Source organism: Urocitellus parryii, chromosome 15 (genome assembly GCF_045843805.1).
Source record: "Urocitellus parryii isolate mUroPar1 chromosome 15, mUroPar1.hap1, whole genome shotgun sequence".
Taxonomy (NCBI): Eukaryota; Metazoa; Chordata; class Mammalia; order Rodentia; family Sciuridae; genus Urocitellus; species Urocitellus parryii.
Genome location: NC_135545.1, coordinates 2,084,661 through 2,149,828, shown reverse-complemented (window position 1 = coordinate 2,149,828; position 65,168 = coordinate 2,084,661). Strand labels below are relative to the sequence as shown.

General features: G+C 53.4%; 5 protein-coding genes across 11 annotated transcripts; all 5 read left to right on the top strand.

Moving 5' to 3' along the window:
• Window positions 1–16,555: 16,555 nt before the first annotated feature.
• On the top strand, window positions 16,556–25,744 carry Ccdc106 (coiled-coil domain containing 106). Of its 4 annotated transcripts, none has more exons than XM_026381224.2 (6): window positions 16,556–16,707; window positions 22,771–22,845; window positions 22,972–23,079; window positions 23,171–23,347; window positions 24,679–24,885; window positions 25,396–25,744. In XM_026381224.2, the coding sequence occupies exons 2-6, from the start codon at window positions 22,815–22,817 to the stop codon at window positions 25,710–25,712; spliced, it is 840 nt and encodes a 279-aa protein (XP_026237009.1). In that variant the 5' UTR covers window positions 16,556–16,707; window positions 22,771–22,814; the 3' UTR covers window positions 25,713–25,744. The 4 variants fall into 4 exon arrangements, with proteins under 4 accessions (XP_026237009.1, XP_077649092.1, XP_026237008.1 ...); XM_077792966.1 differs by lacking the exon at window positions 16,556–16,707 and adding an exon at window positions 18,920–18,923; XM_026381223.1 differs by lacking the exon at window positions 16,556–16,707 and adding an exon at window positions 22,109–22,187.
• On the top strand, window positions 16,623–18,619 carry Znf580 (zinc finger protein 580). 2 transcript variants are annotated; one of them, XM_077792969.1, is made up of 2 exons: window positions 16,623–16,707; window positions 17,650–18,619. In XM_077792969.1, exon 2 carries the CDS (start codon window positions 17,662–17,664, stop codon window positions 18,178–18,180), a length of 519 nt encoding a protein of 172 aa, XP_077649095.1. In that variant the 5' UTR covers window positions 16,623–16,707; window positions 17,650–17,661; the 3' UTR covers window positions 18,181–18,619. The 2 variants fall into 2 exon arrangements, with proteins under 2 accessions (XP_077649095.1, XP_026237011.1); XM_026381226.2 differs by having other exon boundaries at window positions 16,642–16,707; window positions 17,592–18,619.
• On the top strand, window positions 16,635–21,079 carry Znf581 (zinc finger protein 581). 2 transcript variants are annotated; one of them, XM_026381225.2, is made up of 2 exons: window positions 16,635–16,707; window positions 19,502–21,079. In XM_026381225.2, the coding sequence occupies exon 2, from the start codon at window positions 19,521–19,523 to the stop codon at window positions 20,112–20,114; it is 594 nt and encodes a 197-aa protein (XP_026237010.1). In that variant the 5' UTR covers window positions 16,635–16,707; window positions 19,502–19,520; the 3' UTR covers window positions 20,115–21,079. The 2 variants fall into 2 exon arrangements, with proteins under 2 accessions (XP_026237010.1, XP_077649094.1); XM_077792968.1 differs by lacking the exon at window positions 16,635–16,707 and adding an exon at window positions 18,879–18,923.
• Window positions 25,745–27,256: 1,512 nt separating the features above from the next.
• Window positions 27,257–44,176, top strand: U2af2 (U2 small nuclear RNA auxiliary factor 2). Of its 2 annotated transcripts, none has more exons than XM_026381202.2 (12): window positions 27,257–27,450; window positions 31,177–31,312; window positions 32,076–32,120; window positions 32,431–32,534; window positions 32,901–33,052; window positions 34,299–34,415; window positions 35,266–35,404; window positions 38,944–39,023; window positions 39,105–39,227; window positions 39,498–39,584; window positions 39,852–40,100; window positions 43,417–44,176. In XM_026381202.2, exons 1-12 carry the CDS (start codon window positions 27,402–27,404, stop codon window positions 43,549–43,551), a joined length of 1,416 nt encoding a protein of 471 aa, XP_026236987.1. In that variant the 5' UTR covers window positions 27,257–27,401; the 3' UTR covers window positions 43,552–44,176. The 2 variants fall into 2 exon arrangements, with proteins under 2 accessions (XP_026236987.1, XP_026236986.1); XM_026381201.2 differs by having other exon boundaries at window positions 39,498–39,596.
• A 390-nt stretch (window positions 44,177–44,566) lies between these two features.
• Epn1 (epsin 1) lies at window positions 44,567–63,195 on the top strand. The gene is made up of 11 exons (XM_026381203.2): window positions 44,567–44,773; window positions 47,619–47,941; window positions 54,727–54,976; window positions 57,712–57,836; window positions 58,193–58,267; window positions 58,780–58,863; window positions 60,105–60,408; window positions 60,939–61,049; window positions 61,176–61,262; window positions 62,183–62,440; window positions 62,591–63,195. The coding sequence occupies exons 2-11, from the start codon at window positions 47,714–47,716 to the stop codon at window positions 62,797–62,799; spliced, it is 1,731 nt and encodes a 576-aa protein (XP_026236988.1). The 5' UTR covers window positions 44,567–44,773; window positions 47,619–47,713; the 3' UTR covers window positions 62,800–63,195.
• The last annotated feature ends 1,973 nt before the right edge of the window (window positions 63,196–65,168 follow it).

The following is a 65,168-nucleotide window of genomic DNA, read 5'->3' as shown; positions in this document are numbered from 1 at the left end:
TTAAAATAAACTTTTATTAATTTCTTTGATCTTTGGGCTTATTTATTGCTGCAGCATAATCTATCTCAACTGATATATAAAGTCTTTTACTTATATTTATTTTGTTATGAACTACTTCTGCATAGGAAAGAATACAGAGTAACATAATTCTTCATACTCGACAAAACAACATTTAAAATATACAAAACACATACAGCCTGAGGCCTCTGTGTACCTCAACATTCATTCTCCTCTTTCTCTTGCCTTGCCTGGAATTGTTAGATTTTGCATCTACTGTTCATCATTCTCATGCATGATTGGGTTTTTTTGTTGTTGTTGTAATTTTGAGACATAGTCTCACTAAATTTCTTAGGGCCTCACTAAATTGCTGAGGCTGGTCTTGAACTTGTGATCCTCCTGTCTCAGCCTCCCATGCTGCTGAGATGACAGGTGGGTGCCACCACACCAGGTTCATGCATGTATTTTTAAAATTTTTGCTACAGGTATGCAAAGATATGAAATTGTTCTGCATGTTTTAAAATTTTATAATAGATTGTGTAACTTCAGTGCAAACTCTAACTCCTGTTAAGGTCTATAAAAAAGTAAAAAATAACACCTGGTATTTTGCCAGGGGCATGTTAGAGTTCGTAAACAAGTTTGGATGTTGCCTGGCAAAATGCCAGAGGGAGTGGTTTGAAAAGTAACAAAAGTGAGCCATTAAGTGTGGAGATTCCTTATTGGTTGACTGATGTATCTAGTTTATGCTAATCAGGATAAGCTGTGCAAAATGTATAAATACCTCTGTTGTCCTACCATAAACGGCTCCCATTCCTGCTGTATCAAGGTACACAAGTTATTCTCACCCCCCCCCCCTATTTTGCTGCAGGCGGACTGCGGCAAACTCCCCCAGCCTTGGCATTGTTTTCATGTCTACATTAATACTTGCAGTTTAATTGCTCATTGGAAACACCCACTGACAATTATATTATCTTCATCTAGTTTACCTACATCATTTACATTACCTTCATCTACTCTCTGTTGGTGGACATTGGGTTGGTCCAAATTTTTATTATTACAAACAACACTGCCACACTGTTATTGCTCATGTCTTCTTGAACCCAAAGGGAATTTTCTCTAATAATACTCCTGGGGGTTGCAGTTGTAGCTCAGTGGTAAAGTGCATGCCTAGCATGCACAGACCCTGTGTTCTATCACCAGTGCCACAAACAACAACAACCAAATTTGCAAGATACATATTATACACCTGGGAGTTGAATTGCTGGATCGAGAAATTTGAGTCACTGGTGGAAATACAATGAGTCCGTGACTCAGTGTCTGGGAAATCTTAGGTAAGACACTTAATAATGCCATGGTTGCATTATGATTTTCATGGGCCCTGGAAACTGTCTTTTTGGTCCTTTTGATCCTAAAATACATTACAAAGTATATTTTATGACTACATTGGTATGCAGATGAACATAACTGAGAAAGGATTATGTTTTTCTTTTGAGTGCTTTTGAAATGGGGTATCAATATATTGCCTGGTCGTGTCTCAAACTTCTGGGTTCAAGAGATCCCTGACCTCAGTCTCCCAAGTAGCAGGAACTACAGATGTGCACCATCATGCCTGACTTTCTTGTAACATAAAAATAAATTAAACCATGTTTGTGAGCCTGGTGCAGTGTTGCATACTTGCAATCCTAGTGGCTTGGGAGGCTAGGCAGGAGGACCTCGAGTTCAAAGCCAGCCTCAGCAGAAGGGAGGCACTAAGCAATTCAGTGAGACCTTGTCTCGAAATAAAATACCAAATAGGGCTGGGGATGTGGCTCAGTGGTCAGGTGCCCCTGAGTTCAATTTCTGGTACCAAAAACAAACAAACAAAAAAACATGTTTTGAGTCCCTAAGAGAGTATGATAGACTCTAGGCACTGTGTGTACCTGTTGAGTCTAATAGATAAGTAGCCCTTTCTCTCAGTTTCCTAATTTACAAAAGTAAGGTTACACATTACATGGTTGCTACAATGATGAATAAATCTTTAACATGTTTGGAATAGTGTATAATACAAAGTAGGTGTCATGTGTTAGCTAGGATTAAGCTAGAATTATTTCTACCAATTTACATTCTCACTGGCAATGCCTGGAGCCCCCCCCTCCCGCCCCGCCCCTTTGTGGACATCCATACCAACAACTAGTTGAACAAACTTTTAAATGTTTGCCATTCTGTGGTGTTAAGTGGTTCCTCATTGAGAAGCTCTTTGTCAAATGAGATTTGTTCTCTGCTCTCCTGTTTTAAGAGAGTGAGAGAGGAGAGAGAGAGAATCTTTTTTTTTTAATATTTATTTTTTAGTTCTCGGCGAACACAACATCTTTGTTGGTATGCGGTGCCGAGGATCGAACCCGGGCCGCACGCATGCCAGGCGAGCGCGCTACCACTTGAGCCACACCCCCAGCCCCTGCTCTCCTGTTCTTGAGAGCCAGAATGATTTCATTTCTGCATCCACAGAGAAGGCATATAGATGCCCCAGTGTGTGTTACTGAGTGGATTTTTGCAATAAAGATTTGTTTACTGGACCTTGAGGTCACTAAATATGAGAAGAGGAAAGCATGGTTCAATGGAATGACTGGGTTTTCAAAGATGGCAAACCCAGGTCCAGATCTGTGGATTCATTTGCTATGCGACTTTGGGCACATGGGTTTCCTCCCAGTGTCCGACTGACTTTGCAGAGTGAGCACTGAACACCCTTTTGGCTGGGTTGTGGTAAGAGCACCACAGACCGGGAACACCCAGGGTCCAGCCTGAATCCTGGAGGCAGCTGGTGCTGAATAATTCTGGGTTTCTTCCTTCCTTCCTGTTGCCTATCTGTGAGGCTGTTGGGGCTGGCATGGCACTGACAGCCTGTTGCACAACCTGACGATACATGGAATCACTAGAACATGGAATAAAGAGTCCTGTTTTGGGATCAGAGGTGTGGGGTCCTGTCTTGCTTCTTTCTCTCACTTTCTGACTGTGAAATGTGGTGCCTGACACCTCTCCTCACTGGTCCTGGACTCCTTGCCTCAAAACTTTTTTTTTTTTTTTTTTTTTTTTTTGGTACTGGGGATTGAACCCAGGGATGCTCCACAATTGGGCTATATCCACAACCCTTTGTATTTTATTTAATTTTGAGTCAGAGTTTCCCTGAGTTGCTAAGGCTGATTCAGACTCACCATCCTCTTGCCTCAGCCTCCTCAGCCACTGGGATTATAGGCATGCACTACTGTGCCTGGCTTGTCTTTTACAACTGCTTGGTTAAAAGACTCACCATATGGCCCACAGATTCCACTCCCAGTTATGTAACCAAGAAATAAATACACAGGTTTCCACAACAGTTTCATAATCAGAAGCTTATAACTGCATTTTTCATAATAGTCAAAGTGCAGGAACAACTCAAATGTCCATCGCACTGACAAATGAATGAACAAAATGTAGTATATCCATACATAAAATACTATTTGACCATGAAAAGAAATGAAGTACTGGGGCTGAAGTACTGGGGCTCAGCCATAGAGTGCTCGCTTAGCATGGCCCTGGGTTTGATCCTCAGAACCACATAAAAATAAGTAAATAAAACAAAGGTATTGTGTCCAACTACAACTAAAAAAAAATAAGAAAACTTAAAAAATAAATGAAGTACTGATACCTGCTATATTATGGATGAGATTGAAGACCTTAAGTGAGCTGGGCAAGGTGGACCACACCTGTGATCCTAACAGGTGGGAAGGCTGAGGCAGGAGGATCATGAGTTCAAAGCCAGCCTCAGCAACTTACAAGCTCCTAAGCAACTCAGTGAGACCCTGTTTCTAAATAAAAATAAAAAGGGCAGAGGATGTGGCTTAGTGGCTAAGGCCCCTTGGTTTAGTTTATTCCCTGGTACCAGAAACAAAACAAACAAACAAAAAACACATTAAATGAAATAAGCCAGACAGAAAAGGTCATATAGTATATGATTCCATTCACACCACACATCTTCTAGACATGGAAATCTACAGGAACAAAACAGATTAGTTTCCTTAGGACCAGGTTGTGAGTGACTGGAGGGAGGGAGGGAGGGAGGGTGTGCAGGGGATGAACATGTTCTAGACTGAACATGGTGATACATGCACATATCTGCAACTTTGGGAAAGTGGTGTCTCCTCTAGGGTCCACCTGACATCTTCAAATTGGGCACCACAATACCATTGTGGCAGGGTTGTGGTGAGAATGGTTATGGTGATGTGTGGGAAGCCATTTCTGACACGTGATTGGGCGGCTCCTGTTAAGGGTCTGAGGCGCTCTGGCTGTGTGCTTTCCGGGCCCTTTCCTGATGAGAGAGCCCATCCGTGTGGGGGTGTGCCTGACCACTGACCCCGGGGGCCCAATCACTAACCCTGACCTTGGGGTGCAGCCCCCCTCAGCCTTCATTGGATGGAATTCTCCCCTGAATCTCTTGTTCCCCAATAAAAGGCTACTCCCAGGCTGTTCACTCTCTCTCTCCTGCTAGCCCTGAGTAATCCTTGCTGCCCTGCTGGGCGGTTAGAGGAGCGAACCAGAGAGGGGAGCCGTCTCGGACCTAGCAATAGAAATAAGGTAACTGAGTCTGTGTGTTTTATTTCGATCTCTTCTAACTAACTTTATGCCTGGAACCTCATTAATGAAACCATTGTGCAGGCCGCATGGTAGACCAGACCCTGTCTCCACATAACATAAAAAGACCTGGACTGTACTTCTGTGGTGGAGTGCTGCCTAGCTTGTGCAAGGCCCTGGGATGGAACCAAAACCCAGAGCACAACAAACAGCCTCCATGGTATGCATATGGGTATTCACTGTGCAAGTCTTTCATCTGTTCTCTGAACGTTCTCATAATAAAATGTTGGTATTGTGAGACTGTAGTCAATATTTAAAATCTGATTTTTTAAAACCCCCAATTCATGGCTCATTCATGTCAGAGTGCAAATTCTTTGAAGTCAGAGACCACATCTTTATCATTCCTTCTGTAGCTACAGCACACACACCAGTGTCTGGGTATTTCAGATATTCAATAAACATTTTTTTATTGAATTTTTAAATTTTTTTTAAGAGAGAGAGGGGGAGGGGGAGGGGGAGAGAGAGAGAGAGAGAGAGAGAGAGAGAATTTTAATATTTATTTATTTTTAGTTCTCGGTGGACACAGCATCTTTGTTTGTATGTGGTGCTGAGGATCCAACCCGGGCCGCACGCATGCCAGGCAAGCGCGCTACCGCTTGAGCCATATCCCCAGCCCCGAATTTTTTAATTTTTTATTTTTAGTAATACATGGCAGTAGAATGTTCAGTAAACATATAATTAATCAATACATAAATGTAAATGTCTAACTGTGAGAAAGACATAAGTGTACCGACTGTGAAGAGAACAGATGCGGGAATCAGTAGCCCGTGATGATGGCAGCCTCAAGTCCTGTGTCAGTCGTGAACCTCCAGGAGGTCACCCTCAGGCCTTCCAGTTTGGGTGTCTGAGTGGCCTGTCAATGAGGCTAACTGAGGTTTATTGTGGGCTCAGTGGGCACCAGAGGCAGATCAGGGTTTGCTTACCACAAAGGAATATCTTGTCTGTCAACTTTCATTCTGACATTTCTAGGGACAGACAGGAGAGCAAGAAAACCCAGTTACACAGATGGGGGAAAATGAGGCCCAGCACAGGGAAGGAGCTCACTGAAAACCAGTCGGCCAGCAAAACCTGACTGCCCCTGAAAGACAGGAATGAAGAGACAGGTTAAGAAAAAGTACAAAACAACACATACCCATGAGCGTTCAGTATGAGAAAAGAAATCCCAACTGATTAAAGGACAATAATTATCCTATGCAAACCCCAATTTTTTTTAGTTGTAGATGGACACAATGTCTTTATTTTTATTTGTTTATTTTTTTGTGGTGCTGGGGATCAAACCCAGGGTCTCACACATCAAGGCAAGCGCTCTACCACTGGGGTACAACCCCAGCCCACAAAACTCAAACATTTTTTTTAATATTTACTTTTTGTAGTTGTACATAATAACTTTTATTTTTATGTGGTGCTGAGGATCGAACCCAGAGCCTGGCACATGCAAGGCGAGCGCTCTTCCTCTGAGCCACAACCCCAGCCCCCCCATGCATGAAATTCTGGGTTCTATCCCTATCACTGTCGACGGGTACGTTTTATTTATTTATTTATTTTTTTTTTAATGTTTTAAAATGTTGTATTTTCGATCTATTTTACACACACACACACATTTTGGATAATGTGGTGAAATTCTTATCTCAGGCTCATACCCTGTAGTTCCGGCCCTGTGGTCAAGCTGGGGGACACCCTCATCAAGCTTCTCTCCTGTAGGAATTAGCCGGGCTGCAGGTGGTGGTGTGGGGTGCCGGGATGGAACTCGGGCCTCGGCCTCTGAGCCCAGCCCACTTGCTCTTTTACTTAGAGGCAGGGCCTCACTGGTGGCCTAGCGCCTGCCATGGCACGGGGTGGCCCTGCAGGCGACCCTCCTGCCTCAGCGTCCTGGGCCGCTGGGACCACAGGCTGCGCCAGGGGCAGGCCGAGCCGGGGCTGCACCCAGCGCCGGGCCCAGTGGGCGGCGCTGCCCTGGTCCTAACTCTGCGCCTGAGGACAGGAGGGCGCTGAGGCCGAGAACCGAGCGCCCAGGACCGGACGCTCAGGGCCTCACTGCCCCAGTCTGTGGGAGGGAGGCAGGCTCTCCAAGGGACAGGCGGAGACGCCCCTGGCCGCCATCTCTGAGACCCCACTGGGGAGCGGAGGTGCAGCGCCAGGCACAGCGGCCCGGCCTCGGCGCCGCCGGTTTCCCGCCCGAGCCCTCGGCGAAGGGCCCACACGCTGGCCGGGTCCTCCCGGTCCTCCGCGGAAGGCTCGGCCCCGCCCTCGTTTCTGTCCCGCGGACCAGAGGGGCGCAGGGGGCCGACCGCTCCCAAACCCAAGAGCTCCGAGGGGAGGTCGGGCTGGGCCGGAGGGTGAGTCGCAGAGGTCGGCGGCAGGTAGAAGGGCGGGGCGGGAGGAGGAGGACCATGGAGAGGCAGGGCGCGGCTAGAAGGGCCACCCGGCGCCGGGCGAGAGGAGGTGTGGGAGGGCCTGGGCCTCCGAGGGCGGGAACGGAAGACCGGGCCCGTGGGATGGAGGCCTGGCTGTCGGCGGCTTCCGTCTCGGTCCATCGCTACCGGTGTGTCCTGGAGCTGGGAACTCCCTCTTCGCATCCTGTGGTCGCTCGTGGAACAGAAACGATTCAGTTACCGTTCAAGGGAAAGAAACAAAACCATATATGAAAGAAACCAGCACAGTGCCTCCGCACGACGCTGTGGAACGCGCGGGACGAGGGCAGTCACACGTTCGCCTATGGCAATCGTCCCTGCACGTCCGAGCTTATTCTGGGGTCTCCCCTTCTCCCACACCCCTCCCCGACCTCGGAACTTAACTCTGTCTCCTGGGTGGCAGTGAAGCCAGATTTAAAATTAGGTCGTCAGTGTAGTTCGGAAAATCGGGTCTAATATCGAGTGAAATCTAAAATGGAGGCCAAGTTGAGAATGAATTTCCCGAAAAGTTGAGCAACTCTCCAATGTTCATGAAGTCCAGGAAACAGCCCCCAACAGATTTGAAGATAGCCCATCCCCAAGAAATGTTAATGAACAGCAAACTTGACTAGGAAGTGCCCAGATTACTACTTCTTCTTCTTCTTTTTTTTTTTTTTAATATTTTTTAGTTGCTGATGGGCCTTTATTTTATTTATATGCAGTGCTGAGATTCGAATCCAGGGCCTCACACATGCCAGGCAAGCACTCTACCACTGAGCCAGGATCCCAGCCCCCCAGATTACTTCTTTGGCCCACCTGTGTCTCAACCCTTCCGGCCTTCCCACCTACATTCCATCACCAAAAACTATAAAAAGGGGAACACATTCGCCCTTCAATGGATTCCACCTCTTGGGTCCCCTTCTTCCTCCAGGAGAAGTCTTTTCTGCTGTCCTTTAATAAACTTCTAATTTTCCACTCCGACCTTGCCTCCGGGTGCTTCTCTGGTGTTATTCTTAAACACTGGGGAAGCAAGGACTGGACACCAGTCAACAGCAGTAACAGCAGCACCAGCCTCCTGGGGGAGGGGGGCTCACCTCTCAATTCAGCACCACCATCAAAACAAGCAGATGGAGATCTTCCACAAGCTAGAAATCCTTCCACAGCTCCTTCCAGAGGCAATATGAGAAATGCAGCTCTTCATCCTGGGGTGTGTGAGACAGAAAGCTCTTCAGGAGGCAGTGCCTGCCTGCCTGCCTGCCAAACTCTCACCACTTTGTGCTCTGGCCAAATTCAAAACCACACCTTCCTGAGCACTGTTCATACCTACAGGTGTGTCTTGGGTTGTCATGGAATGACTTGTGTTTTATTTGTAATAATGCAAACCAGACTTCCAAAGACTGTGTGTATGTAACCTGTCCATCTGGGGCAACTCATTTCCTCCAGAATGTCATTTTGACTCCTTTCTCACTCCAGCCCCCAGGTGGAGTGAGGAGTCTCTCTGCTTCTCCTACACTGCACAAGACCACTGGTTTCAGAGGAACACTTCTAATAGTGTCTTTGAGTGCCCTCTTTATGCCCTAGTGCCAGCAGCACAAATTCAAGTTCCTCAGCCAGATAATGTGGATGTCTCCAGCCAGTACCGTGCATGGTGAGCTCTGAAAGATGAACAGTGGTCTGTGCTTTTCCAGTTCTGGCTTTTGCATCCTCCACTCACTTTGCCTGAAAGTACACTTGCTGTTCCCCAATCTGGCTAATTCTCCTGTGACTGCAAGACTGAACTTGGACATCTCCTCTGGAAAGCCTTCCCAGTTCTGTGACCCTCACTCAGTCGGAGCACCTGCTTCTCTGGCCTCTTGGAACTAATGTTGCATCACAGTTGCTTCTTGACCTGTCTTCTCCTGTAGACACAGCTGCCCAGTATGGTAGCACCTGGCCACGTGTAGTTTCTAGGCACTTGAATTAGGCCAAGTTGTGTTTCATGTGTAAAAATCCAAACCAGATTTCCAAAGATTGTATGTATGTGTGTGTGTGTGTGTGTGTGTGTGTGTGGTGTCCCATTCTAGTGTATGAGAACCAGCTGCAAGGGGCCCTGAGACTGAAGAAAAGAGGCAGAGTGATCCAGGATTGCACAGAGTCCCATTTATTGGGAGGTTAACTGACAGAAGCATGGTCATGGACAGGGGAAGATCAAGTGGATTCTTGAAATATGTGTTAGGAGGAAGGGTGTATATACTGGTTAGGACAGAAGTGACTTCATTCTGGCTGGAACGTACCTGGTTTATCTTATGCTAATATCAAAAAATCACAACCTTGGTGCCAGGGCCTGGGGACACTGATGGCAGCTGTGTCTTAAGACAGTTGTGACTACATGCAGCTGAATCCATACAGCTAGATAGAATTCATAGAACTAGTTTTATATATGTACGAGGAAAAAGGCTGTATCTTCATGAACTCACAGGTCTCTTGGAAACAAAACTCAAAGGCCCCACTAGGTTTCTCCTTCCTTTTCCTTTCCAGCACCCACATCTACCTGTGGTTAGCCAGCCTCAAGCCACCACCTTGAGGGCTGGCAGATCCACCCCTGCTGAGACCTCTTTCACTCCGGTGACTTTTCCCTAAGGAAGTTGTGCATCATTCCCACCTGAGCTTTCTGCCACACCACACCCCTCTTATGCCTGAGGGGTCATGCGACAACTCCCCATGCAGTGAATGTGTTGGGGTGGGAGAGTGCAAAGACCTTCCCAGCACTGCATGATGCAGCTCTGCTGTCTATGTGCAGTGTGAAGGTCAACTTTTCACTTTTCTGGGCCTCAGTTTCCTCATTTGGAAAATGCTAAGGCTGAATGAGAAATGAAATGACCATCTCCCTTGAAAACCTAGTCTTTGCTTATAAAAGGTCCCTTAGTAACTCTGAAGGCATCCTGAATAGTCTTTGAATTTGAATTTCCTGATCTGTAAACTGGAGGAAACATTTTGATATTTTGGTCTTTGTCGCCCCCATAAGGCCTGAGAGAGTTTCTAGTCACAGCAGGTACCCAATAAAAACTAGTCCATAAATGTAGTCGCAGAGACAGAGACAGGGACTCTCATTCATGCCAACAAGCTGGTGTACCAAGTACACCATTGTACACCATTCTTGTACACCATTCTTTCATTTATTGAAAGAATGCCTAAGATGCATGACAGTGGAACTTGAGGGATTTAAGTAGAAGGGGGATGCAGGATGAAATAGAACAGATCGGGGGATACAGAAAAGTTCTTGTGCCACCTCAGCTCTTAGTTTACCTCTTCCTGAGTTAATGAATTCACCCCCATTCCTTTTGTTGCTCCTTTGAATTCAAAGATGACCTTGACGGTATCTTAATCAACCATAGATTCTCCTGGCCTCCACCATGAACCTCTTCCCTAAATTAGGCTTCACCTTTTGCCCTCCCTAGGCCTCCAGGCTCATGGCCTGCCCTGACTCAAGGGTGACCCTTGGTCACTGGTTGTGCATACGCCTGCATGGACACACTGTGCACAGGGAAGCAGCAGGACAACCTGCCCATCCACTGGGCTTCTTATACCTGTTCTTCTGTCCCAAGTTGCTCAGGAGTACCAGAGACCTGGCTCAGCATGTCCTCGTGCACTAGGCAAGACTGAGTCTCTCACTGACTTGGCCATGGAACTGTTGCCTTTAGCAATCAGTATCCCTCGGATTCCAAACCTCAGCGTGGGAGATGTCAACTGAAGAGCTTGGCTCTGGTGTCATAGGGGACAAAGCAGCACTCTTTCCTTTTTTTTTTTTTTTATTTATTTTTTAGTTTTAGATGGACACAATATCTTTTTATTTTATTTTTTATGTGGTGCTGAGGATCGAACCCAGTGCCTTGAGCTTGCCAGGCGAGTGTGCTACCACTTGAGCCACATCCCTAGCCCATCTTTTCCTAACTTTCATGTTGGAGACTGAATGACCTCCAACTTCAGGGCATGCTGGAATTCTACAAGTGTCGGGAATGAAGAAGAGAGTGAGGGTCTCGAGGTGCATCAGCCAAGGGAAACATGGTTATACAGGGGATGTGCATGTCTTGGGACATGGGTTGGAGTGAGTTGGAACTGTTGAATTTTGGAGAGAACTCGTTTCACCCCCCTCCCTTTCTTTCAGGCTCAGGATCTCAAGTACTATATACCTTGTGCCTGATTCTCTCTGTGGAGGCCATGGACCCATTTTCTCCTGTCTGTAAAATAGGATACGGTTCCCTCTCCAGGATGCATAGGATGAATGGGAGATGGCTGAATATAAGTTGTGGCTAGGTAGTGTACAAATATCACCTACTGTACAAAGGAAGCATTTAATGCTCTATTGCTTATGTATACTAAATAAGTTTTTATTTTTATTACTTTTGATTCTTATTTAATTGTTGGTGTAGAGTGGAACCCCAATACCTTGTGAACCTCTCTTTTGCGGGGAGTTTCTGACCAGAGTGCTGTCCTGACGCTCGCGCATCCCTAAGGTGGTCCCTCCCCTTTTCCCGGGGTCAGAGCATCCCTGGAAGGCATTCCTGCAGCCATCTCAGGGCCTGGAAGTTGGCTGTGCTGCTGGACCAAGGCCTATCGAGTCAGGAGTGTCCTTAGTGTCCTGCTAGGCCGCAATGGAGGTGGCTCCCAGACAGTGGGCTTTGGAGACTGAAGTCCTGCGAGGGAAGACTGGGGCCTGTATAGAGAAGGCAGAAAGCCTGGGAGAGTTTTGTTGGAACCCGAGGCTTAGGATTGGAAATCATTCTCCTCCTCAGAGGCAAGATAACATGGGAGACACAGACATGAGAAAAGGGGATGGTCTGGGAGAGGTTCCTGAAGGAGGCAGGGCCCAGGCTGCAGGCTGGGAGGGGTTGGGCAGCCAGAGCAAGGCGAAGGTGCTGGGCTGGGTGTCACTGGCCTCTGGGGCTGCAGGGCTGAAGGGAGCTTATTCCTTTTGAGGACATGGAGTATCCCTGTCTGCCTGTCTGGAGTGCTGAGGTTTATGCTAGACATGAAGTTTGGGGGAATGGATAATTGGTCATGGGTGAGGCTGGAGAGAGAGTGATTGCTGAGGGAAAAGGAGTTTATGTGATGACATTGGAGCCTGGGAGGGGAATCTCAGACTGAGCATAAGCCCAGATAGACTGGCCCAAAATTGGAGGTGTGGACAGTGAAGTCAAATGATTGACTGGGCTGTCTGGTCAAGGCTGGGCGATGGCAGACGTGGGACAGGAGGCTGATGCTAGGTTGTGAGAGGCCTTGAGTGCCAGGTGCAGGGGTAGGTCCATGGGAGGATTCTGAGCAGAGAGGGTGTGAGAAAGGTCCTTCTGGTCCTGGAAGACTGGTGGTCTGGGCAGGCAGCATATGTCTAGCAGCTCGGGAGGTCAGAATCCTCAGCATTCCTGAAGGCTATGGAGTAAGGGTGCCAGCCGAGGCAGAGGGACGAATTCCCTGGCAGAGGCAAACGAGGCTTTGCACGTGGAGCCTTGTGAATTCACCGTCTGCCCAGGGGGCTGTGAAGTGCCAAGTGTGTCTGGAGCCCCGCTGAGACAAGGCAGAGAAGTGGCCGCATCATTTCATGAAGGGTCTCAGCTTCCAGGCTGAGGAACTTGAACTTGGTCCTGAGGCCACTGGGAGCTTTGAGTGGCGCCTAAGTCACATGCCCCATGGTTATGAGAAGACTACGCTAGGCCAGTGTGGGAAGGGAACTGGCAGCCAAGAAACCAGAAAGAAGTCTGGCTCTGGGGTCCAGATGAGGGAGGGAGGGGCCAGAAATGGGGCTTAGAGAACATACAGAAGAGTATGGCTCAAAGAACCTATTAGGGTGTGGACACACTAGAACTTGGTGGCTGTCTGGCTTTGGGAAGTGAGGGAATGAAGATATTCAAGGGTTTGGACTTATGCAGATGTGAGACTTCATCAAGATCCTGACCCATGAGGGTGACAGTAATGCTTTTTTAAGAGTGAAGAGAAATATAAAAAAAAATTTTAAGGGAGAAGAAAAATATTTAAAAATATTAAAAAATTTGACTTTTGGAGGGGATGCTCAAATTTATTCATTCACTCATTCGTTCATTTATTCAACTACTATTTACTACTATTCCCCTACCTTCTCCAGGTGCCTTTGGTGATGCTATCATGCTAGCATGTCAGGACAGAGCTGGCCTGCCTTCTTGAAGCATGAGAAAGGCAGACAGTGAAACAGCAGATCCATAAGTGTTCAAAGCCATGCTGGATCCTGATGTGGGGGTGAACATGAAATAAAGTGGTGAGATAAGTTATTGCCTATGTGAACTGACATCCCCACCAGAGGTTTCAGTGCAAAATGTTACTTTAGCTGAGTCCTGAATGGCCAGAAAGAATCCACCCTTCTGAGTGGCAGAAAGGAACATTCCAGAGAGAATAGAAACAGAGGCCCTCAAAGTGGGAAAGGCTGTCAGGTTGAGCAATGGCAGAACCGTGGTGATGGAGCCAGGAAAGGAAAGCCAGCCAGTCTGCACAGCCTGCAAGGGCTTTGGGGTTGATTGTAAGCTCAGGTTTCAAGTCAGGTTAAGATAAGATTCCATGGGCTTAAAAGATATCACCTGGGTACTGCCACGGAGAAAAGGGACTAGAGGAAGGGACGGGTGATGGAGACAGTGTTGCTATGAGCTGGGAGTCAATGTTGACGGGGTGGGTTGGGGAGAAGTATGAGGTGCCAGCCAATAGGATGGCCTTTCCTAACCTGGGACCAGGCAGATGCAGGTGCCGTCTCACCTTCAGATGTGTGATCTTTGACCACGGTGTGATATCTTCTGTAAAATAGGGATCCTCGTGGCATGCAGTTGGTGAGCCTGCTTTGAGTGTTCTGCACATTAGCAATGACTGTCCCTGAATAAGGGCTTAATAAATATTGGTCATTGTTGCTATTTTCTGATACTGGGGTGGGGCGAGTATAGCTCTCATGGGTGCAACTAGTTAATGGAAACTTGAGAGCAGGATCAGGGTGGGAGACTCAGATTGGGTAGCTGTTCCTGTTGACCAGTCATTCTCAACCAGGAGTAGTATTGCCCCTAGAGAACACTGGGCAATGTGGAGAGACTTTTGAGTTGTCACCACTAGAGCTTGGGGGATTGTGCTCCACATCCTGTAGTGTACAGGATGGGCCCAGAATGAATGATCCAGCCCAAAATGTCACTGCTGAAGTTGAGAAGCCTGGTTAGACAGAGGGAACAGTTGAAGTTTGTGGGAATGGTGACCCAGAAAGCAGAAAGGGTAACAAACTCAAGTGTCTCCAATGTGCAGGCAAGTGAACATCGGGTGAGGGGGGTCAGGTGATCAGAGCAGGGGTGGAGCCCTTTAGACCAGGCAGGCCCTTAGTTTACCAGTCTCCAATGTCCCTACTACTTCCCTTTCCCCTAGATGTGTCAGGTGTTCAGTGTCAGGGATGGCTGTTCTAGACATAAAATTACCAAAGCAGGAGGTCATCTAAGGCAATGATGTACAGTAGAAGTAGAATGAGCCCCATATGAAATTTTAGATTTTCTAGTAGTTATGCTAAAAAAGGAAAAGGAGCATGCAACATTAATTTTAATACATACCTCATGTAAACCAGTATGTATCCAAAATCGTATTCCAGAATATTCAATATAAAACTTAGGTTGAGTGCAGTGGCACAAGCCTGTAATCCCAGTGGCTCGGGAGGCTGAGATAGGACGATTGAGTTCAAAGACAGTCTCAGCAAAAGTGAGGTGCTAAGCAACTCAGTGAGAAACTGTCTGTAAATAAAATACAAAATAGGGCTGGGGTTGGGGCTCAGTGGTCAAGTGCCCCTGAGTTAAATCCCTGGTATATCAAAAAGAAATAAAAAAAAAAATATATATATATATATAAATTATTCACATGATAGTTTACTCCCCCCCCCAACACTGAATCTTTGGAGTCTGTAGGGAATTCTGCACTTAAGCACATTTTATTGCAGATTAGATGTGTCAGGTGCTTAGTGCCAGGATGGCTGTTCTAGATAGCACAAGGTTAAGGGAGCTTTAATTTTAGCTTAATATAAAATTGTTTGGATCACTTGAGGGTTTCTGGAGAAGACAGGAGACTTTTTCAGTTCCAGCTGATTGTTGCCACATCTGGGGATGTTTATTTCCATGTGTGCCTGGGAATTCGAATCTGTGCACTTTCTGGCATTTGAAATTTGAAATATCTGGCATTTGAAATAGTGGAATAAAAAGCCCCAAACCAAAACTACAACCACCACCACCACTACCACCACCACAATACTCTTTGTAATCAAATCAAACATAATGATCCCATTTTGGCCCTCAGGCTTCAAGTTTGAACTGGTTGAGGGCGGAATATGTAGTGACCCCATAGGATAGGTAGCCAGTACCCACTGTGGCTATATAGATTTAAATTGAGGACTTAGGTCAAATTTGTACTTATCCTTAGAGGCATTAACCTCATTTGAGGTGAGCAAGAGCCCCACGTGGCTAGTGGCTATGACCTCACGGAGTAGACAGAGCATTGCTGCCATTAGAGATGTGCTGGACAGCTCCCTAGAAGGGGAGAGCTGGGGTTCAGGTTCTGGTCCTCGAGTTGGGCACGAGAGAAGGGTTCCCTTCTTTTCCTCTGCCGCGTCCAGCTGCTACTGCCGCTCTGCCTCCACTCCTGTGTCGGTGGTGCGTGGCTCCCTGGCCGCTCTGTGTGTGAAGTGCCTACCTACTCATCACTTCTCCGCGCACCCTGCAATTTCTCAGCGTACGCCTGGGCCAGGGCTCCAGCAGCCCGAGAAGGTCCCCGCATGCACTGCTGACACCGGGGCCTCCCAGAGCTTGTGTGCCAGGGAGGCGCACCGGGCCCCATCCCACGCTCTGCCGACGCCCTTCCAGATCACAGCCGGCTGGCAGTAAGCACCTGGGCGCTAGGCTTGCTGCAGGGCGGCCACTTCCCCACCTGCGGGTGGGGAGGCCTGCCCTTCCCCCCTGCATATCCCGCACTGCCTGGCCTTCTCTGGGCCTCGGTTTTCCCGCGTGTTGGGTGGGAAGCGCACAACTTCACACCTCTGTACACAGCAGTGACCGGCCTACTCTGGGCTTCAGGTCCCCACGCGTCCACAAGAAAGTATCACACCTCCCCACCAATAAATCTAGCAAACTCCAGGCCCAGTTTCCCCATGTGCCCACCCAAAATCTCACACGTTCCCACCCGCACATCTGGCAACTGGCCTCCTGGGCCTCTGTTTCCCCATTTGCGGACGGGAGAATCGTGGCTATTCACACCAGAGCAACGGCTGGCCTCGACCTCTGTCTCCCCATTTGCTCCATCGACAGAAATATCCCTGAGGGCCTTCAGAACGGCGGAACTGCTCAGCCAGGGAGGTGGACCGGAGCAGGGGAGCCGGGCCGGGCCGGGCCTTTGGCAGGTCCTCCAGGCCTCTTGAAGCTCGGCCGCTGTCCCCCGGTGAGGGGCCGACTTCGGCGGCGGAACCTTCGTGCCGGGCGCGCGTGTTCCCCGCCGGCGCCCTTTCCCAGGGACGCCGCCGCCCCTCGCGCCCCCGCGCCCCAGTCCCGCGTACCCGGCGCCGCCGGCCCGGAGTTGCCCGGAAGCTCGGTCCCACCGCGGCGCTCGCCAGGGCAAGCCCGGGCCGCCGGGACCTCGGCCCGCTCCCGGACCCGAGAGGCCGCTGCACCGGGTACGGGGCAGGGATGGGGGAGGAGCCGGCCTTGGGGCCGACGGGCTGGGCGGTGGGGCGGGGACGCCGCCGCGGAGGGGCTCCGGGGCACGGCGCCCCGCGGGGCGAGGAGGCGGGGGGCCGCGGGGGGCGGGGCGGGGCTGCCCGGCGCCGGACCGCCGGGGCGAGGGGCGGGAGGGGAGGCGTGCCAGCTGCACCCCGAAGGAGGGACGCGGGGCTCGGGAGGGGCCTGTGGGAGAGGGCGGCGGCCCGGGGGAGAGGAAATAAAGATGTCGGTGTCATCGGTAGCGGCGGGGGCACCCTCGGGGGGACGGAGCAGGGAGCAAGGTGGGGGGCTCGATGTACAAAAGGAAGCGGGTGAGGCGTCCTAGGGGCTGTCGATGAAGAGAGGCCAAGTGGAGAGAGCAGGGTGAGGCCTTGAGGTGCGACTCGTGGGGACAGCAGAGGAGCCTTGAGTGAAAGTGGGGAATTGGGTTAGTAGGACTCTGGGGAAGTACCCGGGGTGGCCAAGATGGGGAGGCTCCGAGGGCATCTAGTAGGTGGGGACCCTGAGGGAAAGACGCAGCCCGGGCTGCAGCTGAGCGGTGGGTCAGGAATGGACAGGTGGGGACGTCCTGGAGGCCACAGGGCTAGGGGGGTGAGGTAGAGACACCCCTGCTCGGACATTGGTTCCCACGTGGGGAACGGGAGGGCGATGCCTGCAGAGGGAGAGCCAGGAGGAAGGGCAGGGTGGAGCGGGACTTGGTAAGCCGGCTTGGAGTGGCCGGAGCAGATGGAGGGAGGCTGGAGATCTGGGCTGGAGTGCGTTCTTATTTTGTAGAGCGGTAGGTCAGTGGCGCGGAAAGGGTGACAGGCCGCGAGAATGGGGACGCCTTCCCTTTTAGGCAGCTTTTCCTGAAAGGAAGAGGCGATCTTAACTTCTCTCCCCTCCGCCGCTCCCAGCTGCCGCTCCAGATGCTGCTGCTGCCGCCGCGGCCACCCCACGCTCGGTCCTCCTCTCCGGAGGTCATGGACCCACCGCCCCCCAAGGCTCCCCCATTCCCCAAGGCGGAAGGCCCCTCATCCACGCCTTCCTCGGCGGCGGGGCCCAGGCCCCCGCGGCTGGGCCGCCACCTGCTCATCGACGCCAACGGGGTCCCCTACATGTACACGGTGCAGCTGGAGGAGGAGCCCCGGGGACCGCCCCAGCGCGAGGCGCCCCCGGGAGAGCCCGGCCCCCGTAAGGGCTACAGCTGCCCGGAGTGCGCCCGTGTCTTTGCCAGCCCGCTTCGGCTGCAAAGCCACCGTGTGTCGCACTCGGACCTCAAGCCCTTTACCTGCGGCGCCTGCGGCAAGGCCTTCAAGCGCTCCAGCCACCTGTCGCGGCACCGGGCCACGCACCGCGCCCGTGCGGGCACTCCGCACGCCTGCCCGCTCTGCCCGCGCCGCTTCCAGGACGCCGCGGAGCTGGCGCAGCACGTGCGCCTGCACTGAGCCCGAACCTGCGCCGCCCTGCCCTCTCTGGGCCACCACGTCTGACCCACACAGCGCCACTCCCACATACACTCCCTGGTTCTGCCGAGGTTACTGCCTTACCCTGTGCCTCGGTTTCCCCGTGTACCCAAAGGAAGAAACAGCATTCCTTCCTCCCCCTCCCCCCTAGCTGTGTGATGTAGACCAAAGTTGTTGCCCCTCCCTGGGCCTGGGAGCCAGTAGGAGTTGGGCTCCTGTCTGGCTGTGCTTTGTGAGCCTTTGCAAACGACGCGATCTCTCTGAGCCTTGTTTTTCGGCTCTCTCAAGTGGTGAATGGTTGTTGTCTGCATAGAAGGCAGAGAAAAGAGCACCGGCACGGTCTGGTTCGTCTCAGTACCTCCCCCTTCTGCCCATGACCCCCCCCCCCCAATTCGTTGCTCAATAAACATTCCTCACTCCACTTTCAGGCTCCTACTTGCGTGTGTACTGGGACGGGGCAGGGGGTTAAGACCGGACCTTGGGCACCCAGGAACCTTCTTCTCGATGTGTGTTTCCAGCCGGCGCCCATTCCCTAGTTCTCAGGTGCCCCGCCTCCACGGTCCTCCCCTGGACCCTCATCTTTTTCCCCCCGACCTTCGCTCCCCTCACCCAGTGCCGCCAGCACCTGGGGACATCCAGAGGTCCCCGTGCCGCCGCCGCCTGAAGCTGCGAAGGCAGCTCAGGGTCGTCTGGAGACGCCCGGACATTAGAGGCTGCTGCACCGGGTACGGGGCGGGGCGCGAGGGAGCCGAGCGGGGGCGGGGCCGCCGTGCCCGGCACCTGTGCTGGGCTGGGAGGCCCGGCCTGCGGCGTCCCAATCCGGCTTTTCCGAGAGCTGGTGGTGCCAAAAGGCTCTGCAGGCGGCAGGCGAGGGCCATGGACCGGGGCGGGCCGGTGGAGAGCTCCAGGGCCTAGGAAGAGGTGTGGGGTGGAGAGGCGCGGACTAGAGGGAGCCTGGAGGTACAGGATGGACCCTCACCTACACCCGGGTCGGGCCATAGCCTGGGAGAGGCCGGAGCCATAGAGGGGCAGTTACCTGAGAAGGGCAGAGGGGGAAGGGGAGCAAGGTCCCGGTTGTGCATCAAAGAGAGAGTGCCTATGAATACGGTGGGCAGTGGAGACCAGAGGACAGGAGACCTCGCCCGCCTTGCAGAGGGTCACAGAGTACAGTACTGGGTAGAGAGACTGAGGGGCAGCAAAATGCAGAGGTCCTGGTAGGGCACATAGAGGGGAAAGAACTGAACCTGTGGTTCCGTGCTCCTCTGTGCTGTGCAAACTTCTCATCCTCTCTCCCATCCACCAGGCCTCAGCCACCCCTCCGGATGCTGGTGCTGCCGTCCCCTTGCCCCCAGCCCCTGGCGCTTCCCTCTGTTGAGGCCATGGAGGCCCCTCCCCCTCGGACAGGCAGGTCCCCTGAACCTGGACCTTCCTCCTCCACTGGATCTCCCCAGACTTCGTCCCCTCCAAGGCCCAACCACTACCTTCTCATTGACACCCAGGGTGTCCCCTACACAGTGCTGGTGGACGAGGAGTCGCAGAGGGAGCCTGGGGCTGATGGGGCTTCTGCGCAGAAAAAGTGCTACAGCTGTCCTGTGTGCTCCAGGGTCTTCGAGTACATGTCTTACCTTCAGCGACACAGCATCACCCACTCAGAGGTGAAGCCATTCGAGTGTGACACCTGCGGGAAGGCATTCAAGCGGGCCAGCCACCTGGCACGGCACCACTCCATTCACAGAGCCGGCGGTGGGCGACCCCACGGCTGCCCGCTCTGCCCTCGCCGCTTCCGGGATGCGGGGGAGCTAGCCCAGCACAGCCGCGTACACTCCGGCGAGCGCCCGTTTCAGTGCCCACACTGCCCGCGCCGCTTTATGGAGCAGAACACGCTGCAGAAGCATGCCCGGTGGAAGCATCCATGATCTGGTATCATGCATCCCAGGGTTGTAGGACTACTGAAGCCCTGAGACACTTGTGGAGGTGCAGGCCTGCTCTCAGGGCCCTGGACACAGATGAAACTGGCCTCCTCTGGAAGTGATTCCCTTCCTGGAGGAGGAATCCCTAAGCCATTGCTGCCAGCTTGGTGCTTTAGAGCTGTGATGGGCACAGTGAGCCCTCACACAGAATGGGGTCCTTTGGCTCTGAAGACCTGGGGTGGTCCATGATAGAGCCCTGACTGGAGGGGCCAAGGGAGAGAATGTTGTGCCTGAAAACTTGCCCCTTCAAGAAAGCAGCCCTTGGGAGGCCCCACTGTCTTCCTGAGGCCACTATGCTGACACTGGGCAGGGTCCAGACCTGCCTTCTTTTCCCAACCAGGACTTGAGGCTGGACACCCAATAAACAGCTTCCCACTCTGAGCACTTGTTCTTGGAGACTGCATCTTGGACCTTCTTTGCTCACCACCTAGTAGAACCTGCCTCCTGTGGGCCTTGGCTGTCCTGGTTAGGGAATAGGACTGTTGGCCTGCCCTAGCGTCAGGCTCATCTCAGCTCCTGAAGACTTGTGTCATCTGGAAGAGTGTTTTAAAACTTTCTTTAAACATAACCCACTGTAACATACATGTTTTATATGAAGCCCAATGTACAGATACACAAAATGTATGTAAAAGGAGTTTCTTCAACAATAGCCACCTTTAGTATGTGCAGGGCCCCTTGATTTTTTTTCTTTTCTTTTTTTTTTTACTATTTTTATTTTAAATGTAGAGTCCATCCTACTATATTAAATCTCTGCCCATGAACCTGCAGTTTGGAAAACACTGATCTAGGACAGATGGCTCCCCCTGGACCTTCTGATCCAGGCTGCAATTTGTCTGTAAGTGAAGCAGGAGGGGGATGGTTGCAGTTCTCTTGCTTGGAGCAGACATTCAGACTCTCTTCGAAGGGTTGAAACCTTGCACTCATAAGGGCTTCACAGTCCCAGAGCACAGGTACTGCTGGTGAATGGGAGGAGAGGAGGTGGAATTGAGCTTTGAGCTTAATAAATATCTGCCTTCTTAGCGCATCTTCCTTGCCTATTTTGTGCCAGGCACTGTGCTGGGCTTACTTTCCTGTTCCAACCTCTTTTGGGGCAGAAAAACTAATGTCCCGTATGCACTCCCCAGAGTGGGGAAGAACTGTCCCAGGGACTGTTCACATCCTTCTGTCTGACCTTAGATAAAACCAACAGCGCTGAGATCTTGAGCCCTGTGTGTGGCCAGGTATTAGGCTGAGTTTCTGTGCGTCATCTCAGCATTCTCATAAGGAACCTAGTTGGGATTGTAATCTCCCCACTTAACAGGTGAGTAAATGGAGGCTGGGGACTGGACTCCAACTGTTCCACAGCAAGCTCCTGGTCACCTTTATGGGGTTGGTGGTGACTGTTTTTGGACCTCATTTCTAGGTGAGGGGTAACTCTCACTCCACTTGCCATCCTGGCCCGACATCCCTGGAAACCTTGGGTTCTGGCTGAGAGAGATGGGATCATACCAGCTAGTTCCTGGAGAATCACTAAGAGCGGATTCTCCTCTCTTCAATTTTCCTGGCTTGCTTCTCCCTTCTCCCTGCGACTTCCCCAGTCGACTAGACACTGGGGGACCCCCGGAGCTGCGCCAGCTCTTCAGGATGGGAATTTCTTGACGTTCCCTGCCTGTTCTATGTGGGAAGGCGGGGGGGAGTACTTCAAGGGGCCATCGCGCAAGTGCGGCCTTAGCCTCCGCGCAAACGGTGGGCCTCACCTGGGCGCTGGGACTTCTAGAGGAGGCGCTCCAGGCAGGCTGGACGGGGCAAGTCCCCGCGTCCCTGCCGGCTACGCTGCCCAGTTCCGAGACGACCCCCCCAATCCCCTGCGTGCTCGCGGGTGGGCGCTTCTCTCCGCTCCCTGTGACACTTTGCAGACGTTCCCCGGCGCCAGGCAGGGGCGCCGCTTCCACCGTCGGTCCCTGGGCTGGATTCCGCGCGCGGGTGGGTGAGCGCGGGGAGCCCCCCCGGCTCCTCGGACCCCGGGAAGCCATTGGTGGGGTATGGTGGCCGCATTCGCACCCCTGGCCTGAGCGCGCCCCTGCTGGGACCCTTTTCTATGACTGTCCTCTCCCACTCGCGGGACAAAGGGCGGGGGCGGGGGCGAGCGCATCCCCACGCGTGACCTTCTCCCACACTGTGCACGTGTCCTCCGCCACAGGGAAAAGGCCCTGCTTGCCCACGCGAGTGCGGGGGAGGGGCGTGGGGTGCCTGAGGGAGGAGGCAGCGGTGTGGGCTGGACTGCCACCCCATGCCTGGAAGTTGGGGCGGTCTCCCTTCACTGTACCTAAGGCTCTTTTGGAGCGGAAAATGGTCCGTGGTGGGAGCCCTTCACATTCAGGCCAACGTGACCCTGCTGTGTGGATCCCAGGGGGAACCCAGCAATTCTCCCTATATAACAGGGGTCCACGGCCCCAGCTAACTTCTCCCCAGAACCTACGTGTCTGGGTCCTGAGCACCTTCATTCAAGAGGAGTCTGGAGTATAGGTCCCTTCCTCCCTCAGACCTGGGAGTCCAGGTCCTTTCTCATTTCCGAGGAGTGAGGCCAGGACTGACCCCACTTGTGGCTGCTGTTTCTGTCCAGTGCCCCTGAGGCGCTCAGCTGCTGGGTCTGCAGGAAGCTTCGTTATGAATGACCGAAACATCCATAGGTGGACAAGTGAGGAGCCTCCCTTCCCCAACTTGGCCCATCATCCCTGTCCCTCCTTCCCCGGCTGCTGTGGTTGGGGGTGGTGAGAGGCCCTGAGTCATCCCTAGGGGACCACCACGGGCCTCTCCTCTACAGTGAAGAAGGACGAGGAGGCTTTGGAGATCTCCATCCCCTTTGATGAGGCGCAGCGCCTAGACTCACAGATCTTTTACAGCCTCAGCCCCTCCCGGGGGAACTTCGACGGTGAGCTAAGGGCTTGGAGGTTTGGTTAGCTGGGGTGCTGCCCTGTGGTGGTGAGTGACTGGGGACCCTTTCCCCTCCCTGCTGTCCCTAGAGCCTCCAGAGGCTGCATCCCCCACACTGGCCCTAATGAATGGCGTCAAGGCTCAGCTGCACATGGCCTTGGAGAGGAACTCCTGGCTGCAGAAGCGCATTGAGGACCTGGAAGAAGAGAGGGATTTCTTGCGGTGTCAGCTGGACAAGTTCATATCCTCTGCCCGGATGGACACAGGTGGGGGGCACTGACACAGTTGCCCCCAATCCGTCCCACCCACAGGCTGAGGCCCCACTGTGTGGTTGGCTTGGTGGGGTCCTGGCATCTTGGTCCTGTCCGCTAATTTACTGCTCAGCTTCCATCTTGCTTGAAATCCAGGACCTCCCATCCCCTAGGATCTCTTCCTTTCCAGTAGACTGCCCCACACCCCATCAGCCCCCAGCCCCTGTGTCCTAGGGTAATCTGGAACCTGAATCCAGGTTCCTCTTCCTTTTCCCTAGAGGACCACTGCAGTCCTTTGGGTTCTTCAGGGGACCTTGCCCTGCATCCCAGCTGTCTTTTCAAGCGTCCAGGCCTCCAGCCTTCTGTGCCCCAAAGTGACTTGTCTTCCTACCTACCCTGTCCCCTATCTTGGCTAATGCTCCTTCCTCTTCAAAGAGCTTCAACTCTCTGCAAGTGGAGTCAGCCTCTAACCTGGGGACCTTTTTGGTGATCATAGAATCTGTTCTCCCAACCCCCTTCACCTTACTCTGCTGTAATTCATGGCCAGCAGCAGCCTCCCAAGGCCAGTTTGTGATTGCCCTGTTGGCAATGTTCTGACCACTATTCTAGCCCTTCCCTAGAGAGTCAGGGCTTCCCTTTGCCAGATCTTGAGCCCGTCTTGGAGAACTCAACTCTGAGCACCTCCCAACCTCAACCGGGTTCCTTGCAAACTTCGTAGCTGGTAACTGCCTCCAAAGCCTGGGCAAGGGTCCTGTGGTGTTTGAGGTCTGTTACTAGTGACCATAGGATTATGGATCTGTACTTTCCTGTCTCTCTACAATGAGGGTTTCATCCTGGGTGACTGCCTTGGATGACAGGACTCTCTGGGTCTCTGCTGCTGTCTGGGTATCCTTAGCCAGAAACGTGGTTTTTAGGGGTCTGACACCACCCACCAGGACCAAGGCCTTTTCTGGCTTCTGAGTTTCAATACTCAACACTCTGGAGGTTCCTCTGGGTCCCTGGACAGCCCGTTCTCCTCATGGGAACCCCACATGGTTAAGATCTGCCTGAAGTCCTGGTCCCCAGACCTCTGGAACAGCCCTCCTCCAGGCCTCCAACTTTAGGAGCTTGGGAAAGGGGTCCACCCATGCCCACCTCCTCTTAAGTTCCAGCTGGCCTACTCTACTCAGCATTGTCACCACCATGTGCAATGCACTCCTTGTCTGTCTTGGTGGGGGCACCCTGGTTGGGGGGGTCCAGTCTCTCACTGTGGGATATGATCTCCAGGTGCTCAGGCTCTTTCTCTTTCCCCTGGGACCAGTGATGTGAGGTCTGCAGTCCCAGTTCATGTGTCTCTGTCTCCCCAGAGGACCACTGCCGGGTGAAGCCTGGGCCCCGGAGGGTTGAGGGGGACAGCAGGGCTGGTGGTGAGGCCTCAGACCCCGAATCAGCAGCCTCCTCACTCAGCGGGGTGTCTGAAGAAGGCAGTGCGGGCGAGAGGAAGAGGCGGAACCAGAAGGGAAATGCAGGCCGGAGACGCTTCGGGAAGCCCAAGGCTCGGGAGAGACAGCGGGGTGAGCAGGATGCAGGTGTCCTAGAGGTCTGGGCCCCAGACTTGTGCTGTGACTTCCGCAGAGCCCCGACCTAGCTAGCCTCTCCGTGTGTAAAGACTAGACCTGGGTGCATCCCGAAGCCTTCTCCCCCACTTCATGACCTTGGTGTCTTCCTCAGAAAGAGGAGGGCCTTCCTCATAGGGTGCTCAAAAGCGGATTCACTTAAGTGGGAGGAGTGTGGGCGGGTCTGGGAACGCGTGGCTGACAGCCCTCTCCGCTTCTGTCTCTGGCCTGCCCTCTCCAACTTCCCCCTGGCCCAACCTTCTCCCGTGCGCTCCTTTCCTCCTGCTTTCTGTGCTCCCTGTCTTTCTCCATTGCCCTCACCTGCTCTGCCTTTTTGATCTTCTCTTCCCTGCCTCCATTTCCTTTCCTGTGTGTCCCTCACCCCTTCCCATGTCTGCCCTCCTGTTTCCTATTCCGCTTTCCCTATATTTCTCTCTGTCCGTTTGTCTGCCCTCCTTGGCTTCGCAGTGAAGGACGCTGATGGGGTTCTCTGCCGCTATAAGAAGATCCTGGGTACCTTCCAGAAGCTAAAGAGCATGTCGCGGGCCTTCGAGCACCACCGCGTGGACCGTAACACAGTGGCGCTGACCACGCCCATCGCAGAGCTGCTCATCGTGGCCCCGGAGAAGCTGGCCGAGGTGGGCGAGTTCGACCCGTCCAAGGAGCGCCTGCTTGAGTACTCGCGCCGCTGCTTCCTGGCACTGGACGACGAGACGCTCAAGAAGGTTCAGGCCCTCAAGAAGAGCAAGCTGTTGCTGCCCATTACTTACCGCTTCAAGCGGTGATGCCCGGCTCGCGCGGCCCTCCCGCCGCCCCGCCCCACCCCACCCCACCCCACCCCACCCGCGGCGGCCCGCTCCCCCAGGGCTGCCACCGCACTCCACGGAGTCAGAGTTATTCAGAGAATTTAAATTAAAGAAACGTAAAAAATTTGGAATAAACTGGGCCCAGCTCTTCTTAGGAGGGGGACGACCGTTGCCACGGAGACGGGGACGGCCAGGCGGAGCCAGGAGGTTGGGGAGGACAGGGTGTAATTAGCCCCGGAGACGTAGGAGTGGAGGGCAGGAGCTGTTGCTCAAGAAACAGGATCAGGCTCCAGAAAATAGGCGTAACACGGACCCCTGGGCTACCTGGGCAGAGGTGCGGTGGGAGCGGCCACCTGGGGGACCGGGATGTGTGGGTTTATACTGCTGCCAGTCCGCCAGGGGGCAGCATGCGAATTGGTCCTTCTCCCGGAAGTGGCATTTCCACTGTCTCCCGCGCTTCGGCGGAGAGGTGCTCACGCGCCAGCTAAGGCATCGAGGAGAGGGATGTCTAGCTTAACGGTCGGGAATTCAGCACTTTTATTCTGGGAGTGGGAGGGTAAAAACCTCGCGCATGCGCACTGTGGACCTTGGAACCCGTCTCGCTTTCGGAGCAGCCAAAAATCTCACCTCAGACGGATTTCTACGCAGGCGCAGACGCCTTTCTCGCCCCCACCGCCTCTGCCACCGTGCGCAGGCGCAGAAAGGCGCGCTGGCAACCTCCGCAGCGGCCGCGCGCTCCTTTCACCTGGCTGGCTGCTTTTGTCTCGCGCTCCTACTCAAAGCCCCCCTGAGGTTGAGCTTTCTTTTCTTCTGCTCTCCCCACAGGGAGAGCCAGGTGCCGAGAGCCGGGACCCCGCCCCCTTTTCTGCAATCCCTTCCCAGACCTTTACTCGTCTCCGTCCTCCTTCCCCTTTTCGATTCTCGACGCCGGAAGGAGCCGAAGTGACGACGGAAAAAGCCGAAGGTGTTTTCCGAGAGTGAGACCTTTCCGAAGCGGTCGGAAGGAGCCGAAGTTCTCCGGAAGGGGAGGAGCGAGCGAGTAGAACCTCCGGAAAGAGCCGAAGCTTGAAATCGAGTTTAATCTCTGTAGGGGCCTGTGGGCGAGCGCCGGAAACCTTCGGAAAGGGCCGAAGTCTGGGACGGTTAGGATTGTGGGAAGTGACCGACGGCTTGGACAGAGTCGGCGAAAAAGATCGGGGTGAATCTTCGGACAAAGCCAAAAACTGAGACGGTTTGAATTGTTGGAAGAAGCCGAATTCTTAGAGGGGACTGGGCGCTGAGGAAATCGAGACCCACGGAAACCTCCGAATGTTGAGACCCTAATCTCCGAAAAGTTACCGAAACCTAGGAAGCGGGAGAACTGTCGCTTCGGGTGTTTTCGGAAGTGGCCGAAGCCGCTGCCAGCCTATCCTTTGATCTGCAGTCCGGAAATAGCCGACGCGTTTCGGAGCCAGGCTTGGTGGAGAGGGGCAGCTTGCGGGGGGGTGGGTGGGCGGGGCGAGGGGGTGGAGCCGGGGCGGGGCGCTGGGGGCTTGATTAGGTAGGCGACGAAGCGCCGGCGGCGCCGGAAGTAGCCGAAGCCAGCGGCGGAAGTAGCCGAAGCGGCCAGAGCGGGCGGGCGGCAAGGCGAGGCGAGAGCTGCACAGGGCCCTACGCGGCCGCCTCAGCATGTCGGACTTCGACGAGTTCGAGCGGCAGCTCAACGAGAATAAACAAGGTGAGGGTGCCGGGGTCGCAGGGCGGTGGCGGGACCGTCTCAGGCTTCGCTCTTTGACCCCCGCCATTTTCCCCTCGCGGCCCCCTCCTCAGGGCCGCGCCGTGGGCCCCCCCCGCTTTCGGCGCGCGCCTCGTTCACGTGACCGCCGTGTTCCGTCGCGCGCGGCAAGGGAAGGGGCAGCGGGCGCGGCTTGTGGCGCATGCGCGCCGCGCCGTTCTGGTCCCACGTGGTCCTGGCGGAGGTTGCGCGGGGGACGCGGTGCCAGCGCGCCAAGGTCTTAGACGCGAAGGTTCGCTTTTTCCCTTTGGATAGGAGACGATTTTAAATCCTGTAATCCCATCTTTTCACCCGCTGCTTTGGACTTCCGCTTCCGGCCAGGCTCTCGGCCGTGACTCCACGCCCCCTTTGTTTCCAAAATGGCGGTGGCGGGGACTCGGGGGGCCCCCCTTCCCTCCTTCACGTGGACGGCCCCCTCTGCAGGCTGCGGCCTTTCTCGTCCCTTCCCGGCTTCTTGGGAACGCCGTGCCCGGGGCGCTGGGGCCTCGGAAAACGTGGGACACCTGTTTTCTCGCGGAAGCGGGAAGCGTCTGCCCTCTTTGTGCCTCGCACGTGCACCCCGCGCGTCCGGGGCCTTCTGCGGGCCCGACGTTCACGATCTGTGGAGCGTTTGTGTCCCTTGTCCTCAGTCGAGACACCCCCCGCCTGTCCGAGCCCAAACCCGGACGCCTACCGTCAGGCTTGTAAATGATCTCTGGACGGACGAGAGAACCGAGGCGCTGCCCCTGCGGGCGCTCGTGGGGAAGTGCCAGGCCGGTGCCGGGCCCCTCGCAGAGGCTGGCAGCACCGAGCTCGAGTTAGGGACTCCAAGAAGGCCCAGAGCCCTTGGATAGTCCTCAGGTTTCTCATGTGTCCAGTTTGGTGTGAGTGAAGGGACCGTGGCGTAGGGGAGGTTGGCGACTTCAGGCCTGAGCTGTGTTCCTAGCTGGAGTTTGGAGGACTGAATGTGACTCAGTTCTCCGTGGAACCCAAGCTGGAGTTGATGCGGGAGTGAAAACAGTGCTTGAAGAGGTGCCTAGGGAGTGCCCTGCCTACTCTGGTCCTGTCTAGGTGGTGTACTGCTTATGAGTCCGAATACCTTCTTCGTTGTTTGGTATCTATGTGATTTGAATACTTTTGCTCTTTGGGTTTTTTCTTTTATTAATCTGTACATTGACATCACTATTTTGCCATTGAGATTTGAGAGGGTTCATGAGAATGATGTTGGTAGTTGGAATTAGACTCTGAGAGCTTACCACGTGTCAGGTAATTTGCATGGTTTATCTAACTGAATCCTTGTAACAGCCTTCCGAGGATAAAATAATTACTTCTTTTATAGTGGAAAGGAGACTGAAGCTCAAAAGCTTAAAAACTTTCCAGGGTTCCAGGTGGTCAGGAGCTAAGTTTAAATGGGGTAATGTGTAAAGTGCACTGCATGTGGCTGGTCATGTTAAGCACTTAATAAGTGGTGTTTATCATTGTGAAGTCTACATTCTTAGGAAGGAAGTAGAAAGGCATGTCTTCACATAGACATGGTATCAGGGTTAGGGAAGGGCTGGGAAATACGCTTTCCAAATATTCTGCCAAGTCCTTGTAACACCGGGGTAGTGTTATACTTGACTTTAACTTAAGAGAAAACAAAGTGTCTGAAGTTCTTTAGGTTGTTGGTTGGGGGTGTAGTTCAGTGGCAGGGTTAATTCTCGGTACTATAAACACTGTGTTGCACTGTTTTATGCAGAGCTATTTCACTCTCTTGGACTGCCAGGTGGAGCTGCTTTAGAGGGTGCTGGAGGCTGTTGAAAATGGACTACATCCGTTCTCCTGGGGTGTCCCTGCTGGTGCAGGAACTCCAGGGCCTGAGACCTAGGCACTTCTGGGTTGGTGGACCTGCTCCCACAAGGTTCCACAGCCTCCTACAGCACAGCATTTTGAGCAAACGAAGAAGCTTCCTTTCTGTTCTTAGCTGTCCAGCATCAGTGTGGGGGAGAGTTCTTGCCCTAGGGGAGGCTCTGTGCACGTGTTACCCTGCCGGTGCTTCTTTTCTTTGTGGGTTATCCTCCTAACATCTCTGAGCTTCAGGGCCCTTCAGCTACCTAGGTGTACAGGGAATTTCTTTGTTTCTGAACTTCAGCAGGAAGTGCTCTTGGGCCTCACAGAACTGTACCTTGTGCTGAGTATTGTGCCTTTGTGTTTGCCCTAATACTCCACAGGGGTGGTCTGTCCCCAACTCTCTCCTCTCCTGATTCCAGTCTTAAATTTAGTTTTGGCTTCTGAAGAGAAAATTGTGAGAGGACTGGTGCCTGGCGCTCATTAAGGAATATGGCCTGGTGCAGGTTTCATCATTTCCTAGCTGTTAATTCTTGAACAAGTCATGATCTCCCTGGGCCTCAGTTTCCTTATTTGTTATGTGAAATCTCCACCAGTGTTTTTTCAAAGCAGTAATGTGGAGTTAGAGTGAGTAAAACTATGTAGTGTGGATTCTGAGTGTAAGAAGCATCTCAAGTGTTACCAAAAGGGAATCTTTCTGGGTGCCCTTTTTCCCCTGAGCGTTGGTGGTTCTGGAATTGAGAAGAATTTACAAGGAGTTTGTGTTTAATCACATTGGAAAGACGTGTTAGATGAAAGACACCTAAGATGGGCAGGTTGTAAGGCCCAGAAGTCTAACCTGACAGGCTCTTCTCATTGCCTTTCCCTCCTGCTGCCCCCAGAGCACAGCACTCACAAGGCATAGGTGTGAACTAGGAGTTTGTTGATGTGTTCATCTTTTGTTGTGCTTGAGGGGTTGTCGTGCAGATATCAAGGGTGCCTGTGAATTAAGGGAAGAGTATGTGGTGGTGCTCCTGCTCCACCTTGAAGGGCCCTCTTCCTCCTTCAGAAGGTGAAGGATCTGCCGGGAGCAGAGCTTTCTGTGGTATTGCTGGCAAGGTTGTGCTGAGTTTTAGCCACTACCTCAGAGGCAGATGAAGCTGAGAAAGCAGATTGAGTCCTGGCAGGGACACAGGTCTCACTCTAGACCTTCCTTTGTGGCTATGAGGGTGTGAGGCAGGGAGGGTTGGGTGGTTTGGGCTTCCAGTCTGGAATAGGTGGCTTTTCTCCACCTGCTGGGGCTTTTTTCCTCTTCAGTCTGCACATTCAGAAAGAGGCCCCTCCCCTGGGGGAGGGTGCTCCTGCATTATTCACCTGGTTGGGAAGGGATGGAGTTGAGTTTCCTTCCTTCCTGGGGTTAGCCTATCCTGCCTGGCATCTGGCCCCTGGGCCTGATGGTGGGGCTGTGGGTGCCAGTTGGTTGCGGAGGTCTTTCCTGAGGGATTGCTGGGTTCCTTCAGGAAATCATCATTGGGTCTCTTGATTCCCCAGCCTCTAGCCCTGCCCCTCTCAGGGACGACCCTGGGGTCAGGCCCCTCAGCCCTCGAGGGGGACCAGGAGCCAGCCTCCTCTGTCTTCTCTGGCTCCTCAGCTCCTCTTGAGCATCCTCAGGTATCTTACACCCCGGGGGCATTTTCAGGCCCTGCCCCCCCTGGTCCGCTCAGAGTCCTTGGGGACTTGTGTGTGGACCCAGGAGGCCTGCTATCTCCCTTCCCTTTGGGGGTGGCCTCCCTGGGGCTTGGGAATTAGCACCAGCGTGCAGGGTGGGCTGGGCTTGCATCCTTCCTCTGCTTATCCCATCCCATTGTTTTCACCTCTGTCCAGAACGGGACAAGGAGAACCGTCATCGGAAGCGCAGCCACAGCCGCTCTCGGAGCCGGGACCGCAAACGCAGGAGCCGGAGCCGGGACCGACGCAACCGGGACCAGCGCAGTGCCTCTCGGGACCGGCGACGACGAAGGTATTGGGGCTCAGGAACCCCTGGCTGGGCCTGCTTGGGAATGGGGGTGTTTGCAGCCCCAGGCTGTGATCTGATCAGGGGTGTGTCTGGGTCATTTTGTTATGCCTTGGGGGAGTTGTCTGCTGCTTGGTTTGTTTTGAATTCAGTTTTCTCCTCACTTCTCAGGTTTACTTCTGTGTTCTGTGTTGGGGATATTGATGGATTGTTGGGGGTGCAGTGGTTTGTTTGTCTGGAGTCAGGGCTCCGTTTCTGAAAGGCTGCTCTCTGTCCCTGATGCTGAGGGACTAAATTGTTCTTTCCTATTCTTCCTTTTCTTTTGGGGACTGTCTTCAAAAGGGTTGGTCTCTGTTTCTTTGTCTCCCAGGAATAAGGGTGTTCTTGGAGTGGGACAGTACTCACAGCCTGGGCTTAATTTCAAGCTCAGGGCTGTCAGTTATATTTGAAGGGCTCTTCTCAGGTGTCCTCTGTGTTCTTTGCCTCTATTAGATGAGAGAGAGTGGGGTATGTGGAGGTTCTTCTGCCTTCCCATCTCAGTATCTTCATAGTGTGGTTTTCCTTGGCCCCTTTCTCCCCTTACTTCCTCTTTCCTGGGAGTGGGAGTGTCTTGGGGAAGGTGGACTGGCAGGGCCGAGGGGGGTGTGCTTTGACTCTTCACCTCGGCCCTGCCCCAGCCCTGGGGCTTAGTGCTCTTGGGGGGTGTGGCATGTGGGGAAGACGAGGGTCCCCAGTCACCCCTCCCCATACCTTTCCCTCCCACCCCCAGCAAACCTTTGACCAGAGGCGCTAAAGAGGAGCACGGTGGATTGATGTGAGCTTCTCTTCCTGCCCCTTCCACCCTGAAGTCCACTCCCTTCACCTTCCTCATGTCCTGTGCACCCTGCCTGGCCTGTGTCCACCCTGGCCCAAGCACTGGGGAAGAGTCTGCCTGCCTTGAAACCAGCGCCCCTCCCCAGTCCCGGGCCCTGCCCTGACCCGGATCCTCTCCCTCCTGGAGAGAGCTGAGCCTATGTGGTGGGGAATTGAGGGGGAGCCTGGGAGGGGTTCCTGGGTGGGGCCTGCAGGCCCACTCTTGGTCAGACTGAGGTTGCCCTGCCCCGCTCTCCCTTCCACTCCCTCAGTCGTTCCCCCCGCCATGAGAAGAAGAAGAAGGTTCGTAAATACTGGGACGTGCCACCACCTGGCTTTGAGCATATCACCCCAATGCAGTACAAGGCCATGCAAGGTAGGACCCCTGGGTGGTCTGCTCTGGAGGGTGAAGCATGGAGGTGAGGGGCAATTGTCTCCATTTGTCTTTCTGTGTGTGTGTTTTGGGGGGTTGAGTTAAACCAGATGAAGGGTCACATCCCTGGGCTTCTGGCTTCTGCTGGAGGAGGAGATGATCTGAGGTACCTGTAGCGGAGTTGGGTTGAGGCTTCCACCCTGTTGCTGTTAGGAAACATGGCTTCTAAGGAGCATCCATTATTGGGTTTTGGGGTCTGGTAATGGAAACCCTGGGGGTGGGGGAGTTTAAGAGTGCTGGGTGGTCCCAGAGCTCAGGTTGGAGGTTGCCTTAATGTAATTTTACTTTGTTTCCATCCCTCTCTTGAAGCTGCGGGTCAGATTCCAGCTACCGCCCTTCTCCCCACCATGACCCCTGATGGTCTGGCAGTGACCCCAACGCCAGTGCCTGTGGTTGGGAGCCAGATGACCAGACAAGCCCGGCGCCTCTACGTGGGCAACATCCCTTTTGGCATCACTGAGGTACTGCCCTCCCCTGCCCCATCCTCTCCCCTGTTCCCCCACCCTGTTCCTCTCCTCCCCTCCCCTCCATTCCCTCCCCACACCCTGCACGGGTCAGACTCTGTTCCTGCAAGACCCCCCGGCCCCCTCCCAGACGGACCGATGGAGTTGAGCCAGCCAGGGGCCGGGCTGGGGGTGGCCCCTCCCTCCCTCCCTCTTCCCCTCTCCCCTCTCCCTTCCCCCGAACCTCCTTCAGCAACCCAGGGATCACGTGCACACACGATTAACCTATATATCATACCTCGTACCTCGGAGAGAGACAGAGAGGGAGACTCGGACACACACACTCGGACACACTCGGACACACACTCAGACGCACGCCCCCTGCAGTTTTTTCTGACACGTTCTCCTTTCTGCCATCTATCCCATCCTTTCCCCCACATCCCTCCCATGGTCGCTGTTCTTTTATTTTTGATTGCCCTGACCTACCCCCACCTTCCCCACCGCTCCTCTCCCCTGCCCCTCTCCCCCACCCCTTCCCGTGGCACCCCCTGAGAATCCCGAGATCAAAGAGTTGTTTCCATTTCTCTTTAAAGTGAAATATTGTGGGGCTGAGATCCCTCGTAGCAACAAAAAGTTTGCTACCATCGTCGAAGGCAAGTAAGGTCCATTCTGACTTTCTCAACCTGCACTTTGCTACATTTGATAAACCAGCCCCCGGACTCCAGGGCCAGGTCCCTCCACATCACTCTTTTCTCCTCCCCTCCCGCCCCCCTCCCACCCTGCACTCCGCCTCCCTGCTCTGTGCTGGTCTCTCTTCTTCCTGCTTGCCGCTCTCTGGCCGTCCCTGTCGTCTCGTCTGCACTGCGTTCCTCCTTGTCTTCTTCTTGCCTTCGGTTTGTTTTCTCTTCCTTTCCTTGTTGTTGTCATTTTTTTTCTTGAATGATTTTCCTTTTTCTTGATTGGTTTGGGGGGCCCCCTGGGGCTCTCCCCCTGCACCTGTCCTGACTGCCCTGTTTGTTTCCATCTCTTGTCCTTCACTGCCTTTTGCTACTTCTTTTTCTTTATTTTCTCATTTTTCTCCTGCTTTTGTTCCTACTATTGACCTCTACACCCCACCCATATTCCACCATTCCCTCCCTTCCCCTTCTCCCTTCCCTTGTCCCTCTCCCCTTACCCCAAACCCCTCTGTGTCTCCCTCTCTCACCCTTCCCCTCCTCTCTCCACCTCCCTCCCCGCCCCTCCCTGTCTCCTATTCCCTCTGCAGGAGGCCATGATGGATTTCTTCAACGCCCAGATGCGCCTGGGGGGGCTAACCCAGGCCCCTGGCAACCCGGTCTTGGCTGTGCAGATTAACCAAGACAAGAATTTTGCCTTTTTGGAGGTGAGCTGGGCAAGTGATGGGGTGGGAGGGGAATGTGTGGTCCCTTGGCATGTTGTGCTTCCCTGTGCTGCCCATTACCACTGGCCCTCTGCCGTCTCTTCTGGTTGCCAGAGTGAGCTAAAAAACCCTGGCAAATCCCATCCTCCTTCTGCCTGACCTTGTTCTATATGTGGCCTGGGAGGCCTGCAGACCTCTTCCAGACCAGTTTGATGCCGTACTTTGCTCTGGCCATGCTGACCTTTTCCAGGACCTACCAGGCCCCCACCAGGGCCTGGGCTGAAGTGGTTCATCCTGCCTGGCTAACCGTGTTTCTAACCACTTTTCTTTGTCATTGTTTCTCAACCTGTCTGGTAGAGGACCTTGGTTTTTAAATTTTGATTTTGGGTGGGCCAGTATTCTTACAAAAACCAGGCATTGCAGCAACAACAGGTTGCTGGGAAAGCTTCTGGGTGCTGCCTCTGACTCTCCACATTGGCCTCGCTGCAGTTCATTTTGAACTCCACAGTTCCAGGTTTTAGCTTAAGTGCTACTTAACAGCCTGCAGTGCCTTTACTTCCTTATGTATATAACATCCCCACTCTGTCCTCTCAATACTCTGTTCCCCTTCACTCACATCAGACTTGCAGCTATGTGTTTGCCTCTGCATCTGTGTTGGGTGTTGGTGACTGCACTTGGGGGAGAGAGCCTCTAGGACCAGGGATGTTCTGTTGTCCAGCACAGGGCCGGCACAGTGGTGTCTGCTCATATGAGTGAAAAGAAAGAAAATCATAGCCTATCACAGAGCCTTGGGGGCTGAGGCCTGGTCTAGTCCTTGACCCCTGCCCCTTATCACCCCTTCTCTTCCCTTCAGTTCCGCTCAGTGGATGAGACTACCCAGGCCATGGCCTTTGATGGCATCATCTTCCAGGGACAGTCACTGAAGATCCGTAGGCCTCATGACTACCAGCCACTGCCTGGCATGTCGGAGAATCCGTCTGTCTATGTGCCTGGTGAGTAAGGAGCCCAGTTTTTGTGCCCACCCTTCCCGTCACTGAGTAGCTAGAGCTACTCAGGAAGTAGTGTGCTGCTTTGGATGTGCAGCATGGCAAGTGTGGTCTCTGGGTCCCAGATTGTGAGCTGTGAGCTCCTTGCAGACATACAGCTTGTAAGTGGCAGGTCAGGACCAAACCAGAGGTGCTCTGGGAAGCACAGGGCTTATAATCTGTTCCATGACTTGTCTCTGCCCCAGGGTCTCTTGACTGTAGGGTCTCGAGTGCTCGTGTACGCCACTGTGGTGCACATCAGAAGACTTCGGTAAAGCTCCTCATGTGGGGTCTGACACCTCAGTATTCACTCATTTATTGTTGTCTACTCTCTGCTTTGAATCTGTGCTGTGGATTTTTTACCAAGTTGTGATTTGTCTCACTTCTGATAGGTAGTTAAAGACAACCAGGGCTTGGCAAATATTTGTGTATGGGACCTAAGTGATCGGGTGCCTGTGTTCCATTGCACCCTAACATCCGTGATTGTTGAGGTAGGCACACTGAAGTTTTTTAGAAAGCTTATGGGCTTTGGAGGTAGAGGCCTTGGGCCACTCTCATCCTGTATTGACAGTAGGTATCAATGAGGATTGAAGCTTGTTTGAGGCCCATTTGGGTATGAAAGCACTCTGATCCTGGGAGGGGCCAGTGCTGCTGGAGCCCAGTGAGTGAGGTGCCTGTCTCAGGCATGTTGGAATGTTGAGAATGTAGGGTTCTGCTGGCTGATCCTCAACTGTAGAAACAGCTCTACCTAAGCGCACCACCTGGTGACTGTGTGTGGGTACTTCTCCCAGACAGCTACAGAGCATCTCCCTTGGGCCTCCACCAGTGAACTCAGTGTGCTTAAGTTCATTTCTACTTATGTAAATAGCCCGCCAACTGCTGGTGCTTGCTGTGTGCCAGGTACTGGCACAAATGCACTGTCCAGCTCTTCTTGAAACCTTCACAACAGTCCGGTATAGTGTCATCAGTTTAGACTTGAGGGACACATCTGGTCACTCCCTGTTTCTATAGATGAAGATTTATGGGCACAGAGTCCTGTTGCGCATTGCTTATGTGCTGTTAGTAGCCAAGCTGAATAATTGTTGCACAGGCTGAATGGACTACAAAATCAAAAATACCTTTTTCATGGCTATTTACTCTGAAAGTTCGCTGACTCCTCCTATATTAGATGTGACTCTCATTTTACATAGGACAGAAGTGAGGCAAGGGGTGATTGATAATCTGCCAAATGTCCTGAAACCAGTGTCTTGGGCTGCTACTTACTCTCTCTGTCTCCCTCTCTCAGCTTGACCCTGGGATCCATGAACAGCCATTCTATGCACTGCCTCCTACATACTTGTTACTCTTCTTCTGAAAGCAGAGGTGTGCAGGGGGACAGTTGCTTTTGATTATGCTTCCTTTGTGGCAGGCTTTTTCAGAAGTGGCCATTACTATATAAACTGGGGAGATCACTCGTTAGTCTGTCTGGGATGTGCACCTTGGGGGGCCTGTTTGTCCAGTTCTTACCTGTGGTTGGACTGATGAGTTAGGAAATGTGATTCTGCCTGTAGGCTAAGTATTTTCCAGTGTAGCTTTCCTTCTGATATAGCTTGTATTTTGATCTCCCCTTTTAGTGCTGCAGAGAAGGACATTACTCTATAAAGACACTAAAGAAGAGAAAGTATTTGATAAAATGAACAGATCTCTTGATTAGACAGGTTGGAAACTGGAAGACAACTTTCTCACCTTGATGAAGGGGTATTTGATATCACCTGAAGGGATGCTGTGCAAGATGGTCCAGCCCAGGCGAAGCTTCCCACAGTGGGCCCCAGCTCACCCAGGGTTAAGCTCACCTTTGGCAGTAGCATCAATTGTGCTTGTCTGTGTGCACTGGCGTCCTCCCGTTCTGTAGTTGAAGATGCTGGGCCCTTGGCAACTACCGCTGGACCCCAGGGAGCCCAGCTCTCCTGTCCTCACTGCTGTCTCCCCGAGGTGCAGCACAGTCGTTAAGCTTGGATTTGGAGCCTGGGGACACATGACCCTCTTTGTTGATCACCTGCCGAACTCCCCTGGGCAGGGGAGAGGAGCGGTGGGGAAGGTGGGGGGAGGTTAGGGCAATCAAAAATAAAAGAACAGCGACCATGGAGGGATGTGGGGGAAAGGATGGGATAGATGGCAGAAAGGAGAACATATCAGAAAAAACTGCAGGGGGCTGCTTCTGAGTGTGTGTGGCCATAAATTGGCCTGTGGACAGACCTGGAGGCCACCCTTTTCCTGCCTTTGTGGCTTTGCCCCATACTCAGTTTACTCATTTTTATATTGTAGCCGGGGCTTTTGCACACATTGAACTAAGATTGAAAGAGATTGGGCCATGCCTGGCTTGTGGCCAGCATTTAAATGTGTTGTTGCTTCCAGGATGTTTCTGCTTGTCATAGTGACATCCAAGCTGGGTTCCCTGTGGTCTCCCTCAATCTGCTGGGGCCCAGCTCTAGGGGACAGAGCCAGCTGGGTTGGTGCCTATAATTCTGTGGGTGCTGGAGGGGCAGGGAGAGAAAGAAAGAGTACATTAGCCCAGAGGGTAGGTGGGGCCCAGGGGCTCAAGTTATGGGGCCTTTCATTTTCTGCCTTTTCTGATGTTCCCTAAGATCAGGATGGAGGTGGGATGGGCCACTAGTAGTTGGTGTGGGGGACTGCTAAGGAATGGGAGGCTATGTGGCCAGGCTTTGAACTGGGCGGTCAGGGTAGATGGCTGCTGGAGCCTTACAGCTCTTGTCTGACAGGGTAGTTCTAAGAATGGAGTGATAAAATTGGCCAAGTGTGTTGGAAGCCATATTGAAACATTGGTCAAACACTTGTCTGAGTCCAGAGTTCAGGGCAGAGTCGAGGGCAGGACTGAGGGCTGTCGAATTCACTTAGCTCGTGTGACCATGGGCTGTGACATTTCAATCCTAATGTACCCTGAATATAGCACCCCATCTTGAGTCAGCAGTTTCCACTGAGGTTGGAATAGCTGACACAGATTACTTGAGCAGCCTGAGAGCAGGCTTCCTCTGTGGTGTCACAGATGAACTGGGGCCCAGAGACAACCCACTCTTCTGAGGATAGGTCCCTGAAAACAAAGGATTGAATGATGTAATGGGGAGGATGTTCCTGGGCAGTTGTCAGTGGGACCTGAGGAGTGAAGGAGGGGTTTGGTGTGTGTCCCAGCAGTATGTCCAGAGTTAAGGTGACTTTTCGGTGTCACACAGCAGCATGTGTGTGCCAGCATGTGGGTCTAGGTGCCAGGAGGCTGTTTTGGGGGCGGGGGATGCTGCTAGCTTGAGGTTCCTCTGAGACTGGACCAGTTTGGGAGACACCCTGTGTTCTCACATGGGGAGTGCTGTGCTTCCTTGCTTGTATCCTTCTCAGGCTGGGGTGGAGATGAGAGTGATACTTCCATCTTTATCAAAGTGAAGCCTCTGAAGGGCTCAATCTTGTCATCTGGGAGATGACCTCCTACTGCAATTGAAATCCTTTTCTCTCCTTAGGAGTTGTGTCCACTGTGGTCCCTGACTCTGCCCACAAGCTATTCATTGGGGGCTTACCTAACTACCTGAATGATGACCAGGTAAACCCCTTGCTTCCTTCCCTCTCCTCTTCCCCTTTCCTGGCCTGACTTGAGCCCTGATGGATTCTTGACCTGCTGCAGGTCAAAGAGCTACTGACATCGTTTGGGCCTCTTAAGGCCTTCAACCTGGTCAAGGACAGTGCCACAGGGCTCTCCAAGGGCTATGCCTTCTGTGAGTACGTGGACATCAACGTCACGGATCAGGTGAGCCCTGGCAGCTGTTTTGCTTCTTCTGTCTTTCCCAGCCCTGCTCAGTTTCCAAGCTGAGGTCTCTCCTCCTCAGGGCATAGGGTGGGAGCTTAGGGCCCTGAATGGGACTCTGCGCCTTTCCTTTGATTTTGGTTCCTTCCAAACTCAATCCCCTTTGCTTTCCCCTCTGCCCACCAATGCCCCGGTTTGTGGGGAGGTGCTGGGCTCCTGGGCCCTGACCCACATATCTCCTGCACCTTCCCACCCCTCACCTTCTGACTGCAGGCCATTGCTGGGCTGAATGGGATGCAGCTGGGGGATAAAAAGCTGCTTGTCCAAAGGGCAAGCGTAGGAGCCAAGAACGCCACGCTGGTGAGCCCCCCGGCACGTCATCTTCATTGGCTAGAGGGACCCTGGGGGTGGGAGGGGCTGGTAGGGGACAGGTTCTCTTTAGCTCTGCCCAGCTTCAGCGGGAGGGGATTTGGGGGATCATCAGAAGCAGTATTGGGGAGTAAGGCATATATGTGTTCAGGCGGAGGAGTGTCCTTCCTCTGAGTTGGTTTCTGAAGGGCATGGCCTTGAGTGGAGGGAGGCTGGTCTGAATCCCCTGTGACACCTTGCCTGCCCCTCCTCCCACAGAGCACCATCAATCAGACACCAGTGACGCTGCAGGTGCCGGGCCTGATGAGCTCACAGGTACAGATGGGCGGCCACCCTACTGAGGTCCTGTGCCTCATGAACATGGTGCTGCCAGAGGAGCTGCTGGATGATGAGGAGTACGAGGAGATTGTGGAGGATGTGCGAGATGAGTGCAGCAAGTACGGGCTTGTCAAGTCCATCGAGATCCCCCGGCCTGTGGATGGCGTCGAGGTGCCTGGCTGCGGAAAGGTCAGAGCATCCTGGCTCAGCTTATGCCCTCCCTTCCCTGCACCCTTACCGAGTATCCCTCTGGACCTGGCCAGGGGAGATGCTGGTGACCCAGAGGATCAGGGCCCTCTGATGGAGATGAGCTGTTGGGGCCGAGAACTTGGGCTCTGTGGAAGCACCTTTGGTCTGGAGCCTGGCTCTGTATCTCCCTTGTTTGGGTGCTGTGTTTTGCCTTGTCTATGAGATGGAGAGAAAGGCTGTGAGGGTATTCCAGCTCCCGATTATGCTGTGCCTCTGGTGTGCCAGATGCTCTGAGACTAGGGCACTCTCATGGGAGGGGACAAAGCACAGAGGTGACATGCCACACAACCAGGTCCAGGTCCCTGCAGTCTGACTTAAGAGCCCACAGTCATATCACCCCTGCTCTGTGCCCCAGGTCACTGTACTCACTGATGTATTCAGTATGTCAGTGGAATTCTTATGCCAAACTCTCGTCTAAGCAGAACAACTCCTGCCCTCAAGTACCTGAAGTCCTGGGCACTGTTGTCAGGGAATGTATGCCATGTTGGGTGGGAAATGGGGTGGCCCAGATGCCCTTTGTAGAAGGGGTCATTGAGATCCAGAGGTGGCATTAAGAAGACAACAGTGAGGTTCAGTACCCTCACAGTAGGTAGAATGCACAGCAAGCAGAGAGACGTCTGGACATGTTTGGGAACAGTGAGGAGGCCTGTGTAGCCAAGGAGAGCAGTGGGAGATGAGCTCAAAGAGCAGGTGGATCCTGGTAGACCCTGGGGTGTGGTTTTGAGTGAAATGGGAAGGTAGCTGCTGGGAACCTGGCAGGTAGAGATGACTATTATAATGGGTACTGAGTAGGCATCTGCCCTGCCCTGAAGGATAGAAGTGTGGCGGAATCCTTGGGATTCACTGAGGTTCATTGAGGTCGCAGTGAGCAAGAACTACAATTGTCAGGAGTCTGGCTCTACAGCACTGTCAGGGAGGACTCATGAAATTATGGAAGAAGCTTGGGATTTTCCTGGGCGTGGTGGGTTTTTAAGAAGAGAGGCAATGTTCATGTTTTTGGTGATGTCTACTGAAGTTTGGAAAGTGAAGTAGAGAGGATCCAACAAGAGTAGGGTGATGGAGGAAGAGTTTCCTGCAGTAATCTGTGTGAAAGATATTGCCTGTTCTGGTGTAGTCACGTACTATGCAGTGACTTCCTTCTGTGACAAGACTGCATAAAGAGCCATGGTTCTGTTAAGATTCTATTGCCGTGATATTATTTGCTGATAGGGTAGCCAACACAGTTTGCCACAGTAGTAAAATGGTCCATGACCCATTTGGTGCAACCTGTATAGTCTTAAGTAGCCTATGACCGACTAGTTGCAGGGGGTGGAGGGAAGCTGATGGGTTTGAGTTAAATTTTTTGTGTAGGGGGGTACTGGGTAGAGCTCAGGGGCACTTAAACACTGAGCCACATCACCAGCCCTTTTTTTGTATTTTATATAGAGACAGGGTCTGAGTTGCTCAGGGCCTCAGCCTTCAGAGCTGCTGGGATTAACAGGTTGAGCCATTACACCTGCAAATTGATGGGTTTGAGGGAGAGTTAAGCCTTTAAATTTCCAGTCCTTGGTGATTGGTTTGGGTATGTTGGGACAGGGAAGGAGGAGGTCCAGGAGATGCTAGGAGTGGCAGGTGAGAAGGAAGGTTGATGAGCTGGTATGTAAGGGTTCAGCAGCCAGTGTTGGGACAGCTAGCCTTGAGGTTTCTGACACCCCAGTAGAGATGGGTAGGAAGCAGTTAGCTGGACAGATGTGTATTCCAATTGAGGGCTCATGGAAACTGGGACTAGGTGAGGAGGGCCAGCGGCAGCCTCTCCCCTCTCCAGGAATCCTTGATAAGCCAGTTGGTCAATTTGGTTCAGTCTGGCACTGCAGTGGAAGCCTGGCTTAAAAAAGGGCCGAGTAAATATTTGTGGGAAGAATAAAGAGACCCTGGCCTTTAGGATCAGTTGACCAGTTTTTATTTACTGTTTCTGTTCTTAAACTTCATGATACTAACTTAATATTATGGATCTTTTCTTTTGGTACATAGGGGATCAGTAGAGGTGTATTATTTATATGGTAGTATATACAGTACATGTAGTATCATCATATTGTCCCACCACCTGTCTTCAGGTTTCCAGTTTTTGCCATTTTCTTCATTCAGTTTATCCCTCCTGCCCCAGTTTTGTTTGAATATTTCAAACATAGTTTAGATGTCTTTTGCCTGAGATAATAACTTTTTCTCAGCCAATATCGGGCTAGTTAGCTCTGCTTTGGGTGTTTTGTGCATCCTAGGCGCTTAACTACATCCCCAGCCTGTACCTACTAGATGGCCAGCAGTGCTACTTCCCTTTTTGTGACAACTCCTACATATGAAGATTGCTCAGTATGTCCTGGGGACATGTCTCCCCCTAATTGAGAACCGATGCTCTAACCAAATAACCTTAAAATGTTTTTTTTAGTTTGGTGTGGTACATGCTTATAATCCTAGCTACTCGTGAGGCTGAGGCAGTAGAATCACAAGTTTGAGTCCAGCCTGGGTAGCTCAGTCGTAGGTAGATCTGGGTTCAGGCTCCAGTACGGGGTGGGGTTGGGATTAACAAAATCATAATATACTCATTACAATAACAAAGTAAACATTCATTTCTTGGTATCTACCTATGTTCAAATTTATTACTGTCTAAAAAATATTTTTTGAATTAAGGATTCAATCAAGATCCCCTCTTACCAAGTTTCTCATCAGTTTTATCTCCATGTCTCACTCCCACTTTTGAAGTCAAGCTGTTTTATGTGTTGAAGAAATAGGGTCATTGGTTGTATAGAATTTAGGCTCTTTATATGCTCCATTTCCTCTAAACTGGTTGTTGAAACACAATTAGAAGTAAATTCAAGTTTTTATCATCCTGGATTTGAATTCTAACTTGTGGCTTCCCTTACTTCATCCCGTATCTGGGGAAAAAAGCATGGCCCTCGGTGGCTCTGGATGCTCTCCACAAGGTGGCTGGTGCAGAGTAGACAGAGTTAGTGACTTCTTTGGGCATTTGCTTACCTTCCGAGCTGCCCTGCGTGATTCAGGTGACTCTCAGGCATGCCTCTGTTCTTTCCATGCCTGTGAAGTATCTGATCTGTGTTCCCTTGTTTTATGAAACTGCACCTATAGGTGTAATTTTTCAGAAAGCTGTGAAGAGGCCCTTTTTCTTTCCCTTCTGCCTGTTATCAATCATCGGCTTGGATGGATGTTGGTAGGTTACTGGGAGGCCAGCCTTGTTCACAGACCTGCCTCTTGTTCCCCACAGATCTTTGTGGAGTTCACCTCTGTATTTGACTGCCAGAAAGCCATGCAGGGCCTGACGGGTCGCAAATTCGCCAACAGAGTGGTTGTCACAAAATATTGTGACCCCGACTCTTACCACCGCCGGGACTTCTGGTAGAGGTGGCCTGGGGAGGGTGGGGGCAGGGCTGGCTGGAGGCTTCTCTCCCCGCCTGTCCCCCCCTTTCCCCCCTCTGAAGATGATGGGCAGAGGAGTGACAGCCGAATGACAGCCTGACAGCCGGCAGCAACTGGAATGGCAGCAATTAAGGGTGGGGGGTGGGGGGTTGGGAGGTTAGGGCAGGGAAGGGACTGGGGAAGTACACACAGGCCCACACAGACACGCACCCACACAGACACAGAGGGAAGGGGTTGGGATGGGGACGGGCGCACAGCAGGGCGGGTAGGACCCCCATGGCCCCTCCCAATACAGTCTTTCCTCCCTTACACCCCTTTTCTCCTCCCCTTCCCCATGGTAGGAACATAGCGTGTTTATATTTTATGGCCAAACTATTTTGAATTTTGTTGTCCGGCCCTCGGTGCCCTGCCCTCTTCCCTTTGCAGGACCACAGCTCCCGTCCTCTGGTCCGCCCTGGTTTCCCTGGTTTCTGAAGTAGTTGGTTCTCTATGGCCTTCCCTGACTCGCTCCCACCCTAGTCCCGTGGCCCCTGTCCCTCTCCTCCTCTCTGTGGCAGTTTCATATTTGCTAAGACGAATTTGCTCATTAAACATTTTGTTGTATTTTACTTTATGGAGCTAATCTGTGTCCACTGTGTTTCGGCCCTGCGCGGCGGGTGCGGGCTGGGGATTTCGCCCTTGGGTGGGTCTCTCTCCCGATACCCGGGCTGGGTGGGAGGGTGTAGGGGTCCCACGTGGGCTCCTGCCTCGCCAGGGGGTTCGGGCGCGTTGTGGCCAGGTCCAGGACCTGGCGGGGCCTCGCGGAGGGGGCGGTGACGGGCGGAAGTGGCGCAAGAGCGCCTAACCTGGAGGGTTCGTGTGCCGGAAATGATGCTGCCCGGGCAGGCTTTGGTCGCGGAAGCGGGGGCTGCCGGAGCCGGGAGTAGCGCAGAGGGCGGGGCGCGTGATCACTTCCGCTTCCGGTCCGTCGGCTCCTTCGGTTGCTTCCCGTCCGCTCGGCGGCTCCCCTCCCCCGCCCGGCTCTCCGCGCCCCTCCCGGGCGCCGGGGCGGCGGGGCCGTCGGCGTGCGGCTCTCCGTGCGTCCGCGTGTGCGCCGCTGCGAGCCTCCGCCGCCCGCAGCCGGCGCGCGCCCCGCGACACCGAGGCCGAGCGGGGGCAGGGGGCTGACCGCCATGACCCCCCGGAGCCCCGCGTGAGGGGCCAAGGTGAGCGCGGGCCGGGTACCTGGGGCCGCCAGTCCGCTCTCTGCCCGCCCCGTGCCGGGCGCTCGGGCCTCGGCCGCGGCGCGCGGGCTCCGGCCGGGCCTCTGCTCTCTCCGGTTCCTCTGGGTTTCGTCCGCCGTCGTCCGTGGCGGCCTTTGTGCCTCCGCGTCCGGACGGGCTCGTCGGTCCGCTGTCTGTGCCTCTCTCGGTCCGGCTGTCAGCGTCCCCGTCTCCGCTGCCCCTCTGCCTGGGTTGCGCTCTCGTCTGGAGCTGGAGTGCCTGTGTGTGTCTGTCTGTCTGTCGGGCTCCTGTGCTTGTCTTCCCGGGTTCTGTTTTCTCTCCCGAGCCTCCCCCGCTCCCGTCCCCTTCGCCGGTCTCCTGCACGTCCTTCCGGCGCGCTCCTGCTGGGTCTGGGACCTGCGCCTTTCGGGGTGCCGGGGCTCGGTGTGTGAAGAGCGCCCGCTCTGGTCCTGGTGCTCGAGTGATACCCGGCAGGCGACTTCGCTCTCCAGACCTTAGTTTCCTAGTCTTAAATGTGTGTGATTGGTACACGCAGGGGTCTGTGCCTCTTCATTGAGGTGGTATTGAAAAGTGCCCAGTGTGTCTGGAACAGTGTGATTAGCTGGGAGCTCTGTTTATTTATTTTTTAATTAGAAATTTTTGTCTCACTAAATGTTTTATATTGGTCATTTGAGTTCCCTTGTCGAAGTTTGTCTGATATAGCAGTTGTATTCAGCTTAATTCAGTAGTTCCCTTTGTATCAGTTTGATTTGAAAAACAGCTTCACTCTAAGGGTGTCTATTGATCTTTGACTTGAGAGGTGTGTTTTCTTAGAGTGTTGAAGTAAGTACATGGCATTAAGATAGCCTATCTTGGGATGCCACCCTTTGGAAATGTTCTGTGTTCCTCTGATAATGATTGCAGACGATGTTATTGAGCGACTACTATCTGTGGGGCACAGAGCCAAGCACTTTGTGTACCCATCTTACTTAATCAACAACCATGCCAGGTAGGAATTCTTTCATTTCAGAATTGAGCATACTAAGTCTCAAGGAGGCTTGCTTTGCTGGTTTTTTTTTTTTTTTTTTTTCTCTTGTTTCTCAGTCCCAAGCCTTTCTTTTGTTTTCGGCCTGTCTTTTCTCCCGGTCCTCCTGCCCTGCTCTCCTCTCATATTTTTGCATGATCCTTGTGTCTTTGTCTCAACATGCCTCAGGGCAGCCCCCTCTGCCCAAGTTTCTCCATGATTTCTCTCCCAGTATCCTTGTCCTTCCTTTTCTCTGTCTGTATTTGTCACAGTATCTCTTCATCTTCATGTCCCTGGCCAGGCTTATCTTGGGACTCTGGCTGCCTTTTCCACTTAGTTGTGGGCAAGGTTCTCTGCCTGAGTTCAAGGCAGCCACTCTTATTCACCAGTGTGTCCCCTGGGTTTAGGTCATGGTAAGGTTCAGTAAATCTCCATGGTTTGTTGGAGAGGCATAGACTGGTGGTCAGAGCCTCTTCTGGACCCAGGCTTCTTTAGGTGTGAGGTGTGTCCTAGGCAAGGGAGTTAGCCTCTCTTTGTTTCCTCCCATGTGAGGTGGCTGGGTTGCACGGAGATGTAAGGATTAGTTGAGTTAATGTGTGTGAAGCACTTAGAAGGTGCCTATCATGAGGTGAGAGCTGTGCAAATGCTTGCTGGTACTATTCTCATGAGCTTGATTTCTGCCTTCTGTCCAGGTCTCATCAGTTGGTCTCAACAGGTTCATTTAATTTAGGTTAATTTAAAAGTGTAAGTTTTAGAGCTCAGGTGGCCTTGGTTGAGCCTGCCTTGCCATTTCTGATAAGGCAGTGGCCAAGTTATTTAACCTCCAGAGCGCGTGTCTAATGCAGTGTTAGATGAGATAATGTATGCCTTATGCTTAGTGAGGCCTGACACATGGCTGGGGCCCATCAGTGGGGCTCTTATAGCCCTTATATCTCCTTCCTTGAGTTTTCCTTCCAGCCCTTGGGAGGGACGCCTGGTTTCCAGGCATCCCCCACTTCCTGCTGCCTTGGAGTGACTCTGGTCTCCCTACCAACTCCTCAGTCCCTCACCAGCCTCCTCTCCCTTGTGTCCTTGTTCTGCCCTGGATTCTCTGCTTCTTCTATCCAGATCCAGAAATCTTCCCTGCCCTCTTTTCTTCATTTCCTTCCTGCACCATTTATTGTATGATTTTCAGAGTTTGTAGAAAAAGCCATGTCCAAACCCATGTATGTGGTTTCTGCCCTGTGGGGCTTGTGGGTTGACCTCAGCCACAGAATCATATGAATGAACTCAACATCATGAGGGCTACAGAGTCTGCTGGGAGGCCCTGGGAAACCGTGATCGTGATGTTCAGGTGCAGATGTGGGATGGGAGTCTGGTGAAGGAGGAGAGCATGAGGGCAGGGTGATAGTCTCGTGACATGCCTGTCCAGTCTTTACAGAGGTCTTCTGTTCACCAGGTCCTCTCCGTTCTCTGGACTGCCACACAGATCTCCGTTTTAGAGAGGGCAGGAGTTTGAGGCCTGCTCAGGTTAGCCTGGCTAAGAAGGGGCTGAGGTGGGGTGTGGCCCCAGGGAAGTATGACTTCTGTGCCTGTGACTTGCTGTATATTCTGCCTCACTGAGCAGGGACCTAAGCAGGAAAGAGCTGGGCACATTTGAGGAACTGAAAGATGGCTTGGGTGACTTTCAGACAGAGGTTAACAAGGGACAGAACCTTGCAGGCCACAGTTAGGATCTTGTGTTCCTGTCTGAGGGGAGTAGGCGGCCTCAGGGAGAGGCCGGAGAGAGGGGGCTCTGGCTGGCCTGTGTCTGTTTGTGTTTTTAAAGATCCTTTCCCCCTTCAGATGCAGCAGTCTGCCAGCATCTGCTGCAGCCTCCCTCTGTGAGTTTCCCCATCTCTCCACGCCCCTTGACGCCCCTGACACCACCGCTGGACACCATGTCGACCTCGTCCCTAAGGCGCCAGATGAAGAACATTGTCCACAACTACTCGGAGGCGGAGATCAAGGTCCGTGAGGCCACAAGCAATGATCCCTGGGGCCCGTCCAGCTCTCTCATGTCTGAGATTGCCGACCTCACCTACAATGTTGTGGCCTTCTCCGAGATCATGAGCATGATCTGGAAGCGGCTCAATGACCATGGCAAGAACTGGCGGCACGTTTACAAGGTCAGCACCTGGTCTGTCCCCTGGGGCTGGAAAACTGGGACAGCAGGGTGTGCCCTACAGGGGAGCTTCTGGTTCCCCAGAGGAGCTGAAATGCTGTGCTTCTATGTAAAGTCTCTTGTTTAATGACAGCAATAAATGCAGTTGATCCTTGGCATCCCTATGGCGTTGGTTCAAGGTCCCCTGCATTCACCTAATCCAAGGATGCGTAAGTCTCTTCTTCAGATGGAGTGGTATTTGCAAATAACCTACCCATATCCTTCTGTGTACTATTTATCACTTCTAGGTCACTTGTTGATTTCTGACACAATGCTAACATTATGTGAGTAACTCTGATACTAAATTTTTTAGGGAATAATGACAACAGAAAAACTCCGTACACATTTAAACAGTTTTTACCTCCAGATATTTTGGTCCATGGTTGGTTGAATCTGGGAATGTGGAACCTGTGGATCATGAGTAGCAGATCTATAACATTCTAAAGAGTTTTGACCCTTGTGAAGTCTACTTTTGAATGAGTGAAATACTGGTAAGATTCGTGTGCTCAGAGATTTAAGGATTTAAGAGGGCCCATAGTTCCCTCATCCAAGGACATTCTCATCTGTGTCCTATCCAAGCAGGAGACCCCTTTACACAGATGACACTGGGCTGTGGGCATGTCAGAGAAGCATGGGGAATCTCAGCTGCCTTTCTTGAGATTTAAGAGGTCAGACCTCTCGGCTATACTCTTTATTGCTGCTGTGCAGCAACTACTAGGGTCTGATGTGGAGACCCCAAGACAGACAACAGGTGAGTGCTTGCCAGGAGTCAGGGTGGGGTGATGAGAGAGGGGCAGCAGAGGGAAGTTTTGGGTGACAGAACAGCTGTGTATCTTGGTTGCAGTGGTAGTTATGTGCTGGGGCACTTGGTCAGAATTGGGACTGTATGTTAGAAAGAGTGGGTTTGACTGGATGGCTCATGCCTTAATCCCAGTGGCTCAGGAGGCTGAGACAGGAGGATTACAAGTTCAAGGCTAGCACCAGCCACTTAGTGAGGCCCTAAGCAACTTAGTGAGACCCTGTCTCAAAAAATGAAAAGGGCTGTGTGGTAAAGCACCCCTGAGTTAAAGCCTCAGTCCCCTGAAAAAAAGAGAAGGTTTAATTGTATGTAAATTAGACCCTGATTTAAGAAAGGAAAAGTGAGAGAGTGTTTCTTTTTACAATTACAGAATATTTTGCTGTACAGATTGGCCTTAATTCCTTAATTCTGTGTTGATTTTTTTTTTTTCTTTTAAAGTGGTTTTTAGTATTTTGCTTTTTCAAGCAAGAATGTCCTTGTATGTTTGCTGTTTTCTAGAGCTGGAGTTGCTGGTTGGAGGGCATGTGCATGTGTAATTTTGGTAAATGTGGTCCAGTGTGCTTGCCCTAACCGAGACAGACTCACTGCCTCGGCTTTGGGCTGAAGGGAATTTTGTGTCTGTGGGCAGGACTCAGTGAATGGGTTTCTGGTTCGACTGCTGCTTTGGGTGCTGAGAGCCTGGCATTCCCTCCTTAGGTCACTCTGTTCCTTGTCTTCTGGCAGAGAGACCAAGGGCATGGACTGAGGCCAGGGGGCTGGGTTACTTCTGTGGGTGGGACCTGAGGCCCATCTCTGCACCTCCCTCGTGGGAGGGTCCAAGGAGTGCTGCCCTTCTAACTTGGGTCATGGCTGGTGAGCATTGCAGGGCCCTGCTGCTGTGTTTTCCCCTGACTGTTTGTGGAGGTCTGCTCTGTGTCTTGGTGGGCACAATGAGGTCCAAGGCCCCTCTGTCCTGGCTGACCTCAGGGACTGCTACCAAGGCAGAGATGGTTCCCCTGCTCCAGTGTGAGAAGGCGGAGGCCCAGAGAAGGGGCAGCACTAGGGATTGGATGGGGAATTGAGGCCCACTTACATGACACACCAGGGCTGGGTCATGACTTGGGTGGATCATAGATGGAGTCATGTGATGGACTGTAAATGATGGACTGAGTGGCGTTTCTCCACAGGGGCAAGGCCCAGAGGATAGGCAAGCTCTGTGTTGGGGCAGGGAGAAAGGATGGGCTGGTGGGATTGGAAGAGAGGAGTGCATGGTGGGGGGCTGGGGGCCTTGGATAGCAGATCCTTCCTGACCAGTAGCTGGTATATTGCTGCTGGTGGCAAAATGCAGCAGGTGGCTTTTGGGCAGCATCAGGAAGTCCTGGGAATGTTCCAGGCTGGTGGCTGTGGGCTGCATACAGGGCAGGGAAGTGGCAGGAGAGATGGGTGGGTAGGCCTGGGTGCTTCTTGATGGTGGTGGGGAGTCCACACAAGGCTGTGTCTTGAATCCTGTTGGGTTGGCCCTTTGCTGGATGGTGCTAAGGACCTGCCCTGATAAAACCCTGCTCTGGCCCCCCAACAGCTACGGGACAGAGGTGGTCAACTCTAACTAAGTTAGAGGGGCTTGTGGGGATGGTGGAGGACTCTGAAGCTGTCGCGATAGGGGAAAACTTCTGCAGAGGCTGCCAGGCCAGTCACAGGTCCTTCCTAACTTTTCTAACCTGTTTTTTTTTTTTTTTTAATTATGGATTTTTAATTTTTTTTTTTTTTGAGAGAGAGAATTTTTTAATATTTATTTTTTAGTTTTTGGTGGATACAACATCTCTGTATGTGGTGCTGAGGATCGAACCTGGGCCGCATGCATGCCAGGCGAGTGCGCTACCGCTTGAGCCACATCCCCAGCCCCTGGATTTTTTTTTTTTTTCTTTAGGTGTTGATGGGCCCTTATTTATTTTTATTAATTTATATGTGGTGCTGAGAATCAAACCCAGTACCTCACACATGCTAGGCAAGTAGTGCTCCACCACTGAGCCACAGCCTCATCCCTAAATGTATTTTTCAGTTGTAGTTGGACACAATACCTTTATTTTATTTATTTTTATGTGGTGCTGAGGATCAAACCCAGGGTCTTGCACGTGCCAAGTGAGCACTCTACCACTGAGCCACAGCCCCAGCCCCTTAAAAAATTTTTAAAAGATGGACTTAATTAGATCTAATTTGTAGAATCTCAGGATTCTGATAGATGGGTGTATTTTAAATTACCATCAAAGTCAAGACATAACATTTTTGTCACCCTGGAAAGGTCCCCCGTGACTTTTTAAAAATAATTTTTAAAAAATTTTTTAGTTGTAGTTGGACACAATACCTTTATCTTATTCATTTATTTATTTTTATGTAGTGCCGAGAATCAAACCCAGCAGCTGGCACATGCTAGGCAAGCCCTCTGCTGCTGAGCCCTCCTACCCTGCCCATGACTTTTTTTTGTGTACTGGGAATTGAACCCAGGAGCACTTGACTACTGAGCCACATCCCCAGCTCTTTTAAAAAATATTTTATTTAGAGACAGGGTCTTGCTGAGTTTCTTAGGGCTTTGCTAAGTTGCTGTGGCTGCCTTTGAACTCCTGATCTTCCTGTCTCAGCCCCCTGAGCTGCTGGGATTACAAGTGTGTGCCACCACACCTGGCCCCTGGTGACATTTGGCTTTCCTTCTCCATGCCCTGACCTGGCCCAAATGCCCCTGCTCTACTCTCCAATCCTGCAGCCGCTTCTGATTCTGTTTTCCCTGTGACAGAGCCTGTGGATGTTGGTCTTTGAGTGCTCAGGAGTCCCCAGCTTGTGTGGCCACTGCTGTGGGGATCCTGCTTGCTCAGAACCTCTGATTTCTCAAGCTGATGATGGGATCCTGTCTCAGGTGTGCAAAGAGAGAATTAATGGCATCTGTGATACCCTGCTGCATCTGGAGCCAGTTCTATCCCCAGGCTGACCTGCACGTAGAGTCGTTATGAGCTGCTCTTCTAGCTGCTGCCACACATGTGGAGATCTAAGTGTACACTTGGCCAGGGTTCAGCAGGGGCCACTGTCTGCGTCTGACTGGCACCTCCTTTGGGCTTCACAGTTCCCTCGTGGAAGTGTGTGTGATAAGGATGGAATCCCAGAGACCCAGTGTCCCTGAGCTGCCAGGAGCCTGGGGCACACCTTCTGCCCTCAGGGCCCCTTTGCTGACTCCTGCCTGCTTGGGGAGGACCTCTCATTCCCACCTCTGTCGCCTTGGATGGGTGGGAAAACTGAGGCTCAGAGTTTGAGGAGTGGTCTGGTACGTGGGCTCATCTCTCCAAAGCCAGAGTGCTCCTGCCTGGCCACATTTCATGGGGTCTAACTGCCCCTGCAGAGAAAGAACACTCCAAGTGGCCCCAGGGATGAATCTTGAATGAGTAGGTTCAGTGTTTATCCTCCACTTTTAGGCATGGTCCTCTGTCAAACACAGGTTCTCAGCACGGCCTCCAAACTACCCAGTGAAGGAGGTTCTTCCCTCCTTTTCATTGATTTTTCAGATCAGTAAACTAAGGCAGAAGTAGCTCAGGAGGGGTCAGCAAGCTGTAGGCCTTGGGCCAAATTCCATGCACTGCCCTTTACAGAAAGTAGGTGCTGACCCCTTGTTCATTGTGATGTAGGACATCTTTGATAAAGCTGTTTCAAAGTTTAGCAAGGAGTGTTGGGTTGTTCAGTTGCCTGCTTTTACATTAAGGTTTTAAGATTTTCTGAGTTATGGCATACCAAACAGATCATGAGTGTATAGTGTGATTTGCTTTTGCCTACCTGCACACCTGTGTGTCCTGTCAAGAGGGAGGCAGAGGGTGTGTCCAGCTGCTGGTAGCCTGCCCTAGAGGCACCGTGGCTTCCTGCCAAGACTGATCTGGAACACTAGAAGGCTGCCTGTGGTCTAACTTTGCTTGCTATCGGGTCTAGGGGCTTGGCCCATATTGTTGTATGTAGCAGTTCATTTTTCTTTTATTTTTGTGTATATGGTTACCCCACTGTGTGAACTTACTACAATTGATGTACGCATTTCACTGTGGCTGGGTTTTGGTGCTAGATCCTGGGTTCACATTCTAACTGCAACTCCGAAGTCCAGAGAGCTCTGAAAGTGAAAGTTTGTTATAATCCATTGGTGCAAAGTCTGATGCTGACCAAGGTGGGGCCTTTAATAGAGTGTGTGTTGGTCTCACTTTGTGAGTTGGCGTGACTCTCCTCTGAGAGTTCTCTTAAGGTGGCATGTGCACAGTCTTTCTGTTCTGAATCAGGGAGATTCTGGATTCCAAAGTGCTGGGCCCCAGGAGTTTTGGACCTAGCTTGCCCCTCTGCCTCTCAGGATTGGGAGTGATGCTGGATAGAAATCACTGTGCTTTTTCCTTTCCCTGCCACATGCAAACACTTCCAGGGCCAGTTAAAGATTAGTCTCCAGGCTCATCCATAAGTGCTCCTAACACGTGTTTAGAGAGCCTGGCCAAACCTAGGCTCTCTCCCCCAGAAGGCTGGGCAGATGCTAATGGCCCACAGCAGCAGTTTCTGGCAAATTCACAGTTTAGACAGAGTTTGGCTGCAGCAGCTGCCTCCTCCCCCCCCCAATTTTTTTTGGTTTGTTTTATATGGACACAGTGTCTTTATTTATTTGTATGTGTGCTGAGGTTCGAACCCAGTGCCTCACACATGCTAGGCAAGTACCACTGAGCTACAGCTGAAGCCCCATCCCTCCATTTCCCCCCACTTTGCTGTGTACCTGGGAGCTTGGATGGGTTTTGGGGGCTCCACGAAGCCCCTGAAAATCACCTGTAAAATTGGGATGTGCCTTTTTCTGAGGACGGTCGCCAGTGTTAAAGGGACCTGGAACCTTGCTCTGTAGATGGGGTCTTGGGTCCAGGTCTTGCCCAGGGATGTGTTTTATCCCCATTCAGTTCTAGTTTATTGAACGATAACTTATTCATATGTTACGAAATACAAAAGCCCCAAGGGTGCAGGTTCAACAGCAGTGTGTCTCCGCCCGGACCTCTTCATCCTGGTGTTCGTTCTTTCTTTCTTTCTTTCTTTTTTAATTTTTTTTTTTTTTTAGTTATAGATGGACACAATTTCTTTATTTTGTTTTTATTTATTTTAAGTGGTGCTGAGGATTGAACCCAGGGCCCCAAATGTGCAAGGCCAACGCTCTACCACTGAGCCCCAGCCCCAGCTCCCATCCTGATGTTCTTTCTGAGAGCATGGGGCTCCTTCCTGGAGGACTTCACCTGGTCACCCCAGACTCCTGTCGGTGTGAAGAGCGTGGCTCTCAAGAGTGAGGGCACATTCAGACTGACAGACCGGGGCGCAGGCTGTCCAAGGCACCTCTAGTTGCCTTGACAAGTGCACTTTTGTTTGGCCCTGTTCCTCATATTCTGATTTGAAGGATGTGGAGAAAGCTTTGTGGCAGCAGATGACCCCAGGCCACCCAGTGGCTGCGGCCGCCCTATTCTCTTTGCTGTTTTCATTCAGGTAGATAGAGCTGCATCTCCAGGTCACCCCTCTGCAGCAAACAGTTGGCGGCATCTGGTGCACTCGGTGTTGGGCAGCCACCCCTTTGTGGTGACCGAACTTCTCATCATGCTGAAAGGACCCCCACCCCACTGAGGGTGCCCTCCCTACTCAGCCTCCCCAACCCTTGGCAGGCTGCAGGCAGTTTCGGTGACCTCTCTTGTCCATGAGACCACTCTGGACCGCTGCGCGTGGCTACTTTCTGAGCACGCTCTGTCTCGCCTCCTTCTGCGCATGTGTCGTCACTTCACCCTTTCTACCACCTCATGCTCCTACTGTGCGGATGGACATGTCTACCACTGAGATGACATGGGCCTTGGGACTTGCACCCAGGAGGCTGCATGAGTGTCTGGGTACTTCTGGGCTCTGCTGGGATACCCAGCCTGAGTGACTGGTGTGTCCCTGCCCTGTAGGCCATGACACTGATGGAGTACCTCATCAAGACTGGCTCAGAGCGTGTGTCCCAGCAGTGCAAGGAGAACATGTATGCTGTGCAAACACTGAAGGACTTCCAGTATGTGGATCGTGATGGCAAGGACCAGGGTGTGAATGTGCGTGAGAAGGCCAAGCAGCTGGTGGCCCTCCTGCGTGACGAGGACCGGCTGCGGGAAGAACGTGCCCATGCACTCAAGACCAAGGAGAAGCTTGCACAGACCGCCACGGGTGAGGTCCCTTCCCTTTCCCTTGAAGCCCCTGACAGCCTCGGATCGGGTCTTCTGTGAGTTCCTGCCTTCCAGCCATCAGGGACCCGGCTTTCCTCACCTGGACCCTGGTCTGGTGGGCCTGTGTCCTTTCCTTCCCCTCAGGCCTCTCCCTGCCTCTTGCCATGGAACCCTAGAATTGAAATTTGTTCAGTTTTTCCATGGTATTCCCCCAATGCCTCTTTAAGGGCTAGGTACGTTAGGTCCTGAGGACAGCCAACAGTGTCCCTGACCTTGTGGATCTGTACCCTGGGCCCTGGAGCAGGCGCAGACAGGTGTGCCCATAGGTCTCTCTGGGGAGTGGTTGGTGCCAGGTAAGAGGGCCTCCAGATATGGGGCTAGGAGGTCTTGCAGACTCATACTTAAGGGTGCTGTCCTGTGCAGAAATGAGGTGGGGCAAAGGCTCTGGAGTGGGCGGAGAGAACCAGAGATGGAGGGCCAGTGCTATGGATGAGGGGATGAGCCAGGGTCACTACAGGCCTTTGTGTCTGCTTCATGGGATTTTAGGATGATCTTCATAAGTGATACACTCAGTTTGATTGGTAGTGACCAACATTGTAAAAAAGGTAGAAGTAGAATAAAGAGGAAATCGGAGCTCATCCCCTGTTCTAAGGTCATGATCTTCCCTGAAGCATGGGCAGGCCTGTGGGCCCTGGATTGTGCAGAGTAGTGCATTCTTTACTGGATGGGGGGATGCACACAGCCATGAGAGGAGTCGGCCGCACAGGGGAGGGAGGGCCAGTCGGGTGTGCAGGAGACTGGCTGTTCCTGGGTAGTGCGCGTGTGCCTGGGTTAGGAAAGCCCCGTTGGTAGTGGGGTTGTTCCTGGATGGGGAAGATGGAGTGTTGCCTGGAAATGAGATTGGCTGGACCTGTTGGAGCAGAGGGAGCAGGAGGGAGCCTGTGAGCCAGGGGGTTCCAGCTGCGGGTGTTTCTGTCTGGTTGTGTCATGTTTGAGTTCTCTGTTAGAGCAGCATGGATACAGACCTGCCCAGGGCTCCAGCCTTGGCCATGAACCTGTAGCTGGAGTTTAAAGCAGGGAGGAAAGGAAGACAGGGAGACTCAGGAGTGGCCAGTGTGGCTGGTGGGGAAGGGCTGGGCTGGGCAGGGCATTGGCTGAAGACCGGGGACCTTAACCATCTCATGGCATGTACTTCACTCAGTCCACATAAGTGAGCATGCCTGGCCCTGTCCCCAAAACCTCCACCATGGACCCTGAAATTTGAGTTTCCTAGTTTTTTTTCCCCCTCCATTTTTAATTAGTTTATTATCATTGTACATATTGGTGGGATTATATCTTTGTACATACACACAATATGACACTATAATTTGGTCAGATTTACTTCCCAGCATTTCCTGTAATTTTTATATGTCTTAATGTATTTTTTAAAAATACATATTTTTAGTTGTTGATAGACCTTTATTTTATCTATAAATCATGCTAAGAATCAAACCCAGTGCCTCACACATGGCAGGCAAGTGCTCTACCGCTGACCCCCAGCCCAGCCCCTGTCTTAATGTATTCTTTATCATTTGTTTTTTCTGCTGGTTGAAAGTGAGAAGCCCAGCTTTGGCCAAAGGCCACAGTTTGCTGGTCCTGCCCTGGAGCAAGCTGTGGGAGGCAGCTCAGGAGCACCCTAGGGTGAGAGTAGAAGCAGGCAGGGCTGGCAGCCACAGGGCGCCTGTGGAGGGTGGCTAATGAGGGGGAACCCCCCATGCTGTGGCTGGCAGAATGAGGTGGACATGAGGCTCCCCATCCACCTTGGCTGGGGCCAAGATTTGGCAGTGGGATGGGGACTCCTGGCCGCCCGTTGCAGTACTGCGCTGATCTGGTTCCGGGCTGCCCTGATAGAGTGCGGTGGACCCTCGGACAACTTTCAGGAGAGCCTGGATGCAGGGTGGGTGGGACCAGGAGCACAGGACCCAGCACCTAGAGCTGAAGGAGACAACTTGCTGGGGTGGGGAGAAGAGGAGAGTGCAGGGTCTGCTCTGGGGGCTGCCGCGGCTGTGCCCATGGGGGAGTTTAGCAGATTTGGTGCTGGGGAGGGAGGGGTCGTGAGGAGATGCTGACTGCAGAGGCTCTGTCAGCCCTTCTGGGGGCCTACCACTGTCTTCTCCAACTTCTGCCAGCCCCGGAGATAGCTTCATGTGTCTCCAGCTGTCCCTTCTTGTTCTACTCCCAGAACCAAGAGCTCCTTGTCTACTTACTCTCTTCTTCTTACTGAGCCTTGGGTCCCACAGCCTGAACTGACACTGTCCTTCCCTGTGAATTCCAGCTGTTCCTGCCAGAGCCACAGTCTTCCATGAGCCCCTGGAAACTGAGGCTCTGGGCCTCCATCCCTGGTTGCCTGGGTTGGTGGGGGGCTAAGAGGGGACAGGGAAGAAGAACCTCTTGCCCAGCTCTGGGGCAGACCTCAAGGCAAACAGGCCTGGGCTCAGGTGTCCTTAGCACCCTCGTCCCTCCCTCTCCTCCTCAGCAATTTGCTCCTGTCCTCCCTTTGTTCCTCCTGTGGGTGGGTCTGCCTTCACCTCTCTGCAACCCTAGCTCCTCAACCCCTGCCCCAGACTTGGCCTGCAGAGGCCTTGGTGGTGGGTATCTGGCAGCAGAAGCACCCGCCTTCCCTCCCTGGGGTTGCCGTCTCTTACTCCCAGGTCCCTGGTTCCTGGTCCATCTGTCTTGTGTTCTTCCTGCCCCCAGCCTCCTCAGCAGCAGTGGGCTCCGGGCCCCCGCCTGAGGCAGAGCAGGCCTGGCCGCAGAGCAGTGGGGAGGAGGAGCTGCAGCTCCAGCTGGCCCTGGCCATGAGCAAGGAGGAGGCTGACCAGGTACTGGGTGGTGCTGTGGGCCGTGGGCCGTGGGCCAATCTCGTCCTGCCATCCTGTCTCCATGCCTCACTCTCCACTGCTCCCCTCACTCCTGCCAGCCCTCCTCCCTGGCCCTTGCTCAGTCTCTGCTTGCCTTGGTCCTCTGTTTCTGTCCCTTCCTTCCTTTCTGGGAGCTGTCCTGGATCTCCGCCATCTGGTGCTCTGCATCTCCCTCTGCCCATCCCTCACTGGCTTGGGGGTCTTTTGCCCCTCTCTGACCCTCTCCAGTCCTCTGTCCTCCTCTTTAACCTTCCCTTCTGCCTCTGCCTCTGGCTCTGGCTTCCCCACCTCTGCCCCTCACACTCTCTCTCCCCCAGCCCCCGTCCTGCGGCCCCGAGGATGACGTCCAGCTCCAGCTGGCCCTTAGTTTGAGCCGAGAGGAACACGATAAGGTCAGAGTGGCCTCCCTGCCCTGCCCAGGGGTCCCCTCACACCCTACTCAGGTGCTTGGGTCCCACCCTCACCCCTTCCTGGAGTGCCCCCAGCCCACAGGCTTGGTCCACACTGAGCTCTCGGTGTCTTTGGCTGCAGGACCTCGGGTAGCATAGGGTCTGGTAGAAATGCCCTGGAAGTGAGGCAGACCTGCTAGGGTTGTCCTGGCGTGGCAGACCCCCAGTGCAGGCAGCACCACCAAGTCACATGCCCTGGCAGAAGGCCAGGGCAGCAGGGTGGCCGCTGCCCCCCTGGGGCACCTCACACTCTTCACATCTTGGACCATACATGCTTCCCTGCCACCCACCCGCCTTTGGCCCAGGTGTCCCACACCATTTCATTCATTGTCCACATCCCATTTTAATTTTCCAAAAGAAAGAAGGGTGGTGGGGCCTTCCAGGCTGCGGCAAGCCATGTCTGCCCAGTGCTTGTGCTCTGACTCCTGCTCTGGCTGGTGCTTCTGTCCCCACAGGAAGAGCGAATCCGTCGTGGGGACGACCTAAGGCTGCAGATGGCAATAGAGGAGAGCAAGAGGGAGACTGGAGGCAAGGAGGAAGTGAGTGGGGTGCTCTTCCCCTGGGACGTCCGGCTCCTCCTGTGGTTGGAGGTGATTTCTGGGCATGGTGCACTGAAGAGAGAAGGCCCAGATGTTACAAGAGCCTGCGCGGCTGTGGGTGGGGTGTAGGGCGTGGGTGGAATGTCCTGCCTGGGGTGTCCTCTCTGGGGGAACGCATGGTAAGGCGGAGCTGTGCAGCTGTGTTCAGACCTTCCCAGAAGCTCCTCTTCCATCTCTCAGGGTTTTGGGTGGATGGGGCTCATTTGGGTGTTGCGGCTGAGTCGCTCAGGGCTGGCTGCAAGGTCAACACTGACCTTCTCGTCCAGTCTCCACCGGTGACCTCTCTTCACTCACTGGTCTGCCCTGAGCATTTCCATGACTCTCTGGACCCCACTGCCACCCTGTGGGCAAGGGAATCTTGAGGCCAGTCCTGACTTGAAATGTGAGGACATGCAGAGCAATAGCTGAGGCCATGGGTGGTCAGCTATCGGGGCCAATTTGATGGACAAAAGTGCCTGCTCAGGCCAGCCTCAGCCTATAGGGTCTTCATCTGGCTGCGCCAGCTGCCCCAGCTGCCCCCTGTGTTCCTTCCACTCTTGGCATTGGCCAGGAAGAAGGATGTGGCTCCTTTGTCTCCCTGAGGCTGTTTGCCTCGTGGGTGCTGCCTGTGGCATGTGTATGAATGTGGGGCACCTCCACTTGCAGAGAGATGGGGCCCCAGTTGCCACCCCCACACACCTGGACACTGCTCAAGCGTTCTCACACGTGCAGCGCCTGGAGGCTCAGTGCACCACGGTCGCTGCAGGACAACAGGGCTTGGGGTGGGCGTCCAGGGTGAGGCACGAGGAGGGTAGGCAAAGTCTGCTGAGATCAGATGTGGCGCAGTATGTGGGGCAGCCTGAGCTGCTGCAGGTTGAGGGGCTGATCAGAGGTTGTGAGTGGCCACCTGCTGCCGTGCAGGTTGTGGAGGGGCCCAGAGTGGGGGGACTAGGCCCAGGCCCTTTGGTGACTGGGCTGTGGGTAGGTGGAGGTGGATGGAGATGGGCAGGACCAGTGGGTGTGAGGGACTGCAGGGCATCTGAGACGGCCCTTCTTACGTCTTCTCTCTGCAGGGTCCCACACGCCTTCCCTCCAGGTCCTCGCCCTCTTTTCCTCCGGCTCCCCACCCTTTTCCCTCCTTCCCTACCCTCTGCCCTCGGTCCCTCCGGCACCTGTGTGCTCTTCTCTTTTCTCTCTTGCAGTCATCTCTCATGGATCTTGCTGATGTCTTCACGGCCCCGGCCCCTCCACCGGCTTCAGACCCATGGGGGGGCCCAGCACCTATGGCTGCCCCCATCCCCACGGCCGCCCCTGCCTCAGACCCCTGGGGGGGACCTGTTGTCCCTCCAGCTGCTGATCCTTGGGGTGGTCCAGCCCCCACACCAGCCTCTGGGGATCCCTGGAGGCCTGCTGCTCCTGCAGGACCCTCTGTTGACCCTTGGGGTGGGACCCCAGCCCCTGCAGCTGGAGAGGGCCCCATGCCTGACCCATGGGGAAGCTCTGATGGTGAGTGCCACAGGCCACTCCACTACAGCCCCTCAGCCCTGTGTACAACCCTTAGCCAACCATGCCTTTAGGAGGGGGAACAAATGCAGTCAGGGGGTTCCAGGCAGTGGAGGGTGCCCTGGGCACTGTGGGTGTCAGATGAGATGGCCCAGAGGAGGGCGAGTGAAATTGAGTCTTGGAGGACTTGAGAGGGCCTCTGGGGAGGCGGCAGCTGTACAGAGACTGCGCAGGAGAGTCTGAGTGTGTTTTGGGTACCTGGAGAAGGTGGTGGGTGAAGCTGGGATTGGGTTAGGGTGTGGAGGTGGCTGGATGCCTGTCTGGACAAAGACTGGAGGCTTGGAGGAGGGGCAGGTCTGGTGAGGCTAGGCCCAGGCTCTGCACCCCGATGGGTGTACAGGTGTATATGCCTGGAGGAGGCATGGACGTGGGCTGGGATCATTGCTTCAGTGGCTACGGGCTCAGAGGAAGCAACCCCCAGCCACCCAAACAGGGAAGGCCACCCTCCCCTCCGCTGTTCCTTCCTCACCTAGGTGGGGCTCCAGTCAGTGGACACCCAGCTTCTGATCCCTGGGCTCCTGCACCTGCGTTCTCCGACCCCTGGGGGGGGTCACCTGCCAAACCCAGCACCAACGGCACTGCAGGTATTGGGCAGCTCTGGGCTGTATGTGCATGTTGGTGTAATAGTTCACCTCCTGGGTCCTGAGGGTGCGGGGCGCAGAGGCAGGGCCTCCAGGTGCTTGCTGAGTGGAACACCCTGACCCCCACAGCAGCTGGAGGCTTCGACCCAGAACCTGATGAATTCTCAGACTTCGACCGACTCCGCACAGTCCTTCCAGCCTCTGGAAGTAGCACGGGTGAGCTGCCTGCCCCCTTGTTCCCCAGAAGCTCCCCACGCCGTCTCTGCCTGTCCCGTTTTCCTCGTCCAGGCAGGACAGGATGTCTTTAAGACAGCAGAGTTGGTGAGATAGAATGAGCCAGACCCTGTTCACAGAGGACACTGTGGCTGTGTTGGGAGTCATGTCAGAGGGGAAAAGTTGCCAAAGCCGTACAAAGAGTTCCCTTTAGTGATCGCCCACCCGGTCGCCCACCTCTGGTCCCTCTCTGCCTGAGGCATCGGTCTGGAGCAGGCCAGTGCGGGGCTCTTTACCAGAGTGTGTCCCCAGCCATTGTCCACTTTTTAAAAATTCTTGAATTAAGCGAACTCCTGCTGAAGTGCCAGCCCTGGAGGGAAAGAGTGACCCCAGCTCCCCTCCTCCCTTATGGGGCACTGACCTAGACACCCGCTGGTCTGCAGCTGGCATTCTTCCCAGTCTTTCCTCCCCTTACAAATTTGTGTAGTTTTTAACATTAGAATTTTTAGATCTTTTTTTTTTTTTTAAGTGACCTCAGGCCAATAGATGTCATCAGCTTATGGCGACAGCCATGGCTCCTCCACTGTGAGATCCCCACGGGGGGCCCGTGTGCTAGGTGGGCTTCTTGTGAGGACCCTGTGTTGAGCCTGAAGGTGCCCTGTGAGCACCCATCCTGCTTTCAGCACCTGGCCCTTAGATGGCTCCTTCCTGAGAGTCACTGCCGTGGTTGTCAGGGACACCACATTCCCTCTTTCCCTCTGTGTCTGCTCCCTGGAATTAGGCCCCTGTAGCTTTGACTTTGGGCTCTGCAGTTTGAGCTGCCCGCCTTGGACAGATCATGACCCATCTGGGCCTCACGTCCTCAAGGAAGTCCCAGCCTGCCTGTCTCCCTTCAGAGCTGTGTGACCCTGCTTATCTCCTAGGGGAGCTGGAGCTGCTTGCAGGAGAGGTGCCCGCCCGCAGCCCTGGGGCGTTTGACATGAGTGGGGTTGGGGGGTCTCTGGCTGAAGCTGTGGGAAGTTCCCCACCTGCCGCTGCCCCAACCCCCACACCTCCCACACGGAAGACGCCAGAATCCTTCCTGGGGCCCAATGCAGCCCTCGTCGATCTGGACTCCTTGGTGAGCCGACCCGGCCCCACTCCTCCAGGAGCCAAGGCTTCCAATCCCTTCTTGCCAAGCGGTGAGTGTGGCACCCCCTGCAGGCCAGCCAGAGCCAGTGCCTCGTGGGCTAGGGATGCTTCCCTCTGCCCCCCCCCCCCCACCGTGTGCAGTCACTGGCGGAGCCAGCACCTTCTGACTGCACCCTGTCTCTCCTTTTCTGTCTCTGCAGGAGCCCCAGCCACCGGCCCCTCTGTCACCAATCCCTTCCAGCCAGCGCCCCCTGCAACGCTCACCCTGAACCAGCTCCGTCTCAGCCCTGTGCCCCCAGCCCCTGGAGCACCACCTACCTACATCTCTCCCCTTGGTGGGGGCCCTGGTCTGCCCCCAATGATGCCCCCAGGTCCCCCAGCACCCAACACTAACCCCTTCCTCCTATAATCCAGGGCAGGAGGGGGACCTGGCCTGGCCGACTTCCCCCCACTCCTGCTCCCTGGGAGACAGTGTTGTGAGTGCATGTGAAATGGGGGCACTCCCACCCCAGCGCCCTTCCCCCTTCTGGGGCCCACTCACACTACGCCCTCTTCCCACATCCCCAACCCATTTCCCCCAGAGAAACTGGACATGGGGGATGGGGAGGGGAGCCAGCCAGAGGAGGACCCCTTTCTGTGGCATTAGAAGAGGGAGGGACAGCTGGGGTCCCCCCACCATTCCCCCTCCCTCCAAATTCCTGACCCCTGTCAGTGTTTGAGCCTCCTCATTCCCCCCTTTGCACCCCGTGGTGAACCCTTGGTGATGATTTGGGCAACTTCGGGAATAAATGGCAATTCTCACGGGTGTGGCTCCTACATTTCCATTCAGTTCCTGTGTCCCTCAGAAGCTTCTCTCCTTGTGGGATCCAGGGCTTGGAATGTCTTCCCTCTTGGGGGCAGCTGGAAACTTGTCCCTCTCAGCAGCATTGATTTATCTGAGCTAGTTCCTGGGGCAGGCTGGCTGAGAGCCGAGAATCTGCCAGACACACTCAGGGTTCGGGGGACTGTGCTCTGGGGAGCTGATGTCCTTGGGCGTGAGGCGTGAGGCCTGCTCCAGTCAGTGGCACTGTGTTGAGGTCAGCATTGTCGAGGGAAAGCTTGGTGGTGGTGACACCAAGAATCGCTTGGGTGGCATGTGCCTTGCGTCTGTGCCTGCTGCAGGCATTGCTGACCCACCCCAGTACCCCTTGGCACCTCTGGAATCAGCCTCTGCTGGCTGAGTCAGGTGAACCATCAGGTGCCACCTGTTGGCCATTTTTGTGTGTTCTTGTGTGCTGGACCCTATCTGGTGAGGACTGGCCCAGCAAGGTGGGTGCCACCGTCACCTGTACATACAGATGGACATTGGCCATCTGTAGCCCAGGTCCTCCGTGATGGGGGCCCACGTCCTCCACGGGTTTCCTTCTGTGTGGGATCTCCTCTTACTCTGTACAGTCAGGTCCTGATGACTAGGTTCGTTCTTGGTGACTACAACTCCATCAGGTAAAGTCTGGTTGGAAGCCAGGCACAAGGACATCAGTAACACTTCATTCTTGCCTCTTCTGCTGGAGAGGCTCAGGTTGAGGGGACAGATGACTGTCATGGGTGCTTGCTACAGCATCCATGCCAGCCAGGGTCTCCAAGAGGGCCACCCATAGGGGTCGTGATGCAGGCTCTAGGATGGCCTGTGACACCCCTGCTCCCTGATGTCTCCCTTATGTGGATGTTGCTGAAAGCGTGTATGACCTTGGAGCCTTGGAGTGGAATAAGAGTGTCTTGTGGTGACATGAGTTAGGGTCTTCTACTTTTTGCCAAGTGTGCCCTGACCTCTTGGTGTCTGGAACATCCTCTCTCTCCCCACTCAGGCCAGGGTGCTGGGAGGGGGAGGGGGATGGGGATGGAGAGCTGGCCAGCCATGCCATGCAGAAGAGGACAGGTGGGTCAGCTGGCTTGCCAGTATCCCTGGCTTGACCCAGGAAAACAGCCCCCTTCTTGCACCTGGATTCCTAGACTGCTTATGTTGGTCTGAGGGGACTCCCCAGAGGAAATGGACCTGGGCTTCCTGAGACCCACTCTAGTCAGGGTAGGGCAGTTGTGGGTGGGGCAGCAGGGCAGGAAGACCAAGGCTCTTGCAGAGTTGTCCTCTGGTGCAGCAGTGTAGCCACACATCAGCCCCTCTGCCCTGATGCAGGGTCTTCTGGGATAGATGCCTGAGTGGCACTGTGCTTCAGTTAGGAGCAGGGAAACCGGCGGTGAGAGGGATGGCCCGCCCAGCGGGGTGAGGTAGGGCTCTGACCGCTGCACAGCACCAACGAGCTTGTTTGTTCATTCTTTCCCCCAGAGTATTCCAGCTGCAGAGTTAGTAGGAGCTACCATCTAAGGGAGCCCTCTGAGGCCCAGCACCTTGGTGTGTGGTGGCCCTCCAAGATGGGGTGGCACGAGGGAGTCCCCAGTCCAGGATGCACGTGCAGAGTGCATTTTACTCCTGAACCCAGAAACACTGTATCACAGAGCTATAACTTTAGTCCTCCATTTTAAAAAATTTTAAGACCGGGGCTCCCTAAGTTGCTGAGGAACTTGTGATCTGAACAAAGAAAAATAAAAATTCTGGATGATCACATGTGATCATACTACATAATTTAGGAAAAGATGTCACTGGTTAAGTTTTTCTACCTTACTCCTTCCGTTGACAGCATTAATGTGTGAACTAATGTTTATATTTAGTTCAGCTGCATTTATGGCACAAGATCTCCTTTTCTAAACAGCACCAATTTTCCTGAAATAAGAGCTCTTATTTTT

What these genes read in the sequence shown, in the direction of transcription:
- Ccdc106 (XM_026381224.2), top strand. Translation starts at nt 22,815, where the DNA reads ATGAATGACCGAAACATCCATAGGTGGACAA. An exon ending in AAACATCCATAGGTGGACAA is followed by an intron (nt 22,846 to 22,971) that starts GTGAGGAGCCTC and finishes TCTCCTCTACAG; the next exon opens with TGAAGAAGGACGAGGAGGCT. An exon ending in CTCTGCCCGGATGGACACAG is followed by an intron (nt 23,348 to 24,678) that starts GTGGGGGGCACT and finishes CTGTCTCCCCAG; the next exon opens with AGGACCACTGCCGGGTGAAG.
- Epn1 (XM_026381203.2), top strand. Translation starts at nt 47,714, where the DNA reads ATGTCGACCTCGTCCCTAAGGCGCCAGATGAAGAACATTGTCCACAAC. An exon ending in GCTTGCACAGACCGCCACGG is followed by an intron (nt 54,977 to 57,711) that starts GTGAGGTCCCTT and finishes TCCTGCCCCCAG; the next exon opens with CCTCCTCAGCAGCAGTGGGC. An exon ending in AGACTGGAGGCAAGGAGGAA is followed by an intron (nt 58,864 to 60,104) that starts GTGAGTGGGGTG and finishes TCTCTCTTGCAG; the next exon opens with TCATCTCTCATGGATCTTGC.
- Znf581 (XM_026381225.2), top strand. Translation starts at nt 19,521, where the DNA reads ATGCTGGTGCTGCCGTCCCCTTGCCCCCAGCCCCTGGCGCTTCCCTCT.
- Znf580 (XM_077792969.1), top strand. Translation starts at nt 17,662, where the DNA reads ATGCTGCTGCTGCCGCCGCGGCCACCCCACGCTCGGTCCTCCTCTCCG.
- U2af2 (XM_026381201.2), top strand. Translation starts at nt 27,402, where the DNA reads ATGTCGGACTTCGACGAGTTCGAGCGGCAGCTCAACGAGAATAAACAA. An exon ending in GAGGAGCACGGTGGATTGAT is followed by an intron (nt 32,121 to 32,430) that starts GTGAGCTTCTCT and finishes CCACTCCCTCAG; the next exon opens with TCGTTCCCCCCGCCATGAGA. An exon ending in AGGTGCCTGGCTGCGGAAAG is followed by an intron (nt 40,101 to 43,416) that starts GTCAGAGCATCC and finishes TGTTCCCCACAG; the next exon opens with ATCTTTGTGGAGTTCACCTC.